The sequence below is a fragment of the Cajanus cajan genome, chromosome 3, assembly GCF_000230855.2.
Source record: "Cajanus cajan strain Asha chromosome 3, NIPB_CcT2T_4, whole genome shotgun sequence".
Lineage (NCBI taxonomy): Eukaryota > Viridiplantae > Streptophyta > Magnoliopsida > Fabales > Fabaceae > Cajanus > Cajanus cajan.
This window is the reverse complement of record NC_138519.1, coordinates 43,407,629-43,479,717: the sequence shown is the minus strand read 5'-3', so window position 1 is coordinate 43,479,717 and position 72,089 is coordinate 43,407,629. Positions and strand designations below refer to the sequence as shown.

Genomic DNA, 72,089 nt, shown 5'->3' with positions numbered 1-72,089 from the left:
CAAATACAACATCGACCTAACACCTGATAGGTCAGATCTTCAAGCCTTGAGTAAGACAAATGATGAATCCTTCAAGGCGTACGCCCAACGATGGAGGGAGTTGGCGGCACAGATAGAGCCCCCGCTGTCAGATAAGGAGATGGTGTCCTTATTCATCAACTCGTTGACTGGTCCCTATTACGATAAAATGATAGGGAACACAACGACACTCTTCTCGGACATCATCACTATTGGGGAGAGAGTGGAACAAGGATTGAAAAGTGGGAAGCTAGCTAAGCCTTCCCAATCATTCGAGGCTAAGAAGACCTTCAGGAAGAAGAATGAGGGAGGAGTCAATGCTATAACCATATCCTCGGCTTCTTCCACTTCGAAGTCAGGAAGATCGCAATTCATCCCTGTGAAGAAGTTTGATAAACTTCCGACCACTTATAGCGATCTCCTTCCGAAGCTAGTAGAAGCCAAACTTCTAGCTCATGTTCCACCAAGGAAGATCGACCCACCTTACCCCGATTGGTACAAGCCACAAGACAAATGTTTATACCATTCGGGGGCACCAGGGCATTCAACAGAGAGATGCCTAGCTCTCAAATACAAGGTCCAAAACCTTATTGATGCTGGGTGGGTCACCTTCGATTCGACAGCGCCCGACGTGAGCAAGAATCCTCTACCAAAGCAGGAGTAGAGAATGGCAAGCCACAATAGGGCCCCTTCATATTTTTCTTCTCTTTTAGGGACTCATGATCAGTACCCGAGATCATGAGAACCTTTTCATGTAAATAAGGGTTTTTGTACATTTTACATATATCAATAAAGAGGCATTTCACACATCACTCTCTTTTGTTCTTTTCTCTCTTTCCTCATCAATATTAATAAATTCTAAACCTAAACAGAACCAATAAAATAATTGTGTCTGTAATTGTTCGCTCTAACCGGGATCCGAAGGTGAAAGGGTTGAGTTGGACAGTGATGAGGAGACCATTTCTCCGGATCTGCAAAGATTGCTAGATCAAGAAGCTCGTCAAGAGAAATTCGAAACCGTGAATTTGGGGCATGGCCGAAAGATAAAAGAGGTCAACATTGGGACCCATATCGGTGATGAAATAAGGACACATGCTTCCACTATGATTATAATAAAATCATTCTTTCTCATTGCTTCTTTTCTTGCTTATAATAAAATTCTAAACCACATTTTTTTTAACCCTGTTTGAATAAACATGAATGAGGTTAAAATCATCTTAATAATAATAAACCCACATCATTTTTATGTGGAAGTGTGTGTGTCAACTTGGAGCACCTTTTCTTGGCCTCAATAAGTGCCATCATGGATAAAGAAATCCTAAAGATAAAAAGACCCGCTAGGAATCCCACAAAAGGGTGACCTAGGCAAAAGTTAGGGTTACAATAATAAACAAAAACAAAGGTCCGCTAAAACGCCACAAAAGGGTGTTTTAGGCAAAAATAAGGACAATCAAAAAACAAAAGAAATCCATGATGGTAACACGAACCAAATTCAAAAAGAAAGGTTCAAGGGAAGCTATCCAAGTTGTCAAAGCACAATCATTAATAACAAAGATGTGCTTAACCTCATAAGTGTTTAATCGAACAAGCCTAAACACATAAGCCTACCTTGGCCATCCATTCTTACAAAAACCATTTTTGAAAAATAATCCCCTCTAAAACACAAACTTTTGAAAAATATACCCTTTCCTTCTTTTCTCTCTTGTCCCAACGATTTTAGAATAATCTAGTGGAAGCATGGAGAAATAAATCATCACTGATAATGGATCTAATCTGAACAACAAAATGGTGGAAGAACTGTGCCAAGAATTCAAGATCCAACACCACAACTCTTCCCCATATCGGCCAAAGATGAATGGGGCAGTCGAGGAAACCAATAAGAACATCAAAAATAGTGCAAAAGACGGTTGTCTCATTTAAAGACTGACACGAGATGTTACCCTTCGCTCCTCATGGCTATAGGACTTCAGTACGTCCATTTACAGGAGCTACTCCATTCTCACTCGTTTATGGGGTGGAGGCAGTTCTACCCATCGAAGTCGAGATATTCTATCTAAGGGTAATCATGGAAACAAAACTTTCCGAGGCAGAATGGGTTCAAAGCCAATATGACCAGTTGAACCCTATCAAAAAGAAACGGCTGAACGCCATATGCCATGGTCAAGCCTATCAGAGGAAGATCAAAAAGGCTTTTAACAAGAAAGTCCACCCTCGAGTCTACCATGAGGAAGAGTTGGTAATGAAGAAATTACTACCAACTCAAAAGGACAAAATCGGAAAGTATGCCCCGAATCACGGAGGACCATACGTGGGAAAACGAGCCTTCTCAGGAGGAGCATTGATCCTCACAAACATGGATGGAGAAGAACTTCGATACTTAGTCAACACTGACGTGGTAAAGAAGTACTATGCTTGAAGACGTTGCTTGCATGGGCCCGCTAGGATGAAAACCCAAAAAGGGCGTCCTAGGCAAAAGTTAGGGCAAAATAAAAAGCCTGCCAGTACAAGGGTACTAGGCAAAACAAAGGCAAATTTACCCCGTTAGGATACGTCCTAAGCAAAAGTTAGGGGCAAAAGAATAAGATGTAAAAGCAAAGCAAGCAACGATCGCTTAAACCGAAAACCGAAAGGCGGTTCAAGTGATTATCTTCTAGAAGCAAGCATCTTGCAGCATCTACACTCCTGGCTCAGGCCGAAGCAATTAGGGGAACGTAAAGAGCAACAATTACAGATATAATTGTTAAGCCCAATGTATATAGCCTACCCTGGCCAGCCATTCTTCAGAAATTTCCTTCTGTATATCTTTCTGTAAAAACACTTGTGAATATCAATAAAAATATCCATTTGTTTCTTTTCTTTCTTGACCATGTGATTATGCCTCTGAATTGGTTTTTCATAAAATTGTACGAAATTCCATTAATAATCGGTCAATAAAAGAAAATTGGAGGGGTTCCTGTAAAATCCATAATCTCCTGCATAAAGGCTCACAAAAATACTCCCTCGCGTCAATGACAGAAAGTCCTCCAAGAAGAAGAGGATAGGGAGAGCCACTCACTTTTCTAAATAAATGAACAAAAGTAAAAAATTATATTTCATTTGTGCATCACACACACATTAGTTGCACATTCAAAGACCTTATCATGAGGCAACCGCATAAAATAGAAAAATAGAAAATTGCTTGTGTATGACAGCAGCAAGCAAAATACAAAGATTCAGAAAATCAACAGCATCATACAGAATAACTGAGCCTGGAGAGGCTTGCCGAAAGAATACTCTCAAAATAACTGAGCCTGGAGAGGCTCGCCGAAATAATACTCTCTCAAAATAACTGAGCCTGGAGAGGCTCGCCGAAATAATACTCTCAGAATAATTGAGCCTGGAGAGGCTTGCCGAAACAATACTCCCACAGAATAATTGAGCCTGGAGAGGCTTGCCGAAATAATACTCCTACAAAATAACTGAGCCTGGAGAGGCTTGCCGAAATAATACTCTCTCATAAATCTAATTTCTTTAACACTTTTAATTTCTGTACAGCAAAAGCCAAAAACATAAAAAAGGCAAAATACAGAAAAAGCCAAAATCAGAAGAAAAGGCAAAATACAGAAAAAGCCGAAAATAAAAAAGGCAAGGATATAGAAAATCCAACAAACAATCTGTACCGAATAACTAAGCCTGGAGAGGCTTACCAAAATAATACTCCACATCCTCCACAGTATGCAGAATAACTGAGCCTGGAGAGGCTCGCAGAAATAATACTCCCCAGAGGGAACCTCAGCTCAAGCTCACGGAAAAATCCCCCAGCGAGAGCTATCAAAGCAAAATCGACGCAATCCCCAATGGAAGTGCGATCATCCAAACAGTATATACAAGTCAAAGGACTTAACACTTCCTCGGTGGAAGATAGCTCTCCGACTCAAAGCACTGAGCGAGGCTAAGCCTGTAGAGGCTTCCTAAATAATACTCTGGGACACAATAAGATCCCCAAATCCCCAATCGCCTACTCAAGAGGCATCCCTGCAAAAAGGAGAAGAAAATCAAAAATATCAATAAGTATTCCCCAAGTGGAATCCGGCTCTTAGCCAAACATCGAACGTCAAGCCGATACGCCTAACAGAAGAGGCTAATCAAAATCAACGACAAAATCCCCCAGTGGATAACAGCCTACACAGAGGCAACACAATCAGAAAATCAAAGAGAGACACCCGAATAAGGATAACCGGGATACTCCACTCACGTCAAAAGGACGTCAGCCAAACATAAGGCATCGCTCAACTCAGAGAGCATCTGTGTCTACACCCCAAGGAGTCAAAAATTCCCATGGGTACCAACTAAGCAATGCAAGTTGGGACACAAGAACCTATGAATGACTGCACATCCCCTAGACGGATCCCTGCGTTATCCAGCCCTCAGCGGCACAAAATCAGAAAAACAAACCGTCGAAGCAGCATTGTGGACTGTGGAGACAAACTATACTCAACTACCTCATCTTTGAGAAACAAGGTCTGGAGAGACAATACTCAAACAAGGTCTGGAGAGACAATACTCAAACAAGGTCTGGAGAGACAATACTCAAACAAAGTCTGGAGAGACAATACTCAAACAAGGTCTGGAGAGACAGTACTCAAACAAAGTCTGGAGAGACAGTACTCGAGGTCTGGAGAGACAATACTCAAACAAGGTCTGGAGAGACAATACTCAAACAAGGTCTGGAGAGACAATACTCAAACAAAGTCTGGAGAGACAATACTCAAACAAGGTCTGGAGAGACAATACTCAAACAAGGTCTGGAGAGACAATACTCAAACAAGGTCTGGAGAGACAGTACTCAAACAAAGTCTGGAGAGACAGTACTCGAAGTCTGGAGAGACAGTACTCGAAGTCTGGAGAGACAGTACTCAGAGTCTGGAGAGACGATACTCAAATAAAGTCTGGAGAGACAATACTCAAACAAAGTCTGGAGAGACAGTACTCGAGGTCTGGAGAGACAATACTCAAGGTCTGGAGAGACAATACTCAGCCATCAGCGTCGTCAGAGGCACGTTGGTGTTAAACTTAGCTACCGAGGTTGTCAGAAGCGCCAAGGTATGCAACAACCTGGAGAGGCTACTCAACAATTTTCCACCGGAAGACATTACAAGTCAGAAGGTCGGCACATCACCCGGACAATTGGGTCAACTCCTTTACTTGTCAGCCGGTACACCAAAAGACCGTTTGACTAAGTAAAGGGGGGGCAGCTGTAGACCCCTAAAATTGTCCGGGTCGGAAATAAAGCTTGAAGACTCTCGAAGACTGAAGGATAATCAGCCAGAAGGACTCCTCGAAGGCCCTAGGAGGGTTCTCTGTAGGTCTAGAGGTCTTAGAATAGCTCAAAATAAAGAAGTGGAGGGAAAAAGCCCAATACGGCCGTACTGAACCCCAATACGGCCGTATTGGAGCTTCAATATGGCCACAGTGAACTCAATACGGCGTATTGAAGTTTCTGAAACTTCAATACGGCCGTACTGAAATCAATACGGCCGTATTGAAGCTTCAATACAGCCGTATTGAATTCAATACGGCCGTATTGAAATTTCTGAACTTCAATACGGCCGTATTGAACTTCAATACGACCGTATTGAAGTTCAAAAATTTCAATACGGCCGTATTGCCCCTGTAGGCCGTATTGAGGCCCATTCCTATAAATAGGAGGCCATTTGGACGTCCTACCACACTTTTTTACTCAGTTTTGACTCCCTCCTTGAGTATTCTGGGGTTTTTGAGCAGTGTTCTGCCCTAGAAATCTCTCTGGGAGTCGATCCGACGAAGTTCCGGAATTCCGAGCACTTAGCTTGGAGATTCGAACCTAGTCGAAGGGAAATCCTCCGGATTTCCATAGTCAAAAGTTTTTAGGAAGGAGCGAGCGAGCTTGTAGAGCGAGGGAACGCCAAAAAGCTTCCCAGTCTTACTCAATATATATAAAAGCACGCTTCAAGAGGTTTCTTCTTAAATCCTTCCTTTTATTGCTTTCTGTGTGCATATTTAAACTGTCATCATGTAGATAGTCAATTCATAATTGTTTAGAATAAATAGGGGTAATTTAGTAATTTTATACTGTTCTGTTAAAAATAATCTGTCATAGGGAACCCGAAAGGGGCGCTGTGGGGTGCTAACACCTTCCCCACGCGTAACCGACTCCCTTACCCAACTCTGGTTGTAGTGGCCAAAGTTGATTTTTAAATCAATTGCCTTATCCCTTTTTCCAATGTTTTGAGTAAAACATTGGTGGCGACTCCACGAACCCTCCTTTTGCGAAAACCACTAATCCATGGAGGGTCCCGCTTGGGATTAATATGGATTAATGAGCCTTTTAATAAAATTGCTCGTTTGACGAGGTCTCAGTTTGAGAATAAGTCATTCTAGCAATCCACTATTTTTAAACAAATAAACGAGTCCAACCATCCTTCGCGAATGCCGAAAGCCCGTTTCGGGCCGGTGGCGACAGTCCTTTGACTTGTATATACTGTTTGGATGATCGCACTTCCATTGGGGATTGCGTCGATTTTGCTTTGATAGCTCTCGCTGGGGATTTTTCCGTGAGCTTGAGCTGAGGTTCCCTCTGGGGAGTATTATTTCTGCGAGCCTCTCCAGGCTCAGTTATTCTGCATACTGTGGAGGATGTGGAGTATTATTTTGGTAAGCCTCTCCAGGCTTAGTTATTCGGTACAAATTGTTTGTTGGATTTTCTATATCCTTGCCTTTTTTATTTTCGGCTTTTTCTGTATTTTGCCTTTTCTTCTGATTTGGCTTTTTCTGTATTTTGCCTTTTTTATGTTTTTGGCTTTTGCTGTACAGAAATTAAAAGTGCTAAAGAAATTAAATTCAGTTATTATGAGAGAGTATTATTTCGGCAAGCCTCTCCAGGCTCAGTTATTCTGAAGGAGTATTATTTCGACAAGCCTCTCCAGGCTCAATTATTCTGTATGACGAGGGAGTATTATTTCGGCGAGCCTCTCCAGGCTCAGTTATTCTGAGAGTATTCTTTCGGCAAGCCTCTCCAGGCTCAGTTATTCTGTACGAGTATTATTTCGGCAAGCCTCTCCAGGCTCAGTTATTTTGAGAGTATTCTTTCGGCAAGCCTCTCCAGGCTCAATTATTCTGTATGATGCTGTTGATTTTCTGAATCTTTGTATTTTGCTTGCTGCTGTCATACACAAGCAATTTTCTATTTTTCTATTTTATGCAGTTGCCTCATGATAAGGTCTTTGAATGTGCAACTAATGTGTGTGTGATGCACAAATGCAATACAATTTTTTATTTTTGTTCATTTATTTAGAAAAGTGAGTGGCTCTCCCTATCCTCTTCTTCTTGGAGGACTTTCTGTCATTGACGCGAGGGAGTATTTTTGTGAGCCTTTATGCAGGAGATTATGGATTTTACAGGAACCCCTCCAATTTTCTTTTATTGACCGATTATTAATGGAATTTCGTACAATTTTTATGAAAAACCAATTCAGAGGTATAATCACATGGTCAAGAAAGAAAAGAAACAAATGGATATTTTTATTGATATTCACAAGTGTTTTTACAGAAAGATATACAGAAGGAAATTTCTGAAGAATGGCTGGCCAGGGTAGGCTATATACATTGGGCTTAACAATTATATCTGTAATTGTTGCTCTTTACGTTCCCCTAATTGCTTCGGCCTGAGCCAGGAGTGTAGATGCTGCAAGACGCTTGCTTCTAGAAGATAATCGCTTGAACCGCCTTTCGGTTTTCGATTCAAACGATCGTTGCTTGCTTTGCTTTTACATCTTATTCTTTTGCCCCTAACTTTTGCCTAGGACGTATCCTAGCGGGGATAATTTTGCCGTTGTTTTGCCTAGTACCCTTGTACTGGCGGGCTTTTTATTTTGCCCTAACTTTTGCCTAGGACGCCTTTTTTGGGTTTTCATCCTAGCAGGCCTATGCAAGCAACGTCTTCAAGCATAGTACTTCTTTACCACGTCAATGTTGACTGGGTATCGAAGTTCTTCTCCGTCCATGTTTGTGAGAATCAATGCTTCTCCTGAGAAGGCTCGTTTTACCACGTATGGTCCTCCGTGATTTGGGGCACACTTTCCGATTTTGCCCTTTTTGAGTTGGTAGTAATTTCTTCATTACCAACTCTCCCTCATGGTAGACTCGAGGGTGGACTTTCTTGTCAAAAGCCTTTTTGATCTTCCTCTGATAGGCTTGACCATGGCATATGGCGTTCAGCCGTTTCTTTTTGATAGGGTTCAACTGGTCATATTGGCTTTGAACCCATTCTGCCTCGGAAAGTTTTGTTTCCATGATTACCCTTAGATAGAATATCTCGACTTCGATGGGTAGAACTGCCTCCACCCCATAAACGAGTGAGAATGGAGTAGCTCCTGTAAATGGACGTACTGAAGTCCTATAGCCATGAGGAGCGAAGGGTAACATCTCGTGTCAGTCTTTAAATGAGACAACCGTCTTTTGCACTATTTTTTGATGTTCTTATTGGTTGCCTCGACTGCCCCATTCATCTTTGGCCGACATGGGGAAGAGTTGTGGTGTTGGATCTTGAATTCTTGGCACAGTTCTTCCACCATTTTGTTGTTCAGATTAGATCCATTATCAGTGATGATTTATTTCTCCATGCTTCCACTAGATTATTCTAAAATCTTTTGGGACAAGAGAGAAAAGAAGGGAAAGATATTTTTGTTTTGAAGTTTGTGTTTTAGAGGGGATTATTTTTCAAAAATGGTTTTTGTAAGAATGGATGGCCAAGGTAGGCTTATGTGTTTAGGCTTGCTTGATTAAACACTTATGAAGTTAAGAAAATCTTTGTTTATTGACGTTGTGATTTTGACAACTTGGATAGCTGCTCTTGAACCCCTTGTTGAATTCATTTGATGGTACCATCATGGATTTATTTTGTTTTTCGATTGTCCTTATTTTTGCCTAAAACACCCTTTTGTGGCGTTTTAGCGGACTTTTGTTTTTGTTCATTTTTGCAACCCTAACTTTTGCCTAGGTCACCCTTTTGTGGGATTCCTAGCGGGTCTTTTGCTCTTATTTTTGCGCAGACCCCTTTTTGGGTTTCCTGCCGAGCTTCTTTTATTTTGAAGGATTTATTTTTATCCATGATGGCACTTGTCAAGGCCAAGGGAAGGTGCTCCAAGTTGTCACACACACTTCCACATAAAAATGATGTGGGTTTATTATTATTAAGATGATTTTAACCTCATTCATGTTTATTCAAACAGGGTTAAAGATAATGTGGTTTAGAATTTTATTATAAGCAAGAAAAGAAGCAATGAAGAATGATTTTATTATAATCATAGCGGAAGCATGTGTCCTTATTTCATCACTGATATGGGTCCCAATATTGACCTCTTTTATCTCTCGGCCATGCCCCAAATTTATAGTCTCCAATTTCTCTTGACAAGCTTCTTGATCTAGCAATCTTTGCAGATCCGGAGAAATGGTTTCCTCATCACTGTCCAACTCAACCCATTCATCCTCAACTTTTGGATCCCGGTCAGAGCGAACAATTACAGACATAATTATTTTATTGGTTCTGTTTAGGTTTAGAATTATTAATGTTAATGAGGAAAGAGAGAAAAGAACAAAAAAGAGAATAATGTGAAAAATGCCTCTTTATTGATATGTATTAAAACTGTACAAAAACCCTTATTTACATGAAAAGGTTCTCATGATCTCGGGTACTGATCATGAGTCCCTAAAAGAGAAATATGAAGGGGCCCTATCGTGGCTTGTTCTTCTCTCTACTCCTGCTTTGGCAGAGGATTCTTGCTCACGTCGGGCGCTGTCAAATCGAAGGTGACCCACCCGGCATCAATAAGGTTTTGGACCTTGTATTTGAGAGCTAGGCATTTCTCTGTTGAATGCCCTGGTGCCCCCGAATGGTATAAACATTTGTCTTGTGGCTTGTACCAATCGGGGTAAGGTGGGTCGATCTTCCTTGGTGGAACATGAGCTAGAAGTTTGGCTTCTACTAGCTTCGGCAGGAGATCGCTATAAGTGGTCGGAAGTTTATCAAACTTCTTCACAGGGGTGAATTGCGATCTTCCCGACTTCGAAGTGGAAGTAGCCGAGGGTATGGTTATAGCATTGACTTCTCCCTCTTTCTTCTTCCCGAAGACCTTCTTAGCTTCATATGATTGGGAAGGCTTAGCCAGCTTCCCACTTTTAAGTCCTTGTTCCACTCTCTCCCCAATGGTGATGATGTCCGAGAAGAGTGTCGTTGTGTTCCCTATCATTTTATCGTAATAGGGACCAGTCAACGAGTTGATGAATAAGGACACCATCTCCTTATCTGACAGCGGGGGCTCTATCTGTGCCGCCAACTCCCTCCATCGTTGGGCGTACGCCTTGAAAGATTCATCATTTTTCTTACTCAAGGCTTGAAGATCTGACCTATCAGGTGTTAGGTCGATGTTGTATTTGTAGCGCTTGAGAAAGGCGTCGGCCAACTGCCTCCATGTACATACTTGATTTCCATCTAGCTGCATATACCAGTTGAGCGCGGTATCAGCCAAGCTCTCTTGGAAGCAGTGGATCAAGAGCTTTTCGTTTGTGGCATATGCAGCCATCTTTCGGCAGTACATGGTGAGATGACTCTTGGGGCAAGTCGATCCCACATATCTCGGGAAATCTGGCACTTTAAATTTGGGAGGGAATTGAATATCCCTCACTAAACACATGTCGGCGGCATCTTTGATGTCAAAATCATGCCCCTCCATAGCCCTTAGCCGATCCTCGAGGGCGTGGAATTGTTCCTTTGATACTTCGGGCTCTTTAATCATAATTCCAGCCCCAAGGTGTACAGCGTGTGGAGGATCTTTTTCATGCTCTTCCTCCTCTCCCTCATGATGGGACCCATGATCACTGTGATGAGATTCATGGATGTTGTGATGACGCATGAGTTCCATCATTTGCGCCATTTGGTCTTTAAGTTGTGAAAGCTCGGTTGTGAGCTTTTTGTTTTGCTCCTCCAATGCTTCCATTTTCTTGATCTTCTTTGCGCGTGTGAGGACAGAGAGATGACCAGCCACTTTCTAAAAATGAATATTTAATCTAATTAATTTATGGAATGAATACGCTCTTGACATGAGCTTGATAACCCTCCATTTTTAAGGCGCTGCCTTTTTAAAACAGAGTGTTACCACCCTCCTTGACTTATGATCTCTCCTCAACGGAGAATCTCGATAATTATGGGTCACTTTAACTCATGTCAAGAGGTATTGGTGAACCTAAAATGCATGGTTTATGAGGATGCATGATATCTTTATTGGTAATGATGCACATGCTCCTCACTTTTATTATATTTTCACACATGGTCTTTCCTCTCATGTCATGGTTTTTTCATGCATGGGGATTATTCTTTAGACCTTATCACGAGGTTATTTATTAATGCACAAACAATTGCACATAAGCATTTACGCAAACAATTCACTCATCCACGAACAGTCACGAGCGAATCACGAGGTAGGGGTCTCCTGCAGAAAAGTGCATATTCAAGGAGGATCTAACTGTTCTCACTTGGTCAAAGGCCCCCAAGGTGCCCCCATTATAGGGACCCAATTCCTCTCGTCGTAAGTCGATGGAAAGTTCCAACGCACTGTCGGACTCGAGTTCATGGTTATCACCTTGAGTGATGTTTTTCCGACAACGGTCTCTTGGGCTCCTATAGACCCATTCAACCGGCCGTACTAACATCCACTCCCTATGGATTACCACTCATGCCCCCGGGTATAGAGGGAACTGTTGTGTGCAAAGGTTTGTGTGCAATTTTTATTTCAAACAATTGCGGAAATTTAAACAATCAACAGTTATTTAAAGCCAAATATATAAAGCATGTTATCATACAAGCAAGGGGTAATGAAGTAATTTTAACTATTATTTGTTAAAAATAATCTGTCACTAAATGGGACTGACTCTCGAGGCTTCCCCAGTGGAGTCGCCATCTGTCGCCACCGGCCCGAAACGGGCTTTCGGCATTCGCGAAGGATGGTCGAGCTCGCTTTTATTTTAGTTTTGAAAATGTATTGGATTATTAGAACGACTTGTTCTCAAACTGAGACCTTGTCGATCTTATCCAATTTATTTATTAAAAGTCTCACCAATCCATATTAATCCCAAGCGGGACCCTCCATGGATTAGTGGTTTTCGCAAAAGGAGGGTTCGTGGAGTCGCCACCAATGTTTTACTCAAAACATTGGAAAAAGGGATAAGGCAATTGATTTTATAAATCAACTTTGGCCATTACAACCAGAGTCGGGTAAGGGAGTCGGTTACGCGTGGGGAAGGTGTTAGCACCCCACAGCGCCCCTTTCGGGTTCCCTATGACAGATTATATTCTAAAATAACAGTATAAAATTACTAAATTACCCCTATTTATTATAAGCGATTATAAATTAACTATCTACATGATGACAGTTTAAATATGCACACAGAAAGCAGTAAAAGGAAGGATTTAAGAAGAAACCTCTTGAAGCGTGTTTTATATATTGAGTAAAACTGGGAAGCTTTTTGGCGTTCCCTCGCTCTACAAGCTCGCTCGCTCTCTCCTATAAAATTTTGACTATGGAAATCCGGAGGATTTCCCTTCGACTAGGTTCGAATCTCCAAGCTAAGTGCTCGGAATTCCAGAACTTCGTCGGATCGACTCCCAGAGAGATTTCTAGGGCAGAACACTGCTCAAAAACCCCAGAATACTCAAGGAGGGAGTCAAAACTGAGTGTGAAAGTGTGGAATGACGTCCAATTGACGTCATATTTATAGGGAATAGGCGCAATACGGCCTACAGGAGCAATACGGCCGTATTGAAATTTTTGAACTTCAATACGGCCGTATTGAGTTCAATACGGCCGTATTGAAATTCAGAAATTTCAATACGGCCGTATTGAGTTCAATACGGCTGTATTGAAGCTTCAATACGGCCGTATTGATTTCAGTACGGCCGTATTGAAGTTTCAGAAACTTCAATACGCCGTATTGAGTTCACTGCGGCCGTATTGAAGCTTCAATACGGCCGTATTAAGTTCAGTACGGCCGTATTGGGCTTCATTCCCTCCACTTCCTTATTTTGAGCTATTCTAAGACCTCTAGACCTACAGAGAACCCTCCTAGGGCCTTCCAGGAGTCCTTCTGGCTGATCTTCCTTCAGTCTTCGAGAGTCTTCAAGCTTTATTTCCGACCCGGACAATTTTAGGGGTCTACATGGCGCTCCTTCCCACTACACGTCCGCTCGCTCCTTTCCCCTAAAGACAAATTTTTACTATGGAAATCAAAGAGATTTCCCTTCGACTTGTTCGAATCTCAAGCTAATGGCTCATGACTCAAGAATTTCGTCGGATCGGCTCCCGGAGAGATATCTAGGGCAGAGAAAAGCTCAAAAACCCAAGAATACTCAGTAGGAGGGTTGAGGAATGTGTAAAAAGTGTGGAAGGACGTGCCAATGACGTCCTATTTATAGGATTGAGGCGCAATACGGCCTGGGGGGTCAATACGGCCCGTACTGGGTTTTTGAACTACAGTACGGCCGTATTGAATTTGGTACGGCCGTACTGAAGTTCAAAATCTTCAGTACGGCCGTATTGAGTTCAGTACAGCCGTATTGCAGTTCAAATGGCTCTGTACGGCTGTACTGAACCTCTGGGAGGGTGTATTGAGCTCCAATCCTTGCATACCCTTATTTTAAGCTATTCTAAGACTTCTAGACCTACAAAGAATCATCCTAGGGTCTTCCAGGAGTCCTTCCGGCTGACTTTCCTTCGGTCTTTGAGAGTCTTTGAGCTTTATTTCCGACCCGGACAATTTTAGGGGTCTACACCCCATCATTGACATTTCAAATTCTCCTTGCATGGTTTTAGCAAATTCTTTGCATAGAGAGGTATTTGTAGATCCAAATACAATATCATCCACATAGATTTGTACATACATTGTATCATTTTTAAACTTCTTGACAAACAATGTATTATCCACCTTCCCTCTTACATAGTCATTTTCAATCAAAAATTTGCTCAACCTGTCATACCATGATCTTGGAGCTTGCTTCAAGGCATAGAGTGCCTTTTTGAGTTTGTACACATGATTAGGATTCTTAAAGTCCACAAAGCCTGGTGGTTGTTCAACATACACTTCCTCTTGTATCAACCCATTGAGGAAAGCACTTTTCACATCCATTTGATAAAGCTTGAAATTCATTATTGAGGAATAAGCAAGAAGTAATCTAATGGCCTTTATCCTTGCTACAGGGGCAAAAGTCTCATCATAGTCAATTCCCTCTTCTTGATTATACCCCTTAGCCACTAGTCTTGCCTTATTTCTTATAATTATCCCAGATTCATCAAGCTTATTTCTAAAAAACCACTTGGTTCCTATAATTGGATAATCTTTTGATAATGGCACTAAATCCCATATTTCATTTTGATGGAGCTAGGTTGAAGAAGATTGAAGTTCTCCAAGTAGTTCCATGCTTAGGACCGTGAACTCTTGAGGTGTTCTTAGAGACCTTGAAGCTCCACGAAGAAACCTTCCATGGAGGAGAAGTCTTCAAGTTGATTCGGTTACTTCTAGCTTTGTGTAGAAGCTTGAGAAACCAAAGTTAAGGTTGAAAACCTTGGATAGAAAACCTAGGAGAGAACTCTCTACGGTTTTATGACTCTTGAGTGGGAGAGAAATTCAGATTTTATTTCTCAAATTTGTCAAAAGTGATTACAAGAGTATAGAAAACAAATATATAGGGAGAGGTAGCTTGTAGGAGAAGCTAACCTTAACCATGGTTCACTAGGAACCATGGTAGGATTAACTTAAACTCCCACGGTTTAGCTAGCTTGTAGGAGAAGCTAACTTGACCATGGTTCACTTAAGAACCATGGTAAGGTGAGCTAACCTTACTTGAGTTTAGAAGCTTGCAAGACAAGCTTCAAAACTCAAGAAGGAATACTTAGAAAATTCGGCCAAAGGAGAACAAGAGAGCTAGGCGGCCTTGAACCAAAAATGCTCCATGAATTAATTTGAAAATCCTTGATTTGGTTTAGTTAGGTTCATCATATGATGATGAGACCTAGCTAAATCAAATCTATGAAAAATTAGGAGCAAAATGAGTCCAATATGCAAAATTTTGCCTAGGCCCAACTCAGGCCCAATTTCTAAGCACACCCTCAAGATTGCTAAATGTCACCCCCTTTTCCCTACTGAAAAAATACAAGATGAAAGTATCAACTAGGGAGGCTAAATGGAGTTAAACTCTCCAAGTAACCTACCTCAAAATCAATATACAAACACTAAGAAAAGCAAGTAAAGTGTCTCACAAATACAAAGGCAAAAATAACCTATACAAAAGACTATGTATAAACTGTACAATATAAACAATTAGAATTAGGCCTTCTCTTCATGATAGAGCATTCCAAATGAAGATTACCTTGGGCTTGACAAGCCCACTAGTCTTCACAAGGTCTAACTCTTCCTGTATTCTTCTAGCCATAGCTCTGGTTACTAGGCCCTTGGCCCATGGTCTATCACATTTCTTTCAAACTGATTTAGTTCCTCTTGCATGGCCATTAACCAATGTTCATATTTTAGTGCTTCATCAATGCTCTTAGGTTCAACTTGTGACACAAATGTCATAGTGTTGCAAATATTCTTAATGGCACTCCTAGTTGAAACTCCCTTACCAATATTTCCAATTATGTTGTCCATTGATAAGTCCCTAGAAGTTTTCCATTCCTTAGGCAATTGTTCACTTGTTTCCTTTGTGTTTTCATGTGACTCACTCTCTTTAGGCTTATTACTTGTGACACCCTCTACCCCAACATACATATACAGTAATTATATAAAAAATAGAATTTTTCATCAATAAAAATCAAATTTCCAACCACGTAAGGGTAAAGAGTTCACATTCATAAACTTAATCCAAATAACATGCCAGTAAAATTACAAAGAAATAAAACTGAATTTTCCAAAATAATTTAATAACAACATTTTAAACTAATCCTATCTATGTCTCGATGTCACATGTCCTATCAGAGCAAAACCCAACATAGAAGCCTAAGCTTCATCACCAACATCCTCAGCCTCACGCTGATGATCACCTGTATATCAAACAAGAGAAACAACACAAAAGAAGGGAGTGAGAAACATCTCACTCTGGCTCACGGTGTAGGAACGCACACCGGATAGCCAAACACAAACAATACAGTTTCCTCATAGATCAATCAACAACAATAGTTTATTCAATCATCCAAGTCATACAAATAGTAATTTATCATCATTTAATAATAAGGATGCACATGCATGGACACGGACTTCACATTATCATGCAAGTGGCGCCAGTAAAACATCACATGGCATATTGCCGCTAGCAATACACGAAGAATAGTCTAGGAGTACATGCCGGGTCACACCCTCTGCGCACTCTCACTAGAAGGATATACTACCAGAGTCTCGTCGGGATAGCTAAGCCGCGCAAGATACATCCCATGCACACAATGGGCGAGACTGGGACTTCCAAACCGAGCTATCCCCAAGGACTAATCCCCAAAGCTTTTACACTAGGGGGCCTTCTCTGGCAGTGTATTCCATATCGTACCCTTAAAACATTTATGCAAATGATGCATGTCAAACAAGACTCTATGCATTAACACATATCACATTTTCATGTCTTATTCCCATATCACATTATCATGTCTCAACATATCTCATCATCACATCTCCTCATTATATTTCATCATCACATCTCATCATTACATTTCATCATCACATTCGCATTATCACATCATATTCACAATTTTCAGAGCACTTTTATTCATATCAGAACTCATCTATTTGCAAAAGTAAACATATATTCATACATCTCATACAACAATGAATACAACAGAATAACTAGAAGCTAAAACAGAAACTATTAGAAATATGTCTGTTTCTCATAGGGTTCCCACAGGAACCTACAGAGCACTCTAATTCATATCAAAACTTGTTTATTTAATAAATTAGACACATATTTACGCTCAGCAAATATCAAGAAACACAACAGAAAACTCAGAAGGTAAAACAGAAAACATTTATATTTTGCTTGTTTTCTCATAGGGTTTCCCGTAGAAACCCATAGAGCACTCTAATTCATATCAAAACTTGTTTATTTAATAAATTAAACACATATTTATACATTACATTCAACAAGAAATACAATAGAGCAATCAGATAGCAAAATAGAAAACATTCCTATTTTGCCTGCTGCTCATAGGGTTCTCTCAAGAACCCATAGAGCGTTCCAATTTATGCAATAAACATTTAAAATAAGACAATTCACGTATATAATTATTATCACAATTAATTTACTCATACAAGCATCAATGCACTCCCTTAGGGTTTCCCGTAGGAACCCATAGAAGTACCAAATTCCACAATCATAGTCTAAACAAGTTTTTATTCATACACGCATATTAATTAAGTAATTGGAACATACAAGACAAATATGACATACAACAAACACAGGATTGGGGGCCAATCCCACTACCCAGCATACAATCCCACACCCAGAGCGAGGTTTCTCACTCCCCCCTTACCTAGATGAGCAGAAGACAAAGGTGTGATCTAAGGTCGTTCCTGAGTACTCTTCCTTAGAGTTCTTTGTTTCTCCTTTTTTTTTTCCTAACCCTTCAGAACGCAAATGAGGTAGATAGGGTTAACGCTACCTGACTCCTTAAAATTAATTCATTGGGTTGGGTCAACCCAACCCATTTTCCTTCTCTTCTAACCCACTTCTCTTTTTCCTCAAAATAATTAAATAAAATAAATACATGTATATTATAAAATATTTTTCCTCTATATTAATAATATATTTCTGACCCAAAATATAATAATATAATTTCAATAACAAAATATCATATAAAATCAACCTTCTCTTAAAACATATAAATATTTATTTAAATATGCTAATAAAAAATACTTATTTAATACGTACAAAATAATTGTCCAAAACAATATTATTTAAAACGTACAAAATAATATTCTTCTATAATTATTAAAATAATTATGACCAAATACCATATAATAATTATTATTATAATTATAATAATAATAATAACTTTATTGAAAACTGGGGTGTTACATTACTAGTTTCACTCTCCAATAGAGGTTGATCAAGCAAATCAGTTAAGTCTTCAATTTCAGTTTGTCTTGTCTCTTATTTATTGGTCTCATCAAATACAACATAGATAGATTCTTCAACAACTAGAGTTCTCTTATTATAAATTCTATAAGCTTTGCTATTTGTAGAGTATCCTAGAAAGATTGCCTCATCAGCCTTTGCATCAAATTTTCCAAGTTGCTCTTTCCCATTGTTCAGCACAAAGAACTTACACCCAAACACTCTAAAATATGAAATGTTAGGCTTCCTTCCATTGTAAATTTCATAGGGTGTTTTCTTTAATATAGGCCGAATCAGAACTTTGTTTAACACATGACATGCTGTGTTAATAGCATCAGCCCAAAAATATTTTGGCAATTTTGTTTCATTTAACATAGTTCTAGCTAGTTCTTCTAAAGACCTATTTTTCCTCTCAACAACCCCATTTTGTTGGGGTGTCCTAGGTGCTGAGAAATTATGGCTTATACCATGTTCCTCACAGAATTTTTGAAACATTATATTTTGAAACTCACCTCCATGGTCACTTCTTATAGAGGTAATGTTTGAACACTTTTCATTTTGAACAAGCTTGGCAAATTTTCTAAAGGCATTAAAAGCATCATTTTTGTTTGCAAGAAACATAACCCATGTGTATCTTGAGTAGTCATCAACAATCACTAAACCATAGTAGTTTCCACCTAAGCTCATGGTTCTTGAAGGACCAAACAAATCCATGTGAATTAATTGCAAAGGTCTAGTTGTGGAAATCTGATTTTTGATTTTAAAGCTAGCCTTCACTTGCTTGCCCTTTTGACAAGCATCACATAGTTTGTCCTTACTAAACTTGAGTTTAGGCAAACCAACCACTAATTCCTTCCTACTCAGTTTATTCAAATGATCCATATGAATATGTGCAGCTCTCCTATGCCAAAGCCATATATTGTCTTCTTAGGTTATTAAGCACTTAGTGTTTGAAATTGCTATTGAGTGTTCTAAGTCAAGCATGTATATGTTATCAATTCTTTTTCCTATGAATATGATTTCTTTAGTCTTTTTATCACATATCAAGCAACATGTATTATCAAATTCAATTTTAAAACCTTTGTCACTTAGTTGACTTATACTCAGCAAATTATGTTTCAATCCATCAACAAACAATACATTCTCAATCAATGTTTGAGAGGAGGGATTACCAACATTGTCATGGCCAAGAATTCTCCCTTTGTTGTTGTCACCATAGGTAACATACCCTTCATTCTTCAATTTCAGACTTGAGAATTTTGAAGGATCCTCAGTCATATGCCTTAAGCGGCCACTATCAAGATACCATAGTAAGTTCTTGGCCCTCAAGCATTCCTACAACAAAGATTCAGAGAAAAAATTTAGGTACGCATGTGAAGGGTCCTTGTAGGTTAGTTCTCAGCCTTTGACTTTTTTCAATCCAAACCATTTCTCCATTTGGAACTCCATACTTCCTAGAGTAGCAGTTCCTTATTGTGTGACCTCTTTTACAACAATAGAAACAAGTTGTTTGTCTTGAGAAATTGCTTTTAAATTTTCTGAAATCTTGGTTTTTCTTAAAAGTCTATTTCTTTGACTTAAATGGCATGTTCATGCTTTGATTAAAACCAAGTCCACTCCTATCAAAAGTGCTTCTTTGTTTTCCCAAAAGAATGTTTAAATTTGCATTTCCATTTGTGAACTTTGCAAGAGTGAATTTTAAATCAGCATTCTCTTTTTCAAAAGTCTTGCAATTTTCACAAACATCTTTTAAGGAGGTGGAGTTTTCACAATGAGCTTCACTAAAGTTGAAAATAGTTTGAAGATTTTCATGCTCATGTTTCAAATCCTCAAGCTCTTGTTCAGCTTTAATTAAAGCATTTTCATACCATTTCAACTTGTTTTTAAGCTTTGAATTCAAGGCATCTAATTTCACAGCCTCCTTATGAATTTGTATGAAAGCTTCTTCGAGTTGGTCATAGTCCGGATTAGATTCAAGGTCAGAGTCACTTACAATTGTGTCTTGGTCAGTTCCAGCCATCAAACACAAATTATTCTCTTCACATTCGGATTCATCACTTGTTGTGCTTGAGTCATTATCTTCCCAAGCAATGTAGGCTCTCTTCCCTTTTCCATTTCTCTTGCTTTTCTTCTCCTCTTGTTGCTTCTTCAAGAGGTTTGGACACTCAGCTTTCATGTGTCCCGGTTTTCCACATTCAAAGCAATTGAAGGAGGATGTGCTTGCTTCCTCTTTCTTGTTTGTCTTTCTATTGAATTTGTAGGGGGAACTTTTCTTTCTCCTTATGAACTTTCTGAACTTCTTCACCAACAAATTGAAGTTCTTAGTTTCGGAATCATCGGAGCTTGATTCTTCACACACCTCTTTTCCTTTGGCAGATTTCAAAGCCTTCAATGACACTCCTTTGCCCTTCTTGTCCTACTGTTCATTTTCTTCAAATATGTGCAGCTTTTGCTCATGCTCTCTTAGCTTCCCAAAGAGAGTAGCAAGTGTTAAGGAGGTCAAATCCTTTGATTCTTCTATGGCTGTCACCTTTCCTTGCCATGATTTGTCCAAGCATTGCAGCACTTTCAAATTCAGCTCTTCTTTCTCAAATTTCCTGCCAAGGTCAACAAGGTGATTTATCAAGTGTGTAAATCTCTTTTGAAAATCATAAATAGATTCACCATTATGCATTCTAAACAGCTCATATTCTCTTATGAGAGTATGCTTTCTGGATCTCTTAACATCACTTGTTCCTTCATGAGTGACTTGCAAAGTATCCCACATTTCTTTAGCAGATATGCATTGTGATATTCTAAAAAATTCATCAATTGACAATGCAGATGTAATGATGTTTTTGGCTCTCTTGTCATGTTCGGCTCTTTTCTTTTCCTCATCACTCCACTCACTCCAATGTTTTTCTTTGATCTCATCACCATCTTTTTTCATAGGGATATAGGGTCCATTTTCTATTGCATCCCATACAACAATATCAATAGCTTCAATGAAAATTCTCATCCTAATTTTCCAGTAGACATAGTTTTCACCATTGAAAACAGGAGGTCTATGAATAGACACACCCTCACCATAGGGTAGGTTGTTATTGGCCATTTTTGAAATCTTGAATAACTCTCAAGAACCTTGCTCTAGATACCAATTGTTAGAAAAGAATGGCACAATCCAAGAGGGGGGTGAATTGGATTCTATGACACTTTAAAAATTTTAGAGTATTTAGGATCTTTATTTCACTTAAACATTTCTAAGACTGCATTTTCAATGAAGCTTCTTTATAGACTTGTTATAGAAGAATGAATTCTATATGTTTTCTTGATTACAAAAATAATGAGGTTCAAATGTAATGCTTTAATTCAGTTTAAACCACCGATATTCAAACACACATGCTAATCAAGAATCATCTTTTTTAATGTACAATCAAGATATTACTCAAAGTAAAAGATAAAGGTAGAAGAAAATTGCACAAGTCTTTTATCCTGGTTCAGCCACTCCACATGTGACCTACATCCAGTCCTCAATCAGAAGCTGATCAAGATTGGTTCCACTATCTTAATGAAGAAGGTTTACAAGCATACCACACATGCATATACTTCAACACTCAAGATAACCACTTTCTTAACCCCAAGAAAGCACCCCTTGTAGAAACCCACTACAAGAATCCTTACCACTTGAGAAACCCTTCTCAAGATTTTACAAGTATTCACAAAGAATTAAGGAACGAATTCACCTGGAATTCAGAAACAAATCTTAATCTTCCCCTTTCAAGAATGTGATGATGATGATGATCCTTTCTCAAAGTTTTTCACAAACATTTTTCTTCTTGGATTCACAAAGAAAACTCTCTAAGATCGTCACAAAGACTCCACAAAAACGCTTTTCTAAATTTGATTCTCAGTTCTAACTCTGTTCTGAAGTTTCAAAATGTTCAAACTATTTATAAAAGTTTCAGACCCAGATAATCGATAATTTTAAAGAATAATCGATTATTTTGTTCTTCAGGTTTTCTGGAAACCAACCAAGAACAATATAATCGATTATTTTGCTAGATAATCGATTATTCCAGAGAGTCATTTCTGGGATAATCAATTATTTCACAAATAATCGATTATTGCAGCAAGGCATCCCATTTTGCCTGTTGCTGGAATAATCGATTATATTTAATGATAATCGATTATTTTGAGTTAGTTTTCAAAACTTTGTTTTAAGTCTCAAAATAACTTTTTAGTCCCTTTAACTCATCATCATACACTCTCTAATCAGTTTAGATATAGATTTAGCTTATGCACACAGCACACACAACAAATAAACTCATTCAAAACAATTTATATACTAATTCTTATTACATAGCACTTTCTTTGACTTCGTTTTTGTCTTCTAAGTTGTTGTTGTTTGTTGTTGTCCTTGACACACATTTTGTGATCATCAAAACTCTTTTAAGCTTCAGAGATAATCTTGATCTCATCAAGTTCAGGCTCCCCTAAGCTCAACACCCCAGACGAAATTGATCGTCTACCCATTTAAACGTGGAAGACCACGAAAAATAAAGGTAACTCCCATCTGAATGGTTTGAGTTACATAAAACTTATTACATAGTCTTTATGCTGAATTTCTTCTTCCTTCATAATCAACTAAACATCTAATCCCTCATCAATGCTCCGACAATCTAAAAGAACAAAACATGTGGTCAATAAAGTTGTCAAAATATGATTTTTGTACCTTCATTTAAGGATTCAATGAATGAAAAATTAATTATATTAGTGAAGGTAAAATTATTTACATCACTACATGTAGATGTCAAGTGCCTCTATTACTTGATCACTTCAACATTTCTTCCAACCACAACAAGATCATGTTGTAAAAAATTCACAAGTATATGGTAACCTTATACAACATTTCTTTGTCACCTTCTCCTATTATTCTTTCTATACCTATTAAAAATGCTCATCCATGTCATAATCCTAATGCTCTTCCTTATAATAATCTAGCTCATACTTGACAATCCAATAGAATTGGAAGTCGACCCTCTTATCTTGAATACTATCACTGTAGTTTCCTTGTTTTTTTCTTTGCCTAAATCATCCTCAGGCACTTCTCTTTATCTTTTGTCTATTATTGTAGCCTATGATAAATGTACTTCATCATATAAAATCTTTTTTCTTGATGTTTTTTGCACCCTTGAACCCAAATCTCATTCCCAAGCTTGCATATTTGATTGTTGGAAAAATGTTATGAAAGATGAGTTTGATGTTCTTGCAACCACAAAAACTTGGTCCATGGCTGACTTGCCTAAAGGAAGGACACCTATTGGATACAAATGGATTTATGAAGTTAAATATCGTGATGATGAATCTATTGAAAAGGGTTAAAGTATGTTTAGTTGAAAAGGGATACTATCATATGAAAGGAGTTGATTATTTTGACACTTTTTCCCTCTTTACCAAATTAACTACTATGAGAACCTTACTTGCCTTGGCTGCTATCAAATGATGAAGTTTTTGAACAACTTGATGTTAGTAATGTCTTTTTGCATTGAGATCTCAATGAAGAAGTTTACATGAATTTTCCCCTTAGTGTTGTCGCCACCGGCCCGAAACGGGGCTTTCGGCATTCGCGAAGGATGGTTGGACTCGTTTATTTGTTTAAAAATGTGGATTGCTAGAATGACTTATTCTCAAACTGAGACCTCGTCAAACGAGCAATTTTATTAAAAGGCTCACCAATCCATATTAATCCTAAGCGGGACCCTCTATGGATTAGTGGTTTTCGCAAAAGGAGGGTTCGTGGAGTCGCCACCAATGTTTTACTCAAAACATTGGAAAAAGGGATAAGGCAATTGATTTTATAAATCAACTTTGGCCATTACAACCAGAGTTGGGTAAGGGAGTCGGTTACACGTGGGGAAGGTGTTAGCACCCCATAGCGCCCCTTTCGGGTTCCCTATGACAGATTATTTCTAAAATGATAGCGTAAAATTACTAAATTACCCCTATTTATTATAAGCGATTATAAATTAACTATCTACATGATGACAGTTTAAATATGCACACAGAAAGCAGTAAAAGGAAGGATTTAAGAAGAAACCTCTTGAAGCGTGCTTTTATATATTGAGTAAAACTGGGAAGCTTTTTGGCGTTCCCTCGCTCTACAAGCTCGCTCGCTCCTTCCTAAAAACTTTTGACTATGGAAATCCGGAGGATTTCCCTTCGACTAGGTTCGAATCTCCAAGCTAAGTGCTCAGAATTCCAGAACTTCGTCGGATCGACTCCCAGAGAGATTTCTAGGGCAGAACACTGCTCAAAAACCCCAAAATACTCAAGGAGGGAGTCAAAACTGAGTGAAAAAGTGTGGAATGACGTCCAATTGACGTCATATTTATAGGGAATAGGCGCAATACGGCCTACAGGGGCAATACGGCCGTATTGAAATTTTTGAACTTCAATACGGTCGTATTGAAGTTCAATACGGTCGTATTGAAGTTCAGAAATTTCAATACGCCCGTATTGAGTTCGCTGCGGTCGTATTGAAGTGTCAATACGGTCGTACTGACTTCAGTATGGCCGTATTGAAGCTTCAATACGGCCGTATTGAGTTCAGTACGGCCGTATTGGGCTTTTTCCCTCCACTTCTTTATTTTGAGCTATTCTAAGACCTCTGGACCTATAGAGAACCCTCCTAGGGCCTTCGAGAAGTCCTTCTGGCTGATTATCCTTCAGTCTTCGAGAGTCTTCAAGCTTTATTTCCGACCCGGACAATTTTAGGGGTCTACAGCTGCCCCCCCTTTACTTAGTCGGACGGCCTTTTGGTGTATCGGCTGACAAGTAAAGGAGTTGACCCAATTGTCCGGGTATTGTGCCGACCTTCTGACTTGTAGCGTCTTCCGGTGGAAAAATGTTGAGTAGCCTCTCCAGGTGGGTGCATACCTCGGCGCTTCTGACACCCTCGGTAGCTGAGTTTACCTTCTCCAAGGTCAACTTCACTCGACGCCCGAGCCGGAAGTTGGACATCAACGCACCTCTGATGACGCTGATGGTTGAGTACCGCCTCTCCAGGCTTAGCTTCACTCTTTGTTTGAGCCGGAAGCTAAGTATCCTTGTGACGACGGTGAGCAGTGTGAGTTTTGCCTCTCCAGGCCTTGCTTTGCTTGTTGCCCAAGCTGGAAGCTGTAAGTACCGTCTCTCCAGGCTTAACTTCACTCTTTGTTCAAGCCGGAAGCTAAGTACCCTTGTGACAACGGTAAGCAGTGTGAGTTTTGCCTCTCCAGGCCTTGCTTTGCTTGTTGCCCAAGCTGGAAGCTGTAAGTACCGTCTCTCCAGGTTTAACTTCACTCTTTGTTCGAGCCGGAAGATAAGTACCCTTGTGACAACGGTAAGCGGTGAGTACCCCTTTTCCAGAGATAGCTTCGCTCATAGCCCGAGCCGGAAGCTGCATACCTCCGTGTTTGTGACGACGGGGTAGCGTGAATATCTCCTTTCCAGGGATTCGTGATGATTTTGTCTCCACAGTCCACGATGCTGCTTCGACGGTTGTTTTTTGATTTTGTGCCACTAAGGGCTGGATAACGCAGGGATCCGTCTAGGGGATGTGCAATTACTCACAGGTTCCTGTGCCCCAACTTGCATTGCATTGTTGGTACCCATGGGGAATTTCTGACTCCTTGGGGTGTAGACACAGATGCTCTTTCTCTCTGAGCTGAGCGATGCCTTATGTTTGGCTGACGTCCTTTGACGTTGGTGGAGTATCCCGGTTCATCCTTATTCGGGTATCTCTTTTTGATTTTTTTGATTTTTGCTGCCTCTGTGTAGGCTGTTATCCGCTGGGGATTCTGGATGTTGATTTTGTCTCCACAGTCCACGATGCTGTTTCGACGATTGTTTTTGATTTTTGTGCCACTGAGGGCTGGATAACGCAGGGATCCGTCTAGGGGATGTGCAGTCATTCACAGGTTCCTGTGCCCCAACTTGCATTGCATTGTTGGTACCCTTGGGGAATTTCTGACTCCTTGGGGTATTGACACAGATGCTCTTTCTCTCTGAGTTTGAGCGATGCCTTATGTTTGGCTGACGTCCTTTCGACGTTGGTGGAGTATCCCGGTTATCCTTGTTCGGGTGTCTCTTTTGGATTTTCTGGTTTTGTAGCCTCTGTGTAGGCTGTTATCCGCTAGGGATGTTGACATGTTGATTTTTTGACTGGCCTCTTCTGTTAGGCAGATAGTCTTGATGTTCGATGTTTTGGTGGGATGCCAAATTCCGCTTGGGGAATTTTATTAATCTTTTTGATTTTCTTCCCCTTTTGTGGGGATGCCTCTCGGATAGGCGATCATCCACTGGGGATTGATGTTGATTGGCCTCTTTTGTTAGGCAGATCATCTTGACGTTCATTTGTTAGGCTGAGAGCCAAATTCCACTTGGGGAATAGTTTATTGGTCTTCCTTTTGAAGAGATGCTTCTTTAGTAGGCGATTGGGGATTTGAAGTTTTTATTCATCCCAGAGTATTATTTAGAAAGCCTCTTCAGGCTTAGCTTCACTCATCGCTTTTGAGTTGGAAAGCTATCCTCCATTGGGGAAGTTTAAAGTCCTTAGACATTTTTCTTGGATGATCAGGCCTCCTTTGGGGATTTTGCTGATCGCATTTTGATAGCTTTCACTGGGGAATTTGGCCCGTGAGTGTAAGCTTGAGATATCTCTGGGGAATCGAGCCTTTCTAGGCTCAACTATTCTGAAGGAAGAGTATTGTTTCTGCGAGCCTCTCCAGGCTCAATTATTCTGAGGGAGTATTCTTTCTGCGAGCCTCTCCAGGCTCAATTATTCTGAAGGAGTATTATTTCTGCGAGCCTCTCCAGGCTCAATTATTCTGAAGGGAGTATTCTTTCTGCGAGCCTCTCCAGGCTCAATTATTCTGAAGGAGTATTATTTCTGCGAGCCTCTCCAGGCTCAATTATTCTGAAGGGAGTATTCTTTCTGCGAGCCTCTCCAGGCTCGATTATCCTGAAGGAGTATTATTTCTGCGAGCCTCTCCAGGCTCAATTATTCTGAAGGGAGTATTCTTTCTACGAGCCTCTCCAGGCTCGATTATTCTGAAGGAGTATTATTTCTGCGAGCCTCTCCAGGCTCAATTATTCTGAAGGGAGTATTCTTTCTGCGAGCCTCTCCAGGCTCGATTATTCTGAAGGAGTATTATTTCTGCGAGCCTCTCCAGGCTCAATTATTCTGTCTGATCGGGAGAGTATTATTTAGGAAGCCTCTACAGGCTTAGCCTCACTCAATGCCTGAGTCGGAGAGCTACTTTCCACTGAGGAAGTCTGAAGTCCTTTGACTTGGATATATTACTTGGATGATCGTACTTCCTTTGGGGGATTTTGACGATCTTGCTTTGAAAGCTCTTGTTGGATATTGGCTTCGTGAGCTGAGGTTCCCTTTGGGGAGTATTATTTCTGCGAGCCTCTCCAGGCTCGATTAATCTGTACAAGCTATTTGTTGGATTTTCTGTATTTTTGCCTTTTTCGTTTTCGGCTTTTTCTATGTTTTGCCTTTTTATTGGTTACGGCTTTTTTTCGTTTTTGCCTTTTCTTTATTGGTTTTGGCTTTTTCTGTACAGAAATGTCTCAGTTATTATGAGAGAGTATTATTTCGGCGAGCCTCTCCAGGCTCAATTATTTTGAGAGAGTATTATTTCGGCGAGCCTCTCCAGGCTCAGTTATTCTGAAAGAGTATTATTTCGGCAAGCCTCTCCAGGCTCAGTTATTTTGAGAGTATTCTTTCGGCAAGCCTCTCCAGGCTCAGTTATTCTGAGAGTATTCTTTCGGCAAGCCTCTCCAGGCTCAGTTATTCTGTGCAATCTTGTTTGTTGGATTTTCTATATCCGTGCCTTTTTTCATTTTCGGCTTTTGTTGACTGCTGTCATACACAAGCATTTTTCTATTTTTTTTCTATTTTTATGCAATTGCCTCATGACGAGGTCTTTGAAAATTTCTTTATGGCCAATACGGCCGCATTCATTTCAGTACGCCCATGTTGAGTTGAAATTTTGTTCATAACCCTGATTTTAGTATGGGTGTACTGAACATGGTACGGGCGCATTGTTTTTTCTGAAATTTATATTTTTTATTATTTTTTGTTTTTTCAATAAACAGAGAATAAGTGATCTTCCAGTACACCTATCATCTGTATGCATGTATGCAGTATGATGCACCTAATTCTATTTGATTCTTTTTTCAAAAGAATTAACCGATGCGTTTTTGTGTTTGGATTTTGCCATTCCTCCAGACGGACTGTGCTCTGCCGATTTCTGTTACCGAGGAATGATGCATATTTGATTTTGGTGTCATCAACCAAATGATTCTTCCCTTTCTTTAGAAGATATGTCAACCCTCCTATTGACCACTATATCTCCATGTTTCCACAAGATTATTCAAAAATCGTTGGGACAAGAGAGAAAAGAAGGAAAGGATATATATTTTCAAAAGTTTGTGTTTTAGAGGGGATTATTTTATTTTTGAAAAATGGTTTTTGTAAGAATGGCTGGCCATGGTAGGCTTATGTGTTTAGGTTAGTTTGATTAAACACTTATGAGGTTGAGCACATCTTTGTTATTAATGATTGTGTTTTGACAACTTGGATAGCTTTTCTTGAGCCCCTTGTTGAATTCAATTGATGGTACCATCATGGATTTATTTTGTTTTTCTTTTTTGACGGCCCTAACTTTTGCCTAAAACACCCATTTGTGATGTCTTAGCGGGCTTTTGTTTTTGTTCATTATTTTGTAACCCTAATTTTTGCCTAGGTCACCCTTTTCGTGGGATTCCTAGCGGGTTTTTGTCTTCATTTTGTAACCCTAACTTTTGCCTAGGTCACCCTTTTGTGGGATTCCTAGCGGGTCTTTTGCTCTTATTTTTGCGCAGTCCCCTTTTTGGGTTTCCTGCCGAGCTTATTATCTTTAGGATTTCTTTTATCCATGATGGCACTTATTGATGCCAAGAAAAGGTGCTCCAAGCTATCATGCACACTTCCACATAAAAATGATGCGGGTTTATTGTTATCAAGATGATTTTAACCTCATTTATGCTTATTCAAACAGGGTTAAAATAATGTGGTCTAGAATTTTATTGCAAGCGAGAAAAGAAGCAATAAGAAATAATGAAGAATGATTTTATTATAATCATGATGGAAACATGTGCCCTATCGAGGCTCGGGGGTCGGGCTGTCCCCGAGGAGTGATCTCTAATAGTCACTGAGTCTATACATCCCTATCGGAAGGAGAAGGACACTTGATGACAACAGCTGGCCTCGACATTTGTGAACCAGCCTTCCTAAAGATCTGGCTTAAAGAACGTCGAGAAGGATTTTGATTCCTCTTCGTTCTTTGATCTTTGTTAGGGTTGTATCCTAACCCTTGTTTCCCCGGATTATCCTTGATAATGGGTAGCTCCGGGATTCCTTGGGAGTCCTTGCCTAATCCTTGTCCTGGCAAGTATCCGTTCTTGGTGAGCATATGAGCTACCTTCTTCATTTCTCGGGGAAACGTTTCAACATTGGCAATTTCTAATGCTTGGAAGGCGGTTTCCAAAGCTTCCTCTGCTGCATCCACATAAGGTATGTTGGATGGCTTGCTGATGAGTATGTCATCTTCAGCTTGTACAGTCACCAGTTTGTCATCCACTATGAACTTGACTTTCTGGTGGAGCGTAGAAGGAATAGCTTTCGCATCATGAATCCAAGGTCGGCCGAGGAGACAGCTGTATGCGGGAGTAATGTCCATCACTTGGAATTCGACATTAAAGATAGTGGGTCCAATTTGGATTGGAAGATTGATCTCTCCCACCACTTCTCTTTTAGAGCCATCGAAGGCTCGAACGATCATGTTGCTCGGGCGCATTTGGACTCCTTTGATTGCCAATTGCTTGAGCATTCTTTTTGGCATCACATTCAAGGAAGATCCATTATCCACCAAGACTTTTGCGATGTGATACTCCTTGCACTTTATAGAGATGTGCAAGGGCTTGTTGTGTTTTGATCCCTCGGCGGGGATTTCTTCATCGATGAAGGTGAGGTGATCATTAGCCTTGATGTGACTAACAATCCCCTCAAACTCGTCTTGGGAGATAGTGTGCGACACGTATGCCTCGTTCAAGACTTTCAACAGAGCTTGCCGATGCGGTTCGGAGCATAGGATCAACGACAACAGAGTAATCTTTGCTGGCGTCTTATGAAGTTGATCCATGATGGAATACTCGCTCTGTCGGATATATTTTAACAGCTTGTCTGTCTCCTCCTCGGATTCCTTATTTTCCTCGGTTTTTTCCTCTTTTTCTTTCCCTTTATTCTTGGGAGTTTTGTCATGAAGATCTTCGGGAGTGTAGATCCTGCCACTCCTAGTCATGCCCCCAAGTCCAGCGATGTTGGAGATATCGCTGTCGGCAGAAGAGTGGATGTCGTATATCCACGGCACAGCCTTATTTGATTTGTAAGGGAAAGGCCTTGGAACTATGATCCTTAATGGTGTCGGACCTTCCCCTTTATTCGTCTTGATTACCAACAACGGAGTTGATGTGCGCTTGCTTGGCGCGGTTGTTGGCTTACACTTGATAACGAACGGCGTGCGATCCATTCTTTGAACATACGCATCGATTATTTCTTTCTTTTTATTAATGTTTATTAATGATTACTAGGAGAGATGTATGAATGACTCCTAGATCTCTCCATGATCTATATGCATGAGATGATGATGTTGGATATGCATGCATTGTGTTTATTGAACTAAGCATTATCATGTTTTTAGGATTTTCCTAAGATGATGCATGATATTGCTTGGTTTGGGTAAATACATATTTTTCTTTTGAATATTTTGTATCTTTTTTTGTATTTTTTGGGTGAAAAGGGAAACTACCTATATGAATGCAATGAAGGTAGATGTTAACACCATGTAATGGAAGATTCTTATTCCTATTTATTCTTATTTTTAAAAGAATAGGAATGTTGTATGTTTAAAGAAATGCAATGTATGCTCAAACAATTTCACATAAACAATGCACAAACAATTCACTCATCCACGAACAGTCACGAGCGAATCACGAGGTAGGGGTCTCCTGCAGAAAAGTGCATATTCAAGGAGGATCTAACTGTTCTCACTTGGTCAAAGGCCCCCAAGGTGCCCCCATTATAGGGACCCAATTCCTCTCGTCGTAAGCCGATGGAAAGCTCCAACGCACTGTCGGACTCGAGTTCATGGTTATCACCTTGAGTGATGTTTTCCGACAACGGTCTCATAGGCTCCTATAAACCCATCAACCGGCCGTACTAACATCCACTCCCTATGGATTACCACTCATGCCCCCGGGTATAGAGGGAACTGTTGTGTGCAAAGGTTTGTGTACAGTTTGTATTTCAAACAATTGCGGAAATTAAACAAACAACAGTTATTAAAGCCATATAATAAATCATGTTATCATACAAATAAGGGGTAGTGAAGTAATTTTAGACTATTATTTTGAAAATAATTCATCACTAAATGGGACTGACTCTCGAAGCTTCCCCAGTGGAGTCGCCATCTGTCGCCACCGGCCCGAAACGGGGCTTTCGGCATTCGCGAAGGATGGTTGGACTCGTTTATTTGTTTAAAAATGTGGATTGCTAGAATGACTTATTCTCAAACTGAGACCTCGTCAAACGAGCAATTTTATTAAAAGGCTCACCAATCCATATTAATCCTAAGCGGGACCCTCTATGGATTAGTGGTTTTCGCAAAAGGAGGGTTCGTGGAGTCGCCACCAATGTTTTACTCAAAACATTGGAAAAAGGGATAAGGCAATTGATTTTATAAATCAACTTTGGCCATTACAACCAGAGTTGGGTAAGGGAGTCGGTTACACGTGGGGAAGGTGTTAGCACCCCACAGCGCCCCTTTCGGGTTCCCTATGACAGATTATTTCTAAAATGATAGCGTAAAATTACTAAATTACCCCTATTTATTATAAGCGATTATAAATTAACTATCTACATGATGACAGTTTAAATATGCACACAGAAAGCAGTAAAAGGAAGGATTTAAGAAGAAACCTCTTGAAGCGTGCTTTTATATATTGAGTAAAACTGGGAAGCTTTTTGGCGTTCCCTCGCTCTACAAGCTCGCTCGCTCCTTCCTAAAAACTTTTGACTATGGAAATCCGGAGGATTTCCCTTCGACTAGGTTCGAATCTCCAAGCTAAGTGCTCAGAATTCCAGAACTTCGTCGGATCGACTCCCAGAGAGATTTCTAGGGCAGAACACTGCTCAAAAACCCCAAAATACTCAAGGAGGGAGTCAAAACTGAGTGAAAAAGTGTGGAATGACGTCCAATTGACGTCATATTTATAGGGAATAGGCGCAATACGGCCTACAGGGGCAATACGGCCGTATTGAAATTTTTGAACTTCAATACGGTCGTATTGAAGTTCAATACGGTCGTATTGAAGTTCAGAAATTTCAATACGCCCGTATTGAGTTCGCTGCGGTCGTATTGAAGTGTCAATACGGTCGTACTGACTTCAGTATGGCCGTATTGAAGCTTCAATACGGCCGTATTGAGTTCAGTACGGCCGTATTGGGCTTTTTCCCTCCACTTCTTTATTTTGAGCTATTCTAAGACCTCTGGACCTATAGAGAACCCTCCTAGGGCCTTCGAGGAGTCCTTCTGGCTGATTATCCTTCAGTCTTCGAGAGTCTTCAAGCTTTATTTCCGACCCGGACAATTTTAGGGGTCTACAAGTGTCAAGGTTCCAAATTTTGTTCTAGGGTCCATCTTAGTGTGCAAATTGCATAAATCTCTCTACGAACTCAAGTAAGCCAATAGATAATGGTATTCCAAATTTTCCACAATACTTGTCCTTTTGGTTACAAGCATTCCTTTGCTAATCATTCAGTCTTCACTAAGCTTAATGGTGATTGCTTTACTATTCTATTATTCTATGATAATATTGTGTTTGCTAGAAATGATATTGTTGAAATCTAACATGTAAAGTGATATATTGATCATAGTTTTTGCTTTAAAAATCTTAGTAATTTCCAGTATTTTTTTGGACTTGAAGTTTTTAGGTCCAAAACAAGAATTCTATAACACCTTCCTTATTTTATAAATAAATATGTGGAGAAAAGATAAACACTGGAAAAAGCATGAATAACATGTATCAAAAACTCATTTTTTTTTGTGGTGAAGTAATAACGCTAGTCAGAAGGAGTGCATAAAGAATCCAGATGAAACAATAGGTATTTTTATAGTGGTTCGTCTTAACTACTAAGACTACATCCAGTTCTCAATCTAACCAGATTAAGTTTCACTATCTTTAAACAAAGATACAAGTATTCTTTCAACAAGTCACTTTTGATTCAACCCTAAGTATTCTTTGACTTGTCTCTTCAAGCAACTATCCAAGAATTTTTTTCACAACAAGCATCTCCAAACTTAACAACCAAGTATTCTATTTTAGACAAGCCTCTTTAGGCTCAACCTTATAACAATGGTTATGAAGTTTTGCAAAGATGTTGTTTTGTCTCATTTAGACGTTATACAATCAATATAGTGCAATAAACTTTTTACAAGAAAGAATAAAGTTTATACACAAGTATCATTTACAAAGTGTGTCTCTTTGTGTATATGTCTTCTTTATCCACGTATTTATTTTAACTTCAAATCTTTTTATATAGTAGCTTTGGAAAAGATGATCATTGCAATACTTTAAAATCCTCCTTCACTTGATACACTCATTTGTTGTAAAGTGCCTTTTTCCTAATAGGTAACTTTGTTAGTTCCCATGTCTAATTGGCTATTAATGACTTCATCTCATCTTTCATGGCAACTCCCACTTACTAGCATTTGTAGTCTGACATGCTTCCTCATAGTTTTCAGGCATTCTTTCATCAATTTACAATATATAATTAAGGTATTTCTTGTTAGGCATATGAGGTCAAGAAAACCTTCTCAAAAAAAAAGTTGGAGTAAAAGGCTTTGGTGTGTCAATTTGTTGGTCATTATTATTTTCAATGGATTCCTCTAGTTGAGGAATCTCAACTATAGGAGTTTTTAGGAAACCACCTACCTCTACATACACTAGCCCACTTTGTTCTGAGTTACTAGTGTATATGTTGTCTTTGTCCTTGTATATCACTCTTTCATTGAAGATCACATCTATAATATGAATCATTTTGTTTTCATTGTCCTATACACATGCAATAGCCAAACTCATCCTCACCATAACCGATGAAAGTGCGCTTCTTCGATTTAGGATCAAGTTTATTTTTACCTTGATCACTAATGTATACATATGCTACACAACCAAAAACTCATATGTGAGAGTTTTACCTCTTTTCCACTTTGTACATTTTTTAGTATTTTGTGTTATAATGGTACCAATGGACCTTGATTGATTAAATAAATAGTTGTGTTAACTACATCTGCCCAAAACTACTTTGGTTAGCCTAACTACAAATGCAAGTTTTTGGCTCTTATAGCCAACGTTTGATTCATACACTCGGCTACACCTCTGCATACATTATCCCACTTTCTTCTGAGTTGCTAGTGTATATGTTGTCTTTATCCTTGTACATCACTCTTTCATTGAAGATCAATTCTCTACTATGAATCATCTTTTTGTTTACATTATCCCGTAGGTGGTAGTCAAAGTCATCCTCAACATAACCGATGAAAGTGCACTTCTTCAATTTAGGATCAAGTTTATTCTTTCCTTGATCACTAATGTGTACATATGCTACAAAATCAAAAACTCTAAGATGTGAGAGTTTTACCTCTTTTCCACTCTATACCTCTTCTGGTATTTTGTGTTCTAATGGTACTAATGAACCTTGATTGATTAAATAAGTTGTTGTGTTGATTGCTTCTGCCTAAAACTATTTTGGTAAGCCTGACTGCAAATGTAAGTTTTTGGCTCTTCTAGTCAATGTTTAATTCATACGCTCAACTACACCATTATATCAAGACATACCTAGCATGGTCCTTTCCATTCTGATCACGTGCTCATAGCAAAACTTCTTAAATTTGATGTATTCATATTCACCACCATTGTTAGTTCTAAACTTTTTTATCTTCAATCCTATCTCATTATCTACCATGGCTTTCCAAATCTTAAAAGCCTCAAATACTTTATGTTTTAGAAAGTATACTCATACCTTCCTAGAGTGATCAATAAAAGTCACAAAGTATTGCTTCCCACCAATGGATAGGACAATCGTTGGACCCAAACATCATAGTGAACAAAGCTTAAGTTTCCCCTTCTTAGGAGTTCTTCCACTTGTCTAAAATTTAACTCGTTTCTACTTTCTAAGTATACAGTTTTCACACATGTCAATTTCTTTGCCCAAAGACTTGGTAGTTTATCCTTTAAGTGCATGATCTTCACCCTTTTCTCACTCATATGGCCTAATCTTTGGTGCCATAGATTGGGATTTTCATTTGTTGAAATTGCAATCAAATGACATGTTCATGTTGTTGTAGACACCTAATTTCGTCTAGACCCACAAACAAAGAAATGGACATCGAGCATGAAGGAAAGAAGTTCCCGAAAGCCGAGAAATGACACAATATGACATCAGAAGACCCAAACACCTAACAAAGGTGATTTAGTAGCCTAGAAAGACTCGCTCCAATTTGGAACGGATCGTTCCAAACTACTAAAAAGACTTAGAAACCCTTGTTCGAAATGGACCGTTCCTAGTCTAGAACGGGTCATTTCGACATAGGTTGTTATGAGTAAAATTCAAATCCAAAACGGGTCTTTCTAATTCTATAATGGGTCGTTCCAGATTCAAATTTTACTCTTAATAGATTGATCCAGAACGGGCTATTCCGAAACTAGAACGGGCCATTCTGGTTAGTTTTGACATCTATAAATAGTCGCGTCAGGCGCTGTTTAGGGGATCGAAAAGTTTATCTAGAAAGCCTTAGTCAGTTCAAAAATTCTCTCTCTCCCTCTTATTATATTCCTTGAGATTTAGGAGGCGGTCTGTAGTGTGAAGGGTAGCCAAAAAACACCTAAAAGTCTTCATACTTGAAGAATTAATAAAGCTCGGTTAAAAGGTATTTCAGTCAATACTCTTCTCTTTCCTCTACTTCCTCATTTGATAAGTATTCCAAATAAAAGGAATAACCATGTAGACATCTTAGGATAATTCGTATAATTTAAATTTCATGTATGTAAATAACCATCAATAAAGGGGATTTGATATTTATACTATTGTTCATTATTATGCTAACTTTGTCACAGAGTACCGATTTAGGACGTTGTAAGGTGCTTAATATCTTCCCTACACGTAATTGACTCTCGAACCCAATCTTGGTTATTAAGGCCAAAATTGGATTTTCAAAAATCTTTTCTTTTTCAAATGTTTTGAGTAAAATATTGGTAGCGACTCCATGAACTTACTTTCAAAACCATTATTTGAGGATTAGTCTGGTATCCGGACATTCCTTAATTAATGAGATTTTCAAAAATGACATTCCAAACCATTAGTCGTAAGATTGGAACTTTTTGGATTACGATAGTTGTCTTGTAAAGAGTACCATTCTGTTTACCACGAACTATTATCGTAACACCCTTTGAAATCTTTTAATGATCACCATGGAACACTATTGTTATCCATCATTAGCCAACTGGTCTACTAAGATTAACTTTTTTTTATTTATTATTTTACTGTTAAAAATAATAAATTATAAATTTATTGTAATTGTATTTTTAAATTTACCGTATAAAAATATATTAAATAATAATTTATATAATTTATCTATTATTTTTTTACTTTTATTTTTTATATAAATTTATTATTTATTATTATTTTTAAATAGAATTAACATTAATTATAAATTATTGTTTTATAATTGTTAAAATAGATTCAAAAAATATTAAAATTTAAAAGAAAAAAAAAGTTATCCACAGTTACTGTAAATAAGTTTTAAATAATTATTCAATTATAAATAATTATTAAGGGAAGTTTGTCAATTTTTAAAATAATTATATTAAAAATTATAAAAATTAAAAAATAAATTTTATTAGATGACAGTATAAAGAATTTTACATTGATAGTGTATTATTATTAAATTTGTTTTAAAATTTATAGTTTGTATAAATAAATATCAAAAAATTTAAAATAAATTTAATTTATATAAAATAAAATAAAAATATGTAATAAGTAAATTATATAATTTAATAAAAAATTGGAATAATTTATAAATTAGTATAATTAAAACAAAAATATTTTTTATAATCTATAAATCTTGTAGTAATGATATATAGTGTGTACTTTATAAATTAAATAATCTGAATGATTTCGTAGTTTTAATTTATAAAAAAAAGTAAAAAATTAATTTTATTTTGAATATTATTATTATGTTAACCAGTTAACAAATATCAAATATTCAATTAATAGATTCAAAAATTATTTATTTTTAAAATAATTAAAATCAGCCAAATAAAAATTAAGTTTATAAATTATATAAACAGAACAACAATATTTATTGAATAAATATTTTTTATTTTTATTTTAATATAGACTATTTTAATTTTTATCCATTATTTATAATTTTTTAAAAAGTGTTTTAAAATCTCTCCATTGCCCTCTAAATCTCTCAATATTAGAAAAAACTAAAATTAAATTGTAAGAGATTTTTCTCTTCTCCTATGCATTCCCTTAAACTAAATATCGTCTAAATTTAAAAAAAAAACTCATTAAATATACTATAAGATTTTCAAAATTTATGATTTTTAATAAAATTTATAAAAAAAATTATTAGTAAGATAATGTTATTTTGAGGCTACTGCCATTTGTTTAATAAACAAACCAAACTTTAACAACTTTTTTTTCTCTCCTTATTTTACTTCAATTTAATTTTATTTTTTTTTCGGAAAAACCGAAACTTGAAGTATGCGGCTCCACTTGTTTATACCGAAGTGTATTGAAATTGAACTGAACCTGAACGAAGCATGAGCAACGCTTGAAGAACCACAGATAGATACATTTTTTGTTTTGTTTCGATGCTCTCTTTGGCGAAAAGGCTTGAGCTTCGGCCCATAACGATCATCCTGGGCCAGGTCCGGTCCGCCCGAACGCGCCCAAAGTCGGCGGCGGTGGCGCTGAGGAAGACGGAGGAGCGGTCGGAGTGGTGGGCGGTGGACGGCGAAATGCACGAGATCGGCGATAACGTGCCGCCACGTGAGCGCTTTGTGATCCCCCGAGAGAACATTCCCAACAAGCGCCGCAAGCAGCTCAGAGACCAGTTCATGCGCCGAACGCGCCTCCTTCTCAAAGAATCTGTTTGTCCCTTACTTTTTCCTTTTTCTCTTAATTAATTAATTATTTATTTATTTCAGAATCAAATTTGTTGGAGCATGTGAGTGGTTTAAAGCATATTAATTTCTACAACTGAGAAATTGTAAACTTAGTGCCTGAAAAGTCAAATAAGTTTTTAAATTTATTTACTTAGTGGTTTTAGTCTCTGAATATATATCAAATTAGTACTTGGAAAGTCAAATAAATCCTTAACTTTTGCAATTGTTGTTGCTGAGACCCCTAAATCCTTGACGAAGCAGTACGTTGCAAATCAGTTTTTAAAAACCTTTACACTTAATAAAATGGTTTAGTTTAAGGATGTATTTGATTTCTATTTGCAAAGTCTATTTTTTGTTTTCAAGATGCAACTAAAGTAGGATGCTACTTTAGAGTCTGAAGCAGGCACAAAACAGAGATGAAATTGAGGGAGAGACTGAATTATAGATGAAAACAGAAAGATGACTAAATATTTTCCAACTGCTTGTGTCTTTTTGTTTTGGAAATAATTTTTAAAAGAGTTGGTTTTATATGAGAAATTGGTTTTTGTGTAGTGTGGGATTATTTTATACAGTAGTTTTTGAAACCAAAAAGTGAGGACGGGATGGAGTCTGGTTAAGGATTACAAACTTAGGTAACGAGTGACTAAACCCAAATGATTTTTTAAATGTAGGAACTCAAAATGAATAAAATTCTTATAAGGATTAAAACCAAAAGTCATGATATTTTTAGAGACCACCAACATATTTAAACCTAAGACAAATTATTCTGTGCCATTGCATTTTGTGTTCTTCATTTTGGATTTTCAGAATTTTATATGGTTACTATCTTGCTCAATGTGAATTAGAAATGTGATGGATATTATAATGCTGATGCGTTATTGACTTGGTAATTGGAGAAGTGATGTTAGTCTGTGATTCTTTTTTTTTACGTAAAACAAATGATTAAAAATCATAATTGTTGTCTGAAATGCTTGTCTTGTACTGAAAGGAGCATGATCCTTGGTGCAAAAAGTATATGGAGCTGTATAATGAACTTAGAGAAAACTGGGAAAGGCTTTATTGGGATGAGGGTTACTCCAAAAAGCTTGCTCAGGATCATGCAAACTATGAGTCTGCTGAAGATGATGATGGGGATTTCAACCCATACAGGTTTGTCTCTGTTGATTCCTTTTGTTTTTGTTTCTTGCTAAGGCTTGTAAATGCTTTCATCTCGAGAAAAAGATATTGCTATTAATGACACATTCATGAATTTGATGACTGAAGTGGTTGTCCTTCTGAAACAAGAATAGTTAGGTTTTATTTGAAGAATTATTCTTTGACGATTTTGAAAAAACTAGTCTTTTTTTGTTAGCTATATATTATTATGGTTCCTGATTTTCTGTTTGAACTTTTTTGTGCTGATCAGTGTTGGTTGGTTGGGTAACAATTAACAAGCAACAACCTTTACTTTGAAATTTCTATTTAACAATATTTCACTATTTTCCTTGGTCAATCAGATTAATGGTTCAAAATTCTTTAGCCATTAAATGATGGGACTCATAGGGATGGTGTCTAATCTTGGTATTTTTTTCTTTGGCATTTCAGGAGTAGAAGGCCTCAGTCTCAGATGGAGCATAGTAAGGTACAATTGAATGATTTAAATATAGTAATGATTTGTATAGCAGTTTTTTCTTGTCAGGTTTTTCTGTATGTCATGAAATTTATATCTTTGTTCCCAAGGATATTGTTTCATTAATGAGCTATGCAGAATAAAGTGCCACCAGAAATAAATTGCATCTTGCCTTTTTGTATTTTGCCCATATCAAAGTTTTGCCAATGATTAGGCTTTGACCTTTAGAATTTCAACTTAAGAAGCCCAACATGAGAGTTGATGAATCTTTTTTTGATGCCAGTTAGAATGTGAAATGAATGATACTCGGTTTAAATTTGTCCCACTTTGGCAAGCATATCCAATTTGTAAGGAATGATAGGCCAACTTTTATGTCAACTGAGACTAAATCCCTCCCAAATGATCTTAAGGCACAATTGTTGTCTTTTGCATCATTTGATTTTCATATTGTTACTAGTTGACTCTAGCTCCAACTTCTGCCCCATTTAGTTCTGTTTGTTTGAGATAGTTGTAATCATTAAGATTGAAATAGTTTACAATAATTTTCTGTGCTACTATCTCTCTGATTATTGGATTGTAATGCAGGACCAGCGTTTTGGGAGAAACAGACAATCTGATAACCTGGAGAAAGTTAGCCTTCTTCGAGATAAATTTGAGTATGACAGAGAGAGAAGAATGAGAGAGAAAGGTTAGAATATAATTCTAGCTGGTTACCACTCTCATACATCATCACTGAGTTCTACAGTTCTAGTAATCCCATAATACAACTTTTCTGGATGAACTAATTTTTTTGAAATTTTTGAAAATGGCCAATGGATTATATAATATCACCGGTACATTTTGTGTTCATCATGGTACAGAACCAATTTTTTTTCTCTTCTGAATTTTAAATGTTGAGCATGAACAGAGACTAACTAGCCTGAGTTGAGTTTAATGTGCGTGTGTGTAATTCAGCTAGCTCACTGTGCGTGAGTTGAGTTTAATGGGATGTTTTGCTAAATGAACCACTAATCAAGTTAGAGTCAATCCTAAATTGAATGTAGCAGAAGACAGAACTAACTCATTAACAGTTTGGTTCTTTATTACCAGCCGATAAATTGAGCTTTAGGCCTTTGACTAATGGTTGTTTTGTGTTTTGTTTTCTTTAGCCCATCATTCTAAGAGATGCCGGTCAATTTGGGAGAAATTATCTCTGTGAATATGCTTAAATTTGTTTTTCATGCTATTCTAATTTAAAATTCTCAGTAGCATTTGTAGAGGCCAGAATTAGTTTGTCATGAATTTCTTTGTGTGGGAAGCAATCATGTCATTTTCTTCAAATTAAAGTTAAAAGTTCATATCTAACAAGGATTTTTGTTATGTTTGTGCATGGTAGTAATGTTAGTAAGTTACAACACATTGATCCTTCAAATAATGCAATAGGTATCAAGGAAAAGATTCTTCCCAATCACTTGTTCTAAATATTGCTAGAAATGACCATGTGATGCATGAAAATCTAAGTAAACTATCTTCTGTGATAATTAGGAATTTTGTTCTGTTGGTTGTTGGGATCAATTCATCGGTATTTGTCTCTTTATATATAGAAGATTCAGTTATCATCTTTACTTCATTGCAGCATTTGCACCCATTCATGGAGGATCTGTGCCCGACTCTCATGATTCAGAACGCTGGAACCAACCCCTAAATACTGATCGGTATTTCAGCCAAACAGAAAGGCATTGAGACGAGAATAAATTAAATCTGCTATATGTGCTGCTGCTGCCGATATAACTAGATTGAGTTAATTCTGACATCTTGTTAAAATGTGCTTACAGCTAGAGAAATAATTTTTTTTAAAGCTCCTTTGGTTAGGCAGGACTTATGTTCTAAACAGAAATATGATTATGTATTAATAGTTTAATACGCTGACCTTTGCCCTGCCTTTCTCTGTTCCCAAAGTTGACCGTGACTTGTGAGAAGGGTATAGAAAATTGAAAGGAATCTGAAACTGGTGAGATATTGTATTTAATAACCTTATTTATTATGTAGATTTTTTCTTTTTTCATACCTTTCTTTTGGTTTAGTTGATGGAATGCATTGATTGGGAAAAATCCAACATAATAACAACTCAATAAAAAATAATAATGCAACTAAAATTAAATCTCCCTATTTGCAGGAATCAGTGAGAAACACCAATAAAATATAGCAAAAATAGATAATTCAAATGTACAATAGACACAAATAATTTTAATATAAAAAATTTGTAAGGATAAAAATTATGTGTTATATAACTTAAGAAAAATTGTATAAGAAAGTCTTTGATGAACACATTAAATATTTCTTGCAATCATAATATTGATATAAATTTTAAATATAATTTATATATTTAAATGTAATATTTATTTGTATAATTTATTATAAATTTTAGTTGTATATTAATAAATAGTTTATTTGTGTATTGCACATGTTAAAATATTAGTAATTATTATGTTTAAATATATAAATTATCTTTAAATTTTGTATAAATAGATATTTTAGACAAATAAATTACATTTTATATTTATGGTAAATAATTTATATTATAGTTCAATATTTTTGTTATTTATTAATAATTTATTTTAAGGATATTAAAATTTAATTTATAAATAATTATGATAAACTAAAAATTAAATTCGATAAGAAGTTAAAAAAAAATTTCTAAAAACCTTCTTGTCAAAAGAAAGTCCTTAAAAACGTTTTTGTGCAAGATAAAGATTAGTATTTAATATTTAGGCTTAAAAATACTTTTAGTCTTTCAAATTTAGAATAAATTTATTTTTTGTCTTTTAAATTTGAAATTGTTATTTTTAGTTCCTATAATTTTTATAAAAAAAATTTAGTCTCTTAGGTCACAAATAATATCTGAAAGTGACAGATTAATCCAGTTATGTAATATTATTTGAGTTTAACATAATACTTTCACTAATAAAACAATAGTAAGTAGATTTTATGCGATAATATTTGATAAATTTCTTAATAAAATTTGAGTATTAGGATTAAAATAAGATTTTTTAAAAAAATTTAAAAACTAAAAAAATTAATTTTAAATTTATGGGACTAAAAACATATTTAAACATAATATTTATTAGTATTTCCTGTGCAATACATAGACTAAATATTTATTAAATGTAACTAAAATTTATAATAAATTATATATATATATATATATATATATATATATTATGTTTGAATATATAAATCATATTAAAATTTTGTATAAATAGATGTTCTTAAACATATAAATTATATTTTAAATTTATAATAAATAATTTATATTGTAATACAATATTATTTTTATTTATTAAAAGCTTATTTTAAAAATATTAAAATTTAATTAATAAATAATGATAATAAATAAAAATTAAATTAGGTAACTAGTTAAAAAATTTTCTAAAAATACTCATCAAAGAAAAATCTCTAAAACATTCTAACGCAAGATAAAAGTTAATGTTTAATATATAAGGGTTGATTTTATTAATAAATCTAATTTATATAACTTGTACTGGGACTAAACACCACCCGGTCAAAGTCAACACTAAACACACCCTTTTAGGCCGAGTACACCTTTAGGCCGAGTACCCCCTCAAGCCGAGTACCCCCTCAGGCCGAGTACCCCCTTAGGCCGAGTACCCCTTTAAGCCGAGTACCCCCTCAAGCCGAGTACCCCCTTAGGCCGAGCACCCCTTTAGGCCGAGTACACCATTAGGCCGAGTACCCCTTAGGCCGAGCACCCCTTTAGGCCGAGTACCCCCTCATGCCGAGTACCCATCAGGCCAATGAATGGGCCAAGTACCCCCTCAGGCCAAGTACCCATCAGGTCAATGAATAGGCCGAGTACTCCCCTTAGGCCGAGTACCCGCTTAGGTCGAGCACCCCTTTAGGCCGAGTACCCCCTCAGGCCAAGTACCCATCAAACCAATGAATAGGTCGAGTACCCCTCAGGCCGTGTACCCATTAGGCCAATGAACAGGCCGAACACCCCTTCGACCAAGGGAAAGGCCGAATACCCCTTCGGCCAATAAACAGGCTGAACACCTCGTCGGCCAATGAACAGGCCGAACACTCCTTTGACCAAGGGAAAGGCCGAACACCCCTTTGACCAATGAAAAGGCCGAATACCCCTTCGGCCAATAAATAGGCCGAACATCCCTTCGGTCAATGAACATGCCGAATACCCCCTAGGTTGATGAACATACCGAATGAGTATTTAACTGTAACGAATTTCCATGAGAAAAAGGAAAGCAGGTATTAATTACATTAAGCACATCCACATCAGCTATAATCAGTGTGCAAAACCTTGTGCACTAGCCCAATAATCCAGAAAGCCCACCAGGCCCAAGAACGTCACTATAAATATGGTATTGATGGGATTGATGGAACATGTATGATTATTTAATACAATAGTCTTTATTGCTCTATACCGAATACTCACTTGAGTGTCGGAGTGCCTTTGCAGGTACCCTCCCCACCCTTTAAGGACAGCATCCGGTCGGCACCGAAGACTTAGAAGATCACAAAGAAGGAACAACAAGAAGAGTGTTTCTAAGCAGGAACATAACTATTTTAAAAATATTTATCTCCAAATGTCATGTTACTAAATGTCTCATTAGTTAAGTATGACTAAATGTTAAAAAATAACAATTAACAAATATCAATTTGATGAGAATACCAAAATTTGTATTTGTAAGAAGATCAAAATTGCTAATTGGAAAAAAAATAGAGAAACCAAAAATTGAATTTTACTTTTATATATAATATGCATTGCACACATTAAAATATTAATTTATATATCCAAACATAATATTTATTTGTATATATTTAACCTTTATATATGAAACACAAACCTTTATCCTGTGTGAGAATATTTATTTATCTATATAATTTATTATAAATTTTTGTTATATATAATAAATATTTAGTTGGTAAAATACAAACTAAAATACTAATATAATTTATATATTTAAAATCAATATATATAATTCATTATAAATTTTAATTATATATAATAAACATGTATTTAAATTACAAATGTTAAAATACTAGTTTATTATAAATTTTAATTATTATATATAATAAATATTTAATATGTACATTATACATACTAAAATATTAATTTTAATTAATTCAACATTTTTTATTTACTTAATGATATCAACGTTGAATATACTAAATATTAATTTTACTTATTTTAACATTCTTTATTTATTTAGCATATCAACTTAAATTAATCGGTGATAATGGTACAGACCAGAAAATAAATCTGTAAAATATTTACAAAAGAATTACCATATACAACTATAATTATAAAGATTTACAACATAATTAAGTGAATAATATTTATGATATATATACGCGTACCGACCTAACAATACAGTGTCTCTCCCGCGCCAGCATTGGCCTCAAGATTAAGCCTCCTCTGACACTAAAGATGGCAAAAATACCCGCACTTGCGAGTATTTATGAGTAAAATCCGTTACGGATAATAAATGGATAAGCTAATTGAGTATCCGTAGATAATGGGGACGGATAATTTTTTACCCATTTATAAACAGGGCGGGGGCGAGTATGATGATATTCATACCCGCAGGTACCCGTTTAATAATATTTCTTAAATATCCTAATTATCCTTATACCACATAAATCTAAAACTACACTCTCTCATCTTATTTTCTTACAAAAGTGAGATTGATAAAGTTACCAAGATGTGTTAAACATATTATAGAATTATGTTGGATGTAATTTGATTAATTTTCTAACTTTGATTGGACCAATAAAATTTATGTATTTTAAGTTGTTTACTTTTATTTAGAATTATGAAATTGAATTATTATAGTTTTGTGATGATACTTTATCTTACTTGTGTGATTGATGTATTTTAAGTTATTAATTATCTTACATTTTTATTATTATTTCAACAAAATTAACGTTAAATATAAGTTCAAAATTAACATTAAATTTTTATTTTTAATATTTTAATGACATTAAATATAAACTTAGGGGGTGTATTGGATTATGATTTTAAAAGACTTTTTTAGTTAAAAAAAATCCTGCGGATTTTAAAAGACTTTGCAAGATTTTCATGACTTTTAAGATTTTGCAGGATTCTACAAGACTTAAAATCAGGATTTTAATGGATTCTGCAAGACTTTTAAATCAGGATTTTAATGGATTCAGTAGGATTTTGTGGAGTTTTGACATTTGATAAGATTTAAAAAAAAATTCATACATTCAAATTTAAAAGAGTCAAAGACAAAAATAATTAAAAAAACAATGGTCTAGATAAATAATAATAATAATTCTCCATAATATCATATCATTTTTTTATAGCATCCACTATCAATTGTAACAATTCATGGGAATCTTCCTTGGTCCAAGCTTCATAGTTTTCTTTCTCTTTTCTTTTTTCTTTATTATTTCCCTGTGAATCTCCCATTTGAATTACTAAAATAATATATGTTGAAAACTAGTTATATAAATAATTATGGATAAGAGACAAAATCAATAAAATTATATTATTATTTTTAGAAGCACACCAATCATACAAGATCGAATATATCTTGACTATCCAAATGGATCAAATACCTCAGTCATTATAAAAAAAACATGTAAAAATGAAAATATAGAAACATAAGATAATTTTTTATATAAAAAAAATCAGTATATTCGATACTGAGAAAATATTTAGATATATAATTTTTTATATATAAACGGAAGTATTTAGATATAGAGAATATATATATATTTATATTATTTTAGTTATATATTATATGATAATTTTTAACGATATTTATAAATGTAAATTATTCTAACAAATATTTTAACAATATTTTCTTTTTTAAAAAATAAGCTAATGAAGGCATAAATCCTAAACCCTAAAAAATTAGATACTGCAATGTCTTATGTTAATTTTCTTTTTTTAAAATATAAAAAAATCTTAATTTCACAATATAAAAATATAAAAAAAATCATAGTAAAAAAAATAAAATAATTGTTGAGTCATAAAAGGAGGAGGGATAAGAGTAACAAATTCAAGGGAAGGAGAGAGTTCGCAGTTTTTATGCTGAAAGGGTTCTTCACCCAACTAGGATCCATTTTCATCTCATTCTACTCACAGAAACCCTAATAAATTCATCTTATATATATTGTAGAGATTATGATATCAATTTCATTTTTCACCTTTTTCTTTTCTAGACGTGTGTTATAAAAAAAATTACCACTTAAAAGTTAAAATTTCAAGCATTTTTTTGTGTTATATAAAGGAACAAATTCAACTACATAGAATAAAATAAAGCAAGTCAATTAAAGAGAACGAACAAAAAAATAGAGCAAGTCAACGACACTATCATTTACATATCAGAGTTTCACAAAATAGGAGAATGGGATGAGAACAATACTACAATATTATATATGAGCAATGAACAATAGTGTAGTATTATTAGTAGAGAAAAAATGGAGAAGACAAGAGCATAGAAAAAAAAAGATGAAAAACTCACTTGAAAATTCTTGAAACACTTGAAAAATCACTTCAAATAATCCTTCAAAATCCGATGGGTTTGGATGTGATTGTTTTATGAATCTGGTATTTATAGATAACACTAGAAAGTCCTTCAAAATCCCTCTCACACAACAATCCTTTAAAATCCTTATATTTTTGAATACCAATGAATTATTTTTAAGTTGTAAAAAATCTCAAATGAATACCAGTGGATTTTAATGGACTCTTTGAAAAATCTTGAAAATCCAGATTGAATACCACTGGATTGTTTTTAAGTGACATAAAATCCTGATTGAATACCAATGAACTTTTTTACTCAAAAAAAGTCTTTTAAAATCCTACGAAATCCTAAACCAATACACTCCCCTTAAAATTATTTGTAATATAATTTTTTTAATTTCTTACAAAATTTATAAATATCCATGAATATCCTAGGTATTCAAGAAATTCATGGATATCTATTTAATAGATACTCGCACGGATATGGGGTGGATATAAAATCAATTTTCATCTAGCAGGGCGGGTTTATTATTACCCGCCCCTATGAGACCCCTTGCCATCCCTATTCACCACCATTTGGTCGTTGCTTTCTATCTTAGTCTGATTTGTCTCACTCATCTCTACACTTCCTGTTAGGGTTTTTGATTTATGTTTGGTCCTAGTATTTTGTTCATTTATGTGTTTGGTTTCGCCTTTTAGAATTTTTTAATTCTTAAATATATGAATTGATAAGCCTCCTAAGATCCTTGTTTGCAATTGTGATTAAATGTTGCTATATGTATCTGAACTATGACATTGGACGGTAACACTTGAGAATTAAGCACATAAGGCGAAATATAACCAGTTCCACTATTCCCATTGTATTGGCATGATGGGTTGTTATAGAATTGGATCCAAATGTTGTCAAATAGACCCTTTTTACCAACTTCATATTGGAACAATTTATCAAAAAAAAAAAAACATTAGTTGTAGCCATTGCAGAACTAATGCATCCTAACTAGTTTACAAATGTAATTCTAATCCTAATGAACAAGTTGGGTCCATGATTATGCCAAATATCATGGATTGTTGTCCTTTTCTTGGATGAAAGACAATAGTTTATTAACAGAGGGAGGAAAAATAATGATGATCTAATTTATATATATATATATATATATATATATTTATATATAAATAAAAATATAATTTAATTTATAAATTAAATATTTTCAATAATAAAAATTTATAGTAGTTAAATAAAATAAAAAAAATTAAGAAAACAAAATATTTAAACTCTTATATTAAATTTTTTATTATTTAAAATATTATCTGAATTATAATAATAATTAAAAATAAAGAAAAGTTACTCTCTAAAATAATAGAGAAAATAAAAGTTGGACGGCCCAACTTTTCCGACCCTAAATTTTTTTCCTGCAACCCTTCAAGCCAGCCGTCACCGCCTGCCTGTCTTCCCTCTTAGAAGAAGACAGATCAGCAGATGCCGGAGAAGACAGAGCCACTGTCGGAGAAGACAGAGCCGCCGTCTTAGAAGACAGATCGACGGATATCCACCGAAAAAAGAAGAGAAAATCTGTCGCCCACCCGCGATCGCGCCGCCACGCTCCGCCGCTTTCGCGGCCGCTCCGACCTCTCCTTTAAAGCGCTCCGCAACAAACTTTCTGTAGTGGCACGGAGCCGCTCCGCTCCGACGCGCCGCGGTAGCGGCCGCGACAAGCGCTATTGACTACTAATGAAAGTTAGATATATATTTAATTTTGTTACCATCCATTCATTATTCACTTTTGTTGTCTGTTAGAAACGCTACATTTTTCCTTTTATTTTTGAGTTAACACTTTGTTTTGTTTTGATTAAATTTTTAATAGGAGTTCAGATCTTATAATCCTCAGTTTGGTCCTATGAAGGACAGACAACTGAAGAAAAGGTTGAAACACATGGTTGAACCAGATCAAAATTGCGAGACTAGGGTTGAAGATGTTGCTTGGCTTTGCTCTCTTTCAGAGTCTGAGATTGTAAGTCTCTTTTCTTATTCAATAACGTGATGGATCACATCGCATCGTTGTTTTCTTTATTTTTAGGTTCTCTAGGTTGGTGGCATCAGATTATGCTACTTTATTGTTTGGAGCTCTAGGTGTTTGGTAAATTGTTTCTTATCTGAAGTCATGCTCAGAGATTACAGAGGATGCAATAATCACACTCTTGAGCATTTTTCTATAGAATGGTAATATTATTAGAGAGGATAGATAGATGAATGTACAAACAAAGTGTAAGGGGATGAAGATAAAATATCTTCAAGTTGAAAACAAAATTAATAATAGTACTGAAAGTAATAAAATAAATCTAATGTTTAGGTGTATTAGTTAACAAAATAACAACACTCCTTTAAATAACATTGTAGTGTGGTATTTTAGCTCTAGCCAATTTCCTTTGGAATAAGAATTTTGCATGTTTGATGTATATTTCTATTTGTCCATATCTATGGTGGCTTTAACAAGAAGGCATGTTTTCTGCAGCAGTATACTATCTTTACAGCCCTGTTTAATTAGAGAGGAATGGTCTCAATTTTTTAGGATTTGATTTGCCATTTTATTTGGGAAAGAATTGCGTCTATGATTTCTCTTTGGTGCTTGTTATTTCATCACTATAATTCAGAGATTAGGCCACCTTGCTCTTTTTTAAATATTCCATATACACAACATTTTTCTTTGATGGATATCTTATTCCCCTACCTGACCCCATTGTACCACTATTCTCTCTTTAATAAAACTTATTGTCTTTAAAAGCATTTGAGCATGTGAAAACAAAAATAATCGGCTTATCTAGTTCATTAAAGAATGGCAGTGTGATAGTCTCTGTCTTAGACTGGTTTAAACGTGCAAATCTAGTTTAAAGTGGACCATGTTTTATCGAGTTCATTAAATAATAGTCGTGTAATAAAGCCTGTCTTAGATCAGGTTATATGTGCAAATCTATTTTAAAGTAGACTTGATCAGTCAATACTAGCTGGGTATGTGTGTGCATGAATTTGGATATGACCCTTCATTTTAGAGTGATTTCTCTTGTAAGCTCTTAACTTTTGAGTTTTGATGTTCAAAATTGAAAACTTTTGCAGGACATGCTGATTAGTTTGAAATTGTTGATCATTCGGCGTGCAAAAATGATAGGTTGTAAGGAGCTAGCAAATAAATTCAACCTTAGAATGATTCGAGCCATTGGTACGTTGTTTGCAAGCCTTTTCAAAATTTCATATGCATAATGTTCCATGATTTTGAATGAAATAAAAAAAAAAAAAACTATGCGTTTGTTGTTTCATGTCTCTTTTGTTGTGTTCCTGTATATTAATGTTGATATTAATAATGGTGAGGCAAGGTAGAAGAGGTCACATTTTTTTATTAGAAAAAGACAACACATACCCGTTATATCTGGAATTAGTTATAATGTTCTTCGCATGATTTCATTCATTGAAATCATTGGAGGAAACTGGCTTCTCCTAGGCTATTGCACCCTCCTGTTGCATACATAAAATGAATTTCTAGAGAATTAATGTCGCAATTCATGATTTGCACCTGCAATTTGAATTTGAGTTTTAGAACTCAAGGGAATTTTATTATATTCATTGCAAATTTAATGAATTTCTTACTATCAGGTTGCATGAAAATCTATCCACTTCTTGCCTGGTGGTGGTTAGATTAGATAACACATGATTACTATTTAGCTACATTTTCTAACTTCCAATGAAATTTTGTGCAGCACTTGTTTTGATGGAACATCTCAAAGCAGAGGTAAAAGATTCATCACTTATCCCCAATAAGGTGAATTCTACTGCTTTTCTAGATGCTTGCAACCTATTGAAATGTAACAATGAGGTTGATGCAAACATTGACGAGCTAAGTACTTGTCTCAGTGCTGATATACAAACATTTCTTGGAAGGTACGTTTACCAAGCTTATATGTATGTTTACCAATTCTACAAATATGACTTGTTATAAAAATAAAAAGGAGATTATAGAAAACAGGAGATTGTATTGGTTTTTTTGACACAAGCTACAAGGATTGGTACTCTATTTATGGTAGAGAAACCCAAAACTATTACATGACTATTTAATCAGCACACTAAATGAGCACAATATCAATAACGCTTCATGAACTTGGTGGTTACAGAAGAATAATGTCTCTTAAAGCATATAAACTCTCAATCCTTCATCTAACACTTGTTCACAACCCTTTATTTTCTAATTATTTCTAACATAAGTGGCCTAATGTAGTATGAACTATTCAAGTGATTGACTGATTGTCTCTTGAATAGACTGTTTTAAAGCGATTTTAGTGGGGATTAGAGTCCCATTTGTTACAATTTTTTTAGTAAAAATATCAATTTTAAATGTTTTTCATTTGCTTCAACTTTTTAGAATACTCGGAAGCTAAAAGGAATCTAAATTTGATTAAATCGCTATTTTGAATAACCTTGCAAAATCAGCAGCTTTTCTATTATATATATATATATATATATATATATATTGTCAACAAACATAAATTTGTTTTTTATTTTAATATTTATGACAATCACTAGATTATTTTGCATTAGAAACATTTTTCTTTTTAAAAAAAAATTGTAAACATCAATTAAAAAGCAGCTTGTCCATTTGACCGTCACCCTTAGGCCTCTTGTGTTTTTATGAGGTGTGTATATATGACAATGTTAATATTATTTTTTCTATGCAGTTCTCTGACAACCAAACAAAAGAAGCAGAAGGTTTGAAGCAGAGAATAAAGATCTGCTGTTTATGGAGGGCCTAAAATTTCTGAATTTCTAGTTTATGCTTGTGACAAAACATTTACTTTTTGTTGTGGAAACTCTCATTTAGATTTTCTTCCTCATTGCAGAAGTTGCATGCAGGAGAATGAGGTTAAGGAGTATTGATATTAGGTTGGTCATAGCTTTTAGTTCTTAGACAACTTTTTCCTATTTGTGTAGCTGAGAAATAGCTGGAGCAGATACCCTTGTAGAAAATTGTTGCAAGGATGTGTAGCGTACTCCATTTTTTCTGGGTAATTTTACATTATTTTATGTTTTATTTGTGAAGAAACAAAAGTTAATGAGAGGTGGAACAAATTTTCGTTTTCTTGAACAAATCTTTTTCTTAAATATCGTTCACAATGTTGTCTTTTTTCATTTTCATCCAATTACAGTTTACCATTATCATATATGGTAAATTTATTGATTTCGATAATAATTATTCTAAAATTTATTTCAATCGATGAATAATATAAAATCATTTGCTTTGAGTTTATATTCATTCAATTCTAATGTTCTTCGTTTATAGTATATAACATCAACTTACATGTCATAAAATTAACGCAAAAGACTGTCTTGTAGATATTTTCATCTTGAGACCTCTCTCTTGGGTTAATTGATGGAAGTTTCATGTTATTCTTATTGTCACAATCCTCTTTGTATTGGCTCTGATGGTTAATTACTTTTAGACTATAACATCATAAAGTGCATCTTGTACTTTTTTTTAATAATTTTTTTATTTTTGTTATGCCAAAGAAGTTGTAATAAAATTGTTGACATACCTACCTCTATGGATATGACTTAAAAAGTATTTTTGAAAACTATTTTATTAAAAATAAAAAATATATTTCAGTAGAAAATTCTTCAAAATATTTTTAGATTTGTATTCAAATGATGCGCATAATAGAATTATGAATTAATATTGCATGATATTCGTAAATTTGACATTCATCAATATATTGCACATTATCCATTTAAACTCTGACGAATTTTACTGAGTATTTTTCTTTTTATGCATCACTCGTCTTTAAGCTAATACTCAAGGACTACTCTCACTCGGTGGAGAGGTATTGAAATTAATAAATTAGAATTAATTAACAAATGTCCCAAACAACAGTGCTTAAACCAAATAGCACAAAGCAAAGTCCAAATAGCACAAAGCTAAGTCCAAAAATTTTGATGTCTACTATTATATGGAATTTACTTTATTCACTTTGTAAACGTTCTTTATTTCATATAATCTGCCATGTTATCCCTACAGCTATAAAAAGCCTAACAAGTCTTTTGACAGTACATAAGGATAAAAGAGAGGATACAAAGTGAACTAGCCAAATGCTATCTCCTGAAGCACTTGAAGTGTCTTTCGGTGAACCTGAAAGCATGGGTAAAGAACAAGAACAACAATTATGGAGGTGATTATATGACTGATAACTTTAGAAGTTAGTTTAATCAACAATCATGGAGGTAATTATATGACTGATAACTTTAGAAGTTAATTTAATTAAGGAGGTGATTATATGACTGATAAGTTTAGAAGTTAGTTTAATCAACAATTATGGAGGTGATTATGTGACTGATAACTTTAGAAGTTAATTTAATCGACAAAACTAAGCATGCATTAGAGGGAACACAACTTATATTCAGCATCACATGTAAATGCAATATTGAAACAAATATACCCTACATTATCGATGACTTGAAGAAGGGACAGAAAACTAGAGGTTGATAATGCCTAACAAGTTTCATTCTGTTATAGAATTTTAGGGGACTTTTATTGTGCATTCTGTAGTCAAGAAAAGTCTTGCATCTTCATAGATAACAATGCAAGGTGTTTACCAAACCCTTCAATTGTAATTGCAACTACCAATTACAGAAAAAGCAAGTTGCTTTTAAAATAGTCAAGTCCAATGAGCATTTTACATAAACAAACAATATCGTTAAGTTCTCTAAGAAGCTGATCTCAATCCAGCACCAAAGTATCTTCCGTGGGTTAAACAAGTTTAACTAAAGGTCAGCTAATGAAAATCCGAAAGAAAGAAGAGATAAAACGGAAATTCTGAAGCATTGGCCTAAAATTATAAATAGATATTTATAAAGAAAAAGGGATGGTGTTTATCATTCCAATGGGCTACAGTACAGACACCAAATGAGATTGATTTTGCAAATAGAAACATTTGAGAGTTTATAAGGAGAAAAATAATATACCCATTCAAGGTGTTGCGCAGTGATGCCAGAGTCAGTTCCAACATATAAACCGGACAAGACCTGATGAGCAAAAGAATTGAAAAAATATTAATTTGAAATACATAGAAAATAAAAGATCATTCAAGTCCAATGCAGCAAGCATTGTTCTACAAAGAGCTCTGAGTATAGGAGAAATTATCATGGTTAAAAAGTTCAGGTGTTGCAAGGGTGAAATTTTTAACTGGACCAAATATTTTATAGATTAAATTTGGTCCACTTGGCTTCAATGCAAACCATTCAAAACAAAAAGCATGGCATATAATTACCTTGGAAACAGTCTCAAGAAACATGCCGGGGCGTACTGGAAGTGTCTTTTGTCCTGTTACAATTGGCTGAATATCATGACAGACAAGTTAAATATGCTTTTAAATGACTATAATTTGCATACATGCATAACACATTTCTTAGTTAAATAATAGTATAATACACAAGCATCCAATTCTACCCACCCTTCCAAGAAATTCAACTGGCTCCTCATCTAGGGTGTCGTCCTTATCATCATTGTCAGAATTGTCTGCACCTTCATCTTTTCCTTGCATTACATTTCTTATCATATCAAGCACAATTTTTCCAGGCTTTAGAGCCACCAACTTGGCTAAAAAGTCCACCTGTAGTGCCAAAAGTTTAAAGATGTCAAGAAAATAACATTTCTGACAATGAAAGACAATGAGTCTATTTGGATGCAAGCTAAATCACTTTTGATAGCTTCTCTATTAAAATAAATTTTTTAAACTTGTGTCTAAACAAGCTCAAAACCTATGTAGTTTTGATTTCCAAGCCCTTTTAGTAACAAACAGTAAAATCAGATGAAATTGAAACACTATAGGTAATGTTTTGCTCAAAGTGAGAACCATGTTAAGATCAAAACATGGAAGCTATATCTCGACATACTTCAGGCTGAGGAAGAGTATAGAACCCCCGGTGGTTTCTTTCATCTAAAATTCCCCCTCCCATCATATCACGAGCTTCTTCTCTAATCAAAACAAGCCTAGCAAGAAGTTTTCGATCTGGGATAACAGGACGAGTTTCCATTGCCTGCAAAGATATAGCCCAGCACCAAACAATTGCTCAAACAGTATCAACAAGAATTAAAGAAGCTGCTCCTTGAAAGACATGCAAATATTTTAAAATATACAAACAGAAATTGAAGGAAAAGAAAAGGTATATATATATATATAATATATATATATATATCATTATAGCCCTTAAAGTTAAGAATCTTAAAATTTGAACAAAATTTTAGAAGATTGAAAATCTTCTAAAATATAAGTATATATATCACTATAGTCCCATAAAATTGAGAATCTTCTAAAACTAGAACAAAATCAACTACTCTATAAATGTAAGGGAATCTGCATACTTTGTCAAAAACCAAGCTGTAAGGTACAAGACACATTAGTACAATATCAAAAAATAATTAATATATCAGTAATTTGATTTGTACAATTTGCAGGTGTAAAATGAAATGCACAACACAAAGATGGTACAGGGGATTTTGTAAATCATGCAATTGCATTTTAAAAGAGGAGAATGTAATTTATACCAATCTCAAGGGATTTAAGAGCCACTTTACTCTTATCATTCAATATACAGAAAATTAAATTTAATGCTTAAAGTTTCTATATATACCTCCAACAAATCATCAGCTTGGTTAGCGATGTCATTTAGATTTGCCCCTGGGATATGAACCTTCAACTCATTTTCACCTTTAAATACACCACCACCAGCTGCAACCCGGCGCAATAATTCTTGCCTACTTTCCTTTTTTGGTGTTCTACAAAGAAGACCAATTACTTGAACCTAAAAGATGAAGGAAAAATTTGCACATTGATGAACAATATAAAATTTGGAGCTTCTCTTCAGTTAGAAGATAATCAAGAAGTAGCTCAAAGAAGTTCCTTACATGGGGTGGACATTTTTTTGTTAGATGTGATAGTACTGTCTCTTTGATAACTTCCAACAGTGACTTCCGCTGAATGCAATAATTTGAAATACATAAGCAGGTAATTCTTAATCACAAGTTCATCACAGTTTCTCTTCTCACGGTAGAAAAAGAATTTAATTAGAATGCACAGACAGTATAAAGGTTTTCTTCCTCTATTATCCAATTACCGATTTTCATGTATTAAGATTGATGATTTTCATAATAATTACTTTAAAAGTCATACTTAAAAGTAAAACCTGATTGGTTGACAGGGTAAAGAACATCGTACCAAAAGTGTATCAAAAGTAATTTCTTAAAAACAAAAAAAAAAACAATAATCTATTTCCAAAAAAGGATCCAAATGTAAATTTTTCATAAAATACTTTTGCAAACAAAAACTTATGGAGCAGAACATGTACATTTCTAACTTTAACGGACAAATTATAATTTGATGTTTGAAAATCATACCTTATCATCCTGGTCCTTCTCAGCAAGCTGGATCATGTAGTCAAGAGCCATCATGAAATCAGACTCCATCTCATCAACTCTCTTTCCAATAACTCCTTGCGCAGCCAACTCTACCGCCACTTTTTCAGATTCTTCATCCATATTCATATCTTCCAACTGGATACACATTTATACACATTATACAGGCTCAAAACAACATTGCACTGTACGATTCACTATCAAAATGACCAAGGACAATAAATATTTGTAAAACGAAGTAAAAAAGCACAGCGGACATAACTGTGTAAGAACTAAGAACTGACACACATATAATCAGTGATCTTCAACAAGGAAACGTGTGGCTAGGATGGTTCTTTCCCTTCACAAGAAAAAAAAAACATAACCACTGGAAATTTATACAATACATTAATATCAGAAGCCTACTAAAAGTAAAAGTCACTCATGAGCCACTCCAGATAAAAAGAAACAAAAAAAAAATAGAACAAAAGAAGAGAAGAAATATGTTGCAAGCACCTTCAAAATAAATAAAAATAAGAATGTTTTTCAACACAACACTAAATTGATGAAAAAGATACCATAGATGAGGTTGCTGTCACTTGTTAGTTATACACACTTGCATTTAACAAATACAAAATCAGTAAATAAAATAAAAATTATTACCCACTAAGCAAAGAAATTAAAATTAAAAATTGATCAAATCATACTTAATTTTAAACCCATAGACGTTAAACTTTAAATTCATAAAATATACAATAACAAAAGAAATATTCTCATTTGTTATCCATTGAGTTTTAGATAATTACAAAACCATTTCTCTTTCACAACTTTGTCAAGAACAAAAATAAAATTATTTATGGACAGTGTTTCATCTTTCTCCTCATTAGTAGTAACTCACTAGGGTAATCATTTCCTGGAGAACAGAGATGACCTGGTCTCCTCCTTTGAGAAGGGCTTCACGCTGAGAAGATGTATCTGAGCTCGACTTTTCATTCCTACCATTTTGATTTTGTTCCAGTTCTGGATAGCCTCCTCCAACCTCATAGCTACCGCTGTCATTGCTCAAAACTGAGAGGCGATAATTCTTTGTAGTGAGTTGCTTCAATCTCAATTCATGGTGGTTGTAAGAGGAGATTAAAGCTGGACAAAAGTAATGGAAAAGACTGGGACAAGGGCAGTAGCAAAACATAGACCCAAACATTCTTAATTCATAATAATTGTGCCTCTTGCCTAAACTCTTTGCTCGTTCCAGTGTTGGGGTTTTAGGTCTACACAACAATAGGTTGAGGTGCGTTGGGCTGGCTTTTTTTTTTAAATTTTAAAGGATAGACTATATTGAATTTAAAAGAAAATTAAACTATAAAATATATAGCCGTCTTAGCTCAGCTGGTAGAGCGCATGGCTTTTAACCATGTGGTCGTGGGTTCGATTCCCACAGACGGCGTAAATTTCATTTATTTAATTTTAACTACATTTTTATCTATTTTTATGATTTTACAATTATTACTTTTATTAAATAAATTTTTATTTTGTGGTTAATCTTTAATATTTTATTAATTATTCTTTTATTTAATTTTAATTATATTTTATCTATTTTTTAATCTTTAATTTATAATTATTAGATTTTTTTTTCTTTGTAAATTGTAGTTTTTTTTATTAATTTTTAAAATTAAGAAACTTTTTACTTCACTTTTATTAGTTATATTTTAATTCTTTTTATATAATTTATAATTTTATTAAATTTTATTTTGTTGGTAAATATCAAAACTTCATTATTTATTATTATTATTATTATTATTATTATTATTGTTATTATTATTATAATAGTTAACTTTAACTACACTTTTTCCTATTTTTATAATGTTTGATCTATAATATAAATATTATTACTTTTTGTTTAACTTTATATTTTTATTTATTTGTTAATACTTCATTTACAATTATCTTGTCACTTTTTTCTTCTAATATTCTTAAAATAAAAAAAAACTTTTTATTTGGCTTCTATTAGTTACTGGCACAAACTAACTCTCTAATTAAAAAAAAAAGTGCACAATTAGTTATGGTAGTTTTATAATAGAATAAACAGAAAAAATAGTAATGCAAGAAAAAATAATTTTTAAAAGTTATAAATAATGAATAAAAATTAAAATGGTCTATATTAAAATAAAAATAAAAAGTATTTATTCAATAAATATTGTTGTTCTGTTTATATAATTTATAAACTTAATTTTTATTTGGATGATTTTAATTATTTTAAAGATAACTAATTTTTGGATCTATTAATTAAATATTTGATGAAATGTTAACTGTTAACATGATAATAATATTAAAAATAAAATTAATTTTTTCCTGTTCATTTATAAATTAAAACTACTAAATCATTCATATTATTTAATTTATAAAGTACACATTATATATAATTACTACTAAGGTTTATAGATTATAAAAACTATTTTTGTTTTAATTATACTAATTTATAAATTATTCCAATTTTTTCATTAAATTATATAATTTACTTATTAAATATTTTTATTTTATTTTATATAAATTAAATTGATTTTAAAAATTTTAATATTTAATTACTCAAACTATAAATTTTAAAACAAATTTAATAATAATAGACTATCATTGTAAAATTCTTTATAATGTCAATTAATAAAATTTATTTCTTAATTATTATAATTTTTAATATAATTATTTTAAAAGTTAACAAACTTCCGATTTGTGATTGAATAATCGTTTAAAACTTATTTACACTAACTGTGGATAACTTTTTTTCTTTTAAATTTTAATATTTGTTGAATCTATTTTAACAATTATAAAACAAATTTATAATAAAAATTTAAATTTAATGCTAGTTAAAAATAATAAATAATAAATTTATATCACTAAGAAAAAAAAATAGATAAATTATATAAATTATTATTTAATATATTTTTAGACGGTAAATATAAAAATGCAACTACAATAAATTTATCAATTATTATTTTTAAAATTAAAATAAAAAAATTAATATTAAATAAAAATTAAATTCACATAATGATTTGATTTAACATTATAATTGACTATATATATGATAGAAAAAAATATATTATACACTAATAATGTAAAATAATTTTATTCTATCATTTAGTTATAAACCACATATATAAATATAATCAATATATTGAATTTTAAAATAAATAACTAAAAGTTCATACTAATAAATATTTTAAATAATTAACCATATAAAATATCATCAATATATAATCTTTAAATTGTATATTATATAATGTTTATAATATTAATCAAATAATTTAAATAATTTGATGAGTTTGCTATATCTGAGAAAAAATCAAAAATGCACTTTATTGAAGAAAAAAAATCTGAAAACATTCATTAAATATGAGAATTGATACTTATTATATAAGAGTAGATTACTTTTTAGGAAAAAACTATCAAAAGTATTTAATATTTGATGAATACTAACTTTGATCCTAAAGTAACAAATCAAAATAAAGTATTTAAAAATATAAATTATATTTAAAACATAAAATCATTTGATACTCAATTTTTAAATAATGTATATTAGATTTATTTAATATTATTAGATTTATTTACTATTATTAGTTTTATAAATGTCTATTGATGTAAAAGTTAGAGTTTATTTTTCTTAAAATAAGATTAGATATATAGAAGTTTCATTAATAGGAGAAAAACAAGGTGTCAATAAAATCTAATTTATTGATGTTTAATGTAATTTCTGAATATTGTATGTCTAAGATTAAAAAATATTTAATTAGTATTTTGAAATTGTGGGTTGTGCTATTGTGTAGAAGAGATTAAAAATCAACTTTGATGTATCTATAGTAAAGAATAAAGCCATGGAATTTGGTTTTATATCCCAAAATCATGAAAATAAAGTGTTGGGAATTGGGAGTTGCAACACACATAAACTATTAGTTTTATAAGTGGGTCCTCACTGTGGTAGAATACTTAGGCCTTTTGGGGCACTTTTTATTTATTTATTATTATTATTATTATTTTTTTTTTTTTGGGAGGACAGGTTATGAAAATGGAACTCATTGTAAACATGAAAAAGGAATTGTGTGAATCCCATTAGCTATTTCATGACTTTTGTAGAAGGTTGTTGAGTGTGAGAATGCAGCTGTAGACTTGGAGGACTTTTGTTTACAAAAATAGAAGGTTTTCGTGTATAAAAATCTTTTAGTCGGCAAATTCAAACTTAATTATACTCTTTTTTTTTTTATAATGTTACCCAACAAAAAGTTTTTTTATGTAAATAATATCAATTATTATTTTTATAAGTTAAAACAACTATTTTAGGTTAAAAAACATTTCATGTAAATTTTAAATTATTTTAAATAAATTAATTATAGATTGTGTAACATCTCCGAAGAATATTGATTCATTAATTTTTCGTTTCCACTTATACATTTATAATTATAGGTATATGAGTTTTTTACATTTGTTCAAGTGGCAATGTTTAAGTTATATATATATATATATGAGGGTTATAATAACATTGGTATAACTTTTATTAAGTATTACATCATTTAATAATTTTATATTAAATATAAATTTTGAAAATCCAACTGTTAGATTGAAAGTTCTTTACTCAATGATATACAAAAAAAAAATAATGCCGGTTCGATTTGAGAATCGAAAGGTGGCTCAAGTAGTCCCTATGAGAAGCAAGACTCCATAAAAGGTTTTACTCCGAACTTCCAGCACCGACGTTCAAGCCAGCGGAAGGGTGTTCTTGTAATAGTCAGACCAATCATCAACCATACCTCTCTAGGGAGCAACCTCTGTCAATCTCTCTGCGTATGAATCACGAACTCGGGGCATGCCCAAGCCTTCGAGCTATGCTAAAGGGGAACGTGTAAATTGAAAGTACTGCTTTTAATGCCATAACATTCTTTCATTTCTCTTATCCCTTTAAATACTCACTCTAGGCCTCATCCATTAACCCTTAATAGACAAAATGTATTTGCGACAAAGACATTACTCGATAATAGCATGGAAAGGGTAATAAAGGAACGTCACATGACTAGGGTTCAGTAAAATAAGGCATCCCACACAAATGTTGCAAAAATGAAAGCCCGGCAGGAAAACCACTAAGGGGGCTGCCTAAAAATGAGGGCAAGATTCGCTAGGAGATCCACAAGCAAAAGGGGTAACTTGGGCAAAATAAGGATCAAAAGAGAAATGTCTACTAGGGAACACATTCTAAGTAACCTAGGCAAAAATTAGGACGTTAAGGCAGCAGCAACCTGAGTCAAGAATCGAAAGACGGCTCATGGGGAATCATCTAACCAAGGCGCGACCCTAAGTCATCACTCCACTTTCCAAAAAGGCTAAAACACAATGATAACTTCCTTGCAACAAAAATGTTTTGTTTAATAACCCTAAACACTAAAGCCCACCTTGGCCAACCATTCTTCTAAAAAACCCCTTTTTGAAAAAAATCTCTTCTAACAACCACTTTTGAAAAAATATACAAAGATCTCTTCTTTCTTTTATCTTGACCCTTATGACATTAAAACGGTATCGAAAAGATACACAGAGAGTGCATAGTGAATACTCACATAGGGAAGACCAAGACGTCCCTACACGGAGTCTAGAGATGTTTGACTGTACATTGACCAGATAATTAAGGAGCAACTAAAACCTTGGGTTCAAAAGAATATGTCCCAGTAATAATAAAAATGGCACAGACAAAAAAGGAAATCGTCAACATTGACCATAACACGTATAGTATGATTTCCTGTCATTAAAATCTGAATTGCATCTTTTAGGAACAAAACACAAGCATAAACTGCATCGCATGCATACGTGGTAGGGGCATATGAAAGGGCGTTACACAAAAATACAAAAAAATAATAATAATTAATAATAAAAAATCATTCCTATATTGCATTTTCATGTGCATCCATACATACATGCATTATACTTGTTATGGATCAGAGGGAGTCATCAGGACAAAGCACTCGTAAAAGCTCAATAGCCACACAAGAGCCAAAGTCGTGTCAAAAGCCTCGCCCAACAAAGCCAATCCCAAGTGATTCTATGTGCCACCAAGAAAAAATGTGTCAACAGTAAAATAGAGTGGAATCGACCAAACAAACAAGCCTATAAGCATGAAGAGGCCATCGTGCTTTACTCCTTAATCGAATGAAGGATGATCCAAGACAACGTTAAGACTAGGAATGGCTTCCTGACCAAAGCGAGGAGTGGCTTCTAAAATAATACTTACCAATAAAGATTCAGCGAATAACATCATCATAGGAAGGAATCCCTCCACCAATGATGACATAAAAAAAAGGGAGCCGAAGTTAAAATCATAATGAAATCAAGACTCAGAAATATCCTCGGTCGGGGAACTGTCTAAAAGAAAGGGGTAAGGTCCACCCAAAATAATTATCAGATCAGACAACTCGACAAGGCCAAGCAAACCCATGCCAACATCGCGATGATCAATTATCAACAAAAGAATAGCCGCAACACCCAAGTAAAAGACGCCTAGAGAGGCTACGAAGAATACTCACCACATCATCTCGCAAAAAAAGGGGATGATCCACCGCCCACCAGCATAAAGGCACTACTTACCAACAATCCTTGTCTTCATCAGATGTCCTCACCAAAGAAAATAAGCAATCAGATCATAAGAACCAGTAGCTAGCCTAGAGAGGCCAGCATAATAATACTCACCATCAGCAATCGCTCTGGAGAGGTCGACATAACAATACTCACAATCTCAGCAACCGGCCTGGAGAGCCCGACATAACAATACTCACAATCTCAACAACCGACCTAGAGAGGTCGGCACAATAATACTCACAATATCAACAACCGACTTGGAGAGGGCGACACAATAACACTCACAATCTCAATAGCCGGCCTAGGGAGGTTGCACAACAATACCCAACATCAAGAGCAGTAAGGGTTGTTAGATCCTCAAAATTAGTACAAGAATAGTAAGGGTTGTTAGGTCCCCAAAACTAGTACAAGATCAGTAAGGGTTGCTAGATCCCCAAAACTAGTACAAGATTAGTAAGGGTTGCTAGGTCCCCAAAACTAGCAAGATTAGTAAAGGTTGCTAGATCCCCAAAACTAGTACAAGATCAGTAAGGATTGCTAGATCCCCAAAACTAGTACAAGAGTAGTAAGGGTTACTAGATCCCCAAAACTAGTACAAGAATAGTAAGGGTTGCTAGATCCCAAAAACTAGTACAAGAGCAGCAAGGGTTACTAGACCTTGAAGATGACATTTGGCCGGCTGAAACCTCAAACTTCAGCCTAGCCTAGAGAGGCCAAACTCAAAGCATACTACCCCAACACCGAGTCGTGAATAAAGATCACACTATAATGGGTCAAGCAGAAGCAATAAGAAGCATTTACACCAAGTCAGAAGCCTAGATAGAACACTTTACCACCCTTTACACCTGATAGGGCACTCACCAACACTCAGTCTCTCTAGGGGGCAAGGGTATAGGTAAACACCATCTATCTAGAAGGAACAACGTGGAGGCGTCTACTGCCGAAGCATGAGAGAAGACCCGGTGATGGAATCATGCCTAGGAAGGCAAGAGGTGACATATTGAAGGAGCCAAGAGGAGTTGGCTAGACATGAAGGTTTGGGCCAGTCAGGGCCCAATGGGCCTGATGGGCCTGGGAAGGCCCAAGTTGAACTTTTCATGGGCCATATTTTGTTATAGCTATTTTCATATGTTTTGTATACATCATGTTAGTATAGGTATCATATATTTTGGTCTTGTATTTTGGACCACATAGAGTAGCATTTTAGGTTTTAGGCTTGTTGGGCCTAGTTTTGGGCTTCATGGGCCTTTGGGCTTTTGGTACCCAATATTGGGCTCATTTTCATTCTTGTAATTTTTCCTTTCCATTGTATTTGTTTGACCATTGTATTTAGGTCATTAGATTAGGAATATACAAGAATTACTTAAATAGGTAAAATAGGTTAAACTAGGTTTAATTTGGAAGTCATTTAAGTTACATTTGAGTCACATGTTTAGCACCATGGGTGGCTGAACATGTGCCACTCAAATTAACCCTAAATAACTCTCAAATCAAACCTAAATGCATCTAGGCACCTAAATTTTCGGACTAGCACATGGGAGCCAAAATTTGAATTCAAATTTCAAGTTTGAATTCAAATTTTGGGCGCCACATGTAGCCTTGGATTTAGGCGCCCAAAGTTGCACACTTGGAACCCTACTTAAGTGATTCTTCCACTCTTTGTATTCACTTTTGAGAATAATGAAATTTGAGAGCTTATTCAGCCAAATTTCGTTCAAGAGTCACCATGAGAGAAAGCTTCACCTTAGGAACCCTTCTAGGATTTCCTCCTCTTTGAAGTGAGCTTTCCCTTGCACCTTAAGCTTGGATGCTTCCATCCAAGGCTTAAGCCTTCTTCCTATCCGAGAATCTCCTCCATCTAGTGTTCATCTTTGTGGTTTCCATCTCCTTGAAGAAGATCCGAGCAAAGGAGAAGCTAAGGAGAAGTCATCTACCACTCCTCCTAACCTTTTCCATCATTTTTGGTATCAAGAGCAAGGTTCTTCTTGGAGATAAGTTCTCTTGTATTTTGTCCGATTATTTTGCTGTTTGTGTACTCTTGTATGTCTTCTTTGAGTTTCTATTCGGATCTAATTGTTTTGAATCAAATTTGTTCCATAGATCCATTGTTTGATTGTTCTTGATTTTCTTCCACAATCAACTTGTTTAGGACCTATTAGCTTGTGCTTGTTTTTGATTTTAATTTTGAGTCTCTCCATTCCTAATATGTGTCCGTGATTGGACTGCATACATTGCATTTAGATTTTGGTTTTTAATCCATGTTTTGTCTTAGTATGTTTGTGTAGTCTTTATATGTTGCAAATTCCTTGAATAGCATGTTTAACCTAGTTTTATTTTGAACTTTGTGTCTACATATTGCTCTCGGTTTTGTTTCTCTTTTGCCTACCTATATGTGCTTTTCTTTTACCTTATTGTGTTCATAATTTGCTATTATTAGTTCTAGCAAGTTTCCTTAGAGTTAGGTTTCCTTTGTGTTCTTAAGTTTTCAAATCATATTCCATTGAAAATCTTATAAAAAAATTTTGACTCAAAATTTCAAGTGTAATCCTACTTCTAGTGCACTAATTTTGTGGATTCAAATTTAAAAAAAAAAGTGAGTTAAGAGGCTGGAAAACAGAGTTTAAAACAGAGCCTAAAGACCTAATGTTCAAAAGAAAAAGAGTTCAAAAGAAATCCAAACCAAAACCTAAAGACTAGTGCACTAGTTTCTCAAATTTACTTGAATTTTGACCTAATTTTTGGCTAACTTGTAGTCTCGGTTTCTATAGCTTGGAATCATAGAAAAATTTGAAACAAAAGGCAAACACCTTCTCTGGAGTCTTAACTTGAATATAGAAAAAGAAAGAATTAAAAAAAAAAATTAGAGAAAGCATTTTAAAGTGAAAAAGCCGAGAGGTGTACATTGGTGAAAAATCACTTGATTCCTTGTTATTGTTTTGACTACTACTTGTGCTATACTTATCCAATTGCTTTCAAAATTTTTTTGTTTTGTTCATCTACTCTAGTACCTATCTAGGAACATTCCTAACTGAGTGCTAGCTTTATTTGGAGTCTTATTTTCCAGTTTTACTTGTTGAACCTCTTTGAGTCTTGTCATATATACATATTACTCTTAACTTTTGGTATAAGCTTTCCAAATTGTGCTTTATTGCTTGTCTAGTTTTCTTTCAATAATTTCCCTGTGCTGTAAGTGGCCTCAAATTCTTGCTCAAGGATCAAGCATTGCTCAACAAAGAGTAGGAAAAGTTTGGACACTAAGACCTAAAAATTTGACCTAATTTAGTGACCAAAACTTCTCCTAAACTTCCTTCACTTGAGTGACCATTCCTTTCACCTTGTGAGGCAGCCACCATTAACCTCTTTGTTGTGTTTCTTTTGCAGGTCCAGTAGCATCATATTGAAGGATTAGTGGCGGATTAAACACTTGATTAAGTGTTGGAAAATTTACACAACAATCCGTCACTAAATTGGTCACCAAAACCGCCATTTATTGCTTTCTAGGCTAGTTTAAATTTTGCAATCTCTCTTGTATTTTAAAATCAATTTGTAAAGCTTGGAGGGAGTATTAAGAAGCTGGTCAGGTATATCTAAATCCTTGTTAGCATCCTCACGTGTAGTGCTAGTGGAAGTGGCTTGGAAATTTCATATGTTTCAAGCTTCCACTTAGGGAACCCGACTAGTTACTTATCTTGATTCCTTTAAGTTCTTTGTCTTTTAATTGCTTTATTTTGCTGCCTTGAAACGTCTAGACTTGTGTAGATTTACTTGCTCACGTTTAGTTTAGTCTCAAAAACAAACAAATTGTGAAAAAGCATTCAAAAAATTTTGTGAAAAGTTTTGGGGAATCAAAGATACCACAAAGGAGTTTAGTGATTTCCACTTGAAAAGGCTTGGTTATTAAGTGGCTCTTAGTAGCTCACCTCCCTTGATAGTGCAATTTGTACACTTAGACTTCCAAGTGCTATTTTTGTTCCTAGAAAAGTCCAAAAATATTTTCTTTTTGCATAGCATATACAAAAAATTCTTTTGTTTAATCATGAGAAAATATTTCTCAAGTGGTAGTGAATTAAGCTCTCCAAAAGGTTTTTCACATTCTACTCAAAGGCTTAAATCACTAACACCTTGGACAAAGCAAGAAGCTTTAAAAAAAGAAAAAGAAAAACTTGAAAAAAAAGCACAAATTGCAATTTTAGAGGAAGAAATTCACATTATTAAACAAAAGAGAGAAAAACTTTTAGCAAAAGAAAAATTGAGAAAAACAAGAGAAAAAGAAAGAAAAAAGGCATTGCTCTTAGGGAAGAGTAAGGAGGAAAATAATTCCTCTAAAGGACTTGTGAGTGAAGAGAGTTGTTCTACCACTAAAAATCATTTACAAAATACTCTCTTCATAAATAAAGACCTTAACTCTTACCCTAATCTTACCACTAGTCATGAAGTAGAGATTCAAGAACAAATCATTCTAAAGAAAAATGAATCTCAACTTCAAGATGTAGTGAAGAAGGAGTGGACTACATTTAGTTCCACTTCTTGTGCTACTTCCTTGGAGGTGCCCAAGGAAGATAGCCTTCCTCTCTTTAGGAATCCTTCTACCATAGTTGTTCTAATAAAGCACCCAAATTTTGGAATATATTGTTTGATAGATACATCTTGTCATATTTCATATTCTATTTTTGATCTTATGGGAAGTTCATCTTTATTTGAACTTAATTTGCACCCTTCCTTACAAGACAAAACTAGTTTATATGAGTTTTCAAGATTTTCCAAGACATTTTATCTACCAAACAATATGATTCAAAATTGTTTAGGACGTTTTCTAGTATTCTTTTCTTTATATTTTAGGAAAAGCCTAGGCTACCATTTAGGGTATTTTAGGCAAGATATTGTAGTGTTTAAAAATCATTCTTTTCATTGTCTTAGTCATAGTGTTATTACATTCTTAGGTTTTACTTCTAGGTTATGCTTAGGAGAGGAGCCTATTTCTACTTTTAGGGAGTCTAATTTTGATAGTTTATTTTTTCTTAGGCTAGATATAAGGACTCCTCTTAGGATCCATAATCCATTTTCTCATCATAAACATGTCACCTCTTATACATGGTTTGTTGTGTATGTAGGTGATGTTTCTTATTCCATGCATCCTCGTGATTTGAGGACAAATCCTTTTCAAGAGGGAGGGGATGATGGAATCATGCCTAGGAAGGCAAGAGGTGACATATTGAAGGAGCCAAGAGGAGTTGGCTAGACATGAAGGTTTGGGCCAGTCAGGGCCCAATGGGCCTGATGGGCCTGGGAAGGCCCAAGTTGAACTTTTCATGGGCCATATTTTGTTATAGCTATTTTCATATGTTTTGTATACATCATGTTAGTATAGGTATCATATATTTTGGTCTTGTATTTTGGACCACATAGAGTAGCATTTTAGGTTTTAGGCTTGTTGGGCCTAGTTTTGGGCTTCATGGGCCTTTGGGCTTTTGGTACCCAATATTGGGCTCATTTTCATTCTTGTAATTTTTCCTTTCCATTGTATTTGTTTGACCATTGTATTTAGGTCATTAGATTAGGAATATACAAGAATTACTTAAATAGGTAAAATAGGTTAAACTAGGTTTAATTTGGAAGTCATTTAAGTTACATTTGAGTCACATGTTTAGCACCATGGGTGGCTGAACATGTGCCACTCAAATTAACCCTAAATAACTCTCAAATCAAACCTAAATGCATCTAGGCACCTAAATTTTCGGACTAGCACATGGGAGCCAAAATTTGAATTCAAATTTCAAGTTTGAATTCAAATTTTGGGCGCCACATGTAGCCTTGGATTTAGGCGCCCAAAGTTGCACACTTGGAACCCTACTTAAGTGATTCTTCCACTCTTTGTATTCACTTTTGAGAATAATGAAATTTGAGAGCTTATTCAGCCAAATTTCGTTCAAGAGTCACCATGAGAGAAAGCTTCACCTTAGGAACCCTTCTAGGATTTCCTCCTCTTTGAAGTGAGCTTTCCCTTGCACCTTAAGCTTGGATGCTTCCATCCAAGGCTTAAGCCTTCTTCCTATCCGAGAATCTCCTCCATCTAGTGTTCATCTTTGTGGTTTCCATCTCCTTGAAGAAGATCCGAGCAAAGGAGAAGCTAAGGAGAAGTCATCTACCACTCCTCCTAACCTTTTCCATCACCCGGACAAATTGTCTACGTCTTTACTAGCCTTTGGAAAAGCAAGCACCTAGCTATTCCAAAGAGTAAGTAAAGAGGGGCAGCTGTAGACACCCAATTTCGCCCAGAAGTGTAATCAAGGAAATGGACCTCCATTATGAAAGAAAGGAGTTCCCAAAGTATGGAGACAACATGATATGACAACAAAGGAACCTGAAGCCCAACAAGTTTGTTTCAATAGCCCAGAACGAGCCGTTCAGAAGCTAGAACGGGCCGTTCCCAAACTGGAATAAGCTGTTCCAAACTATTAGAAAGGCTTGAAAAACCTAGTTGAGAACAGGCTAGAACGGGCCATTCTAGCATAGGTTGTTATGAGTTAAGAGGAAGCTTGGAACGAGCCGTTTTGGAATCAGAACGGGCCATTCCAAATTCAAATTTAACATGTAACAGATTGACTCAGAACAGGCCGTTCCAAAACCAGAACGGGTCGTTCTAGTTAGTTTTGACGTCTTTAAATAAACGACTCAGGCATTGCCCCAGGGGTCAAAAAATGATCTAGAAGGTCATATATAAATTCAAAATTTCTTCTCTCCTCCCTCTTGTAATTCTTGAGATTATGTGAGGTACTTTGTAGTGTGAAAGGTAGCCAAAAAACGTCTAAAGATCTCCAAGTTTGGAGATTTACTAAAGCTTGATAAATAGGTATTTCAATCAGTACTCTTCTCTCCCCTATCTTCTTTACTTTAATAAATATCACCCTAAATAGATGATCATCATGTTGACATAGGATCAAACGTGTAATTTAAATTTCAAGCATGTAAATAACTACTAATAAAGGGGATTTAATATTTAATCTTTAATTTTTATCACGTTAACTTCATCATAGGGTACCAATCTAGGGCGTTGTGGGGGTGCTTAACATCTTCCCCACACGTAACCAAACCCGAACCAAATTTTGGTTATGAAGGCCATCATTGGATTTTTAAAAACCTTTTCTTTTTCCAATGTTTTAATTAAAACATTGGTGGCGATTCCATGAACTCAATTTTAAAAATCATTATTTGGGGATGAGTCTAGAATCCGGGCATTCCTTAAGTAATGAGATTTTTCAAAAGGCAGTCTAAACCATTGGTCTTAAGATCAAAATTTTTCGGGTTACGACAAATCCTTTATACTAGGAAAGTTTGGTAAGACTTTGGAACTGCCATCATTCTCTCGACAGAAGACAAAGTCTACATCTTCTTAAACTTCTTCCAACCTTGAAGGATGACATACTTAGAATAGATTGGAGTCATTCAAAATTTCGAAAAGAAGATACACAAAAGTATTGAAGCAAAAAAAATGAAAATAGATTGCTTCGTAACGACACCGTTGGGGGATAAAACAAGAAGAACTCTACCTAAGCACGAGGAAATCATTAGTCCTAATTGCATGTATCTTCTACAAATCACTAATCTTACCAACAAGGAAGAGCATTTTGGTAATCATCAAAGCAGCAATGGAAGCAAAAACCTCATTTTTTTTATGGTTGACTTTGATGAAGACAATAAGAGCGAAGAAGAACCTGAAAATCCAAGAAGAATTGAAGGTCAAAAATCCCAGACTGATAAACAAGAAGACGTGTTTATATCAAGCACAAGTTTCTCTAGAATATTATCAAAATGTACTGAAAAGTTTTGTACGAAGAATGTTCTCTAAACAAACAAATCAATGAAAACGATATTTGTTGAATTTCTCAATCATCTTTGCATCCTGTTGTACACTTCATATAGATAACACACCTTCCTTGTAAATAATAAATAAAAATAAAAAGGGAAATCTAACCTGTGCGCGTTAATAATGAAATTACTAGTAGTCAAGTGCAAACCCAACACATCAAATTGGGAAACACTTAACTTAAAAACCAATAATTGCGCAAGAAGACGGGGGGCATAACACGCCTAAATTGACGATTTTCAAACACCGAGACTTTCCCATTTGGAAGCGGCAAGGTAGTGCCATGGACGTATGGAGTTCGTTAACAACGAACTCATTAAATATTACCGGGATAAGCAAAATAATCAAGAATGGACGAATCCTTGTTCTTAGGGGAATTACAAATTGAAGAATAAAGGCTTTGCATGTTAAAAACCCGCTAGGACGAAAAACTCGCAAGGGGCGTTCTAGGCAAAAATTAAGGTATAAAATAAAATAATAATAATAATAAATTAATTAAAAATCCCGATAGGATACGTCATGCGCAAAAATCAGGGATATACAAAAAATATAAAAAAAAAATAATATAAAAAGCAATGCCTGCTCAAGTTGAGAATC

General features: G+C 35.2%; 3 protein-coding genes and 1 non-coding gene across 5 annotated transcripts; 3 read left to right on the top strand and 1 right to left on the bottom strand.

Moving 5' to 3' along the window:
• Positions 1-38,093: 38,093 nt before the first annotated feature.
• On the top strand, positions 38,094-42,131 carry LOC109807555 (uncharacterized). The gene is made up of 5 exons (XM_020370099.3): positions 38,094-38,463; positions 39,467-39,627; positions 40,063-40,099; positions 40,673-40,775; positions 41,703-42,131. Exons 1-5 carry the CDS (start codon positions 38,185-38,187, stop codon positions 41,807-41,809), a joined length of 687 nt encoding a protein of 228 aa, XP_020225688.1. The 5' UTR covers positions 38,094-38,184; the 3' UTR covers positions 41,810-42,131.
• A 6,850-nt stretch (positions 42,132-48,981) lies between these two features.
• Positions 48,982-52,730, top strand: LOC109808792 (uncharacterized). 2 transcript variants are annotated; one of them, XM_029273694.2, is made up of 6 exons: positions 48,982-49,335; positions 49,463-49,609; positions 50,710-50,812; positions 51,348-51,528; positions 52,320-52,350; positions 52,482-52,730. In XM_029273694.2, exons 1-6 carry the CDS (start codon positions 49,330-49,332, stop codon positions 52,500-52,502), a joined length of 489 nt encoding a protein of 162 aa, XP_029129527.2. In that variant the 5' UTR covers positions 48,982-49,329; the 3' UTR covers positions 52,503-52,730. The 2 variants fall into 2 exon arrangements, with proteins under 2 accessions (XP_029129527.2, XP_020227521.2); XM_020371932.3 differs by having other exon boundaries at positions 48,984-49,335; positions 52,320-52,730.
• A 732-nt stretch (positions 52,731-53,462) lies between these two features.
• On the bottom strand, positions 53,463-58,312 carry LOC109808361 (protein PEP-RELATED DEVELOPMENT ARRESTED 1, chloroplastic). The gene is made up of 9 exons (XM_020371343.3): positions 57,957-58,312; positions 57,029-57,184; positions 56,540-56,608; positions 56,266-56,436; positions 55,528-55,671; positions 55,086-55,244; positions 54,903-54,968; positions 54,598-54,657; positions 53,463-53,764 (listed from the first exon to the last, which is right to left on the bottom strand). Exons 1-9 carry the CDS (start codon positions 58,224-58,226, stop codon positions 53,717-53,719), a joined length of 1,143 nt encoding a protein of 380 aa, XP_020226932.1. The 5' UTR covers positions 58,227-58,312; the 3' UTR covers positions 53,463-53,716.
• An 84-nt stretch (positions 58,313-58,396) lies between these two features.
• TRNAK-UUU (transfer RNA lysine (anticodon UUU)) lies at positions 58,397-58,469 on the top strand. Its single transcript has one exon. It is a non-coding gene; the product is annotated as a tRNA-Lys (tRNA).
• Positions 58,470-72,089: the final 13,620 nt, after the last annotated feature.

Bases quoted from the DNA above. Each gene is read 5' to 3' on its own strand.
- LOC109808792 (XM_029273694.2), top strand. The intron at 49,610-50,709 runs GTAAGTCTCTTT...AAACTTTTGCAG, and splicing joins CTCTTTCAGAGTCTGAGATT to GACATGCTGATTAGTTTGAA. The intron at 51,529-52,319 runs GTACGTTTACCA...TTTTCTATGCAG, and splicing joins ATACAAACATTTCTTGGAAG to TTCTCTGACAACCAAACAAA.
- LOC109807555 (XM_020370099.3), top strand. From the start codon at position 38,185: ATGCTCTCTTTGGCGAAAAGGCTTGAGCTTCGGCCCATAACGATCATC. The intron at 38,464-39,466 runs GTTTGTCCCTTA...TTGTACTGAAAG, and splicing joins GCCTCCTTCTCAAAGAATCT to GAGCATGATCCTTGGTGCAA. The intron at 39,628-40,062 runs GTTTGTCTCTGT...TTGGCATTTCAG, and splicing joins GGGGATTTCAACCCATACAG to GAGTAGAAGGCCTCAGTCTC.
- LOC109808361 (XM_020371343.3), bottom strand. From the start codon at position 58,226: ATGTTTGGGTCTATGTTTTGCTACTGCCCTTGTCCCAGTCTTTTCCAT. The intron at 57,185-57,956 runs GTCATCTCTGTT...ATGTGTATCCAG, and splicing joins TTCTCAAAGGAGGAGACCAG to TTGGAAGATATGAATATGGA. The intron at 55,672-56,265 runs GTATATATAGAA...ATATCTTTGCAG, and splicing joins AAGCTGATGATTTGTTGGAG to GCAATGGAAACTCGTCCTGT.